Source organism: Manis javanica, chromosome 5 (assembly GCF_040802235.1).
Source record: "Manis javanica isolate MJ-LG chromosome 5, MJ_LKY, whole genome shotgun sequence".
In the NCBI taxonomy this organism is placed as follows: domain Eukaryota; kingdom Metazoa; phylum Chordata; class Mammalia; order Pholidota; family Manidae; genus Manis; species Manis javanica.
The window spans coordinates 126,638,873-126,710,961 of record NC_133160.1 but is presented as its reverse complement, the minus strand read 5'-3'; positions in this window follow the sequence as shown (position 1 = coordinate 126,710,961).

Below are 72,089 nucleotides of genomic sequence, written 5' to 3'. Positions count from 1 at the left end.
GAAAATGTCTCCTGGAACTCCTTTCTCCTCTTCTCCAAGACAGGGTCAAAGGTGGGCTGTGTGCAGGAACAGTCCTGCATGAATCTCCTTTATCCTGTTTATGTTCCTTTCCCCATCAGTTCCTTCTTCTGGATTCACTACTTATGGTGAAGAATCAGTTTCAACAATGGTGAGATAAACAACAAAATCTTCTGAATTCGTCTCTACCCACTGATAGGTTTTAAATTGTTTTATTTTCAGAGAGCAAAAACACAGTAAGACCGAATAATACTAATAAGAACAAAAAACACACGAGTATTTTATTTTGTAGAACTATATATTTATCCTTTATATGAAATTAATTGAATCATGAAATCCTCAACAAATTACAATTGCAAAAGTTTTTGTTTCTGTTATTTTTAGCATTGTATTGTTAAAGTCATTAAACAAGATGCCACTAGAGTGTCTCTAATGTCTTGTAATCTATATAAGCAAACAAAATCTAAGCCAGAATCAATTCCCTAGAATCTAAGACTGGAAATTTAAGATCAAGCAACCAAACACGAACAGCCAATTAAGATTTCCCAAACAAAACAACTATTTAAACTCTAACCAATCAAACTATCCCCTTGCTTTGTTTTCTCATCTTCTCTATAAAAAACTCTCTCCTTGCTCCTCTCAGTGGAGAGCTCCCCACTGCCTTTCATTTGGCTTTGCCTGATTGGAATGGACATATGCTCAAATAAACTCTTGAAATTTTAATGTACTTCAGTTTACCTGTTAACAGTTCAAGTACCATTTAATCTAGATTTGAGGAAATACAATATTCTCCAAATGTTATGGGGCAAACCTGTGGAAAGTGTTTCAAATTCACCCTGGGGTTCTGTAATAGATGGGGATTTGGTGGCTTTTTTTTTAATTCTAAATATTTCTAAGAAAATGGCCAAAAAGGTGATCTTTAGATACATTTTAATTTGGGGAAATTTTGCTAGGAAGCCAGATTAGGAGCCAGATGAGGGAGAACATGGCCTTCTTTTTGCAACTTTTCTTTGGTAGTTATGATCTAGGTTGGGATGGTCTTAGTGGAAGCTCTTAGGTTCTATAACCTCCTCAAGTCCAGAATGTGGTATCTTGTATAGCTGCAGGAAAGGGGCTCTAAATGGCCGATAATTAAAAACAATTACATATCAGTAATCTAAATAGCAGTTACCAAAGATGAGAGAAGTATGCATTTGGAACAAATTTTTAATTTAAAATCAGAAAAAGAATTATGCTTTATTGACATTTAATATTTATACTGGCACTGATACCTTCTCTAAGGCCATTATATATCAGAAAGTCATGTGTGATGTATAAACAGAATAGGACATCTCCTTAAGGAAGAGTGAAATTCCATGAGGCATTAGGTGAAAATGGCACTCTCAATAGTTTTTTTTCTTTTAATGTATTCTGATGAAGCACAGCATACATATGACAGGCTAACATGATTTATAGGTTATATTAACTAGTTAAACTAAATAATTCTCAAAAATGGATAATGATCTAGAAATATACCTGTAAGGAAACAGTCTATTAAAGTATCAACAGTGATTGGAATACAATGAACAATGAAAAAAAATTCAGATACGACATTTAATATGTCCTAGTTAAGGCTCTTCATCAGCTATGCCATGGGACAAAACAATAGTGATTTTAATTATATCTGATGATAGGTTGACAACAGATGGGAACAATATAAGATCATCAGAAATAAGGATTTACATCAATTATATTTAAAAATGAATAATGTTCTATCTTAGTTTATTTTCTGAGTTAAGAATACTCTGAAGTTTTTGTAATTAGAAAAACAAACTTTTAATATTTATTTTCTCTTAAGGATCATATGTTGAATATTCTGATATCTTTCCAAAGCGTGTAAGATGTAGAGATAACTACCCATATATATAACTTGTTTTAATACTTATATTTTGGAGTATTGGTTAATAATTATTTAGTAAAAGAGGTCTGTGATTTTTCTTTTAAGTTAGAGTGACACTTCTCTAAGCGATCAGACTCTGAAGGGTTTTAATGAGAACAGGAATTGAGTATAATATTTGTAATTGAACAATAAGGACTTCAATCTACATCTAGCATACAGTCTATAAATTTTAATTTTTAAGTGAAATATATTAATTACATAATCTGGAAACTGGGATTCTTTATATTTATTACATAATTCCCATATAATTATCTGATGAAATTGATTGTCATTTGTCACATTGTGAAAAAAAGGACCTGTGACTACAGATGCAATGTAATTTACATAAATATATATTTTATTCTGATTTCCAGAAAATGTACCTTACTCATCTTTAACTGCAAACTGTAGAAATGTAAATCTGTGTTATCTAGGCTCCTTGTCCATCTTTCCTGTGGGTATATTGCAAAATACAAAGAGAAATTTTTCAGTTTCATTAATTGAAATTTGGTCAAGAGTATGTTCATAGGAATACAGTTCATCATTGAATTATTTAAGATAATCTATTTTATCTAATAATCTGTAACCTGTGCTTCCCAGAACTACCATAAGAGTGAAAATAAGTCACATAAAAGACCCCAAACTATTTCTCAGGTTGTGCCAACTCCTCCCTGTGCTACCCACACTCATGCCAATCCGGAAAGTTTTCAAATAATTCTGAGATTCTTGATTATACATTCTGTCTCTCAGTATAGCTTAGTATGTAGGAGCACAGATTTTGAATTTGAATTTTGGCTCAATACATACTAGGTGTGGCTTTGAGCAAGGGTGCTAAGGTCACAGGATTCAGTAGTCAGTAGATTTAATCCCTTGGAAAGTGTTGGCGCGTAGAAAGGCATCATAGATGCTTTCTATCATCAGCAGCGATAACTTGTATTACAGACAAGTAACACAGTTGCTCAGCCACAGGCTTGCTGCCAGCTCACTGTGGCCTAACAATACCCAGAAGTATATTTGTCAGGAAAGATGCCAGGTCCTGATGTGAGCACGGATGGGCGCTCTGAGGACTGCTTATTATTGGCACCACCTTAGTCTCTGCAAGCGGCTGTGGACCCTGAGGATGCCAATGCTTGGGCATTCTTGCTGTTCTGGGGACCCCTCACCACATAGCTCACATTTCCACTCCTTGTTTTCCCTGTAGTGTTCTCACTTCTTACAGAGCAAACACAGTGGTCTGCTTCCCTGTAACCAAATCTTTATGTCCACAAAAGAGATTATAAACTAGTAGCTCATAGATAGTATTAATTGTTTATTAATATATATATTAATGCCTTTAGTTTGGGTCTCTGTTTTCAATTGGCTGACAACCTATTGTTAATTATTTCCTTATATGTAATATATTCTCCTGTTTGGCTCCTGAAGACACTGTTTCCTTGGGGCCTAGTCTCTTTCTTATAGGGTAAATCAATTCTCTATAGCCTCTTTGGTACCACATTTATATAAACCCTGGCAAGCCACCACATTATTCTCCAAGTGTTTAATAATATAAGATTGGTGTGGCCTAGAGTTTGATATGGAAGTTTTAATACAAATATAATGTGATAAGAAAAACTTGACAATTTTATGAAGTGTTCTTAGTCTTGGCTTAATACAAAATACCATAAAAGTCCTTAATAATTTTAAATTAGAGAATTAATAATATAAGCATCCTCACCATATGTTCTTACATAATGATTTATAACAACACTTTAGAGTTTCTTCATGCATTTTTTTCTATCCCATAATCAAATTTGTAAATAGAGGTTAATATCTGACTCATCTACTTTAAAGTATACTAAAAGATATGCTAAGAGAAAAAATGAAATTGAATAAACTTATTTTGAAACCTAACTGGTATTAAAGATAAACATTTTATAACAGGAGTTAAAACTTTCAAAACTCTATTCAATAAAACCAAAAGCCATTCTGGGCACAGTGAGACATTTCAATAATCAAAACTACTTTTCACTTTTCATAAATCTGACTATAAAGAAATGGTTAAATGTGCTGTAAACAGGGACGAGTTGTTATGTCTTTCATGCAGCTGAACCAAGTTAGAGTATCTGAGGGTAACTGAGACAGATGAGGGAAGAGGGGAACTCACAACAGGACTCACACTCAGGCCAGGAGTCCGTCCATGATCAACTTCAGTCAGTCAACAGGTCACTCTGATCCTGTACTGTTATCCCTCTTCAGAAGTCCATTAAAATCCCTTTGATATTCTTCTCCCACCTTCTATGTTAGAGACAGCTGACTGCCTCAATATCCAGGCTGCCCTTCTTCCTTTTTAAGTGAATCTTCTATTTTTAGTGACCTATCTTACCATCAGAATTCAGACTACATTTTCCAGCCTTTCCTTCAAATAGCTGTTATCCATAGGTCCATGTACTGGCCCATGGCATTGAAATAATATGAAATACCAAGCTACCAAAACAGACTTAGTGATCTCACCCCATATTAAGTGGCGGTAATACTTTCAGAGTATGTAGGTAATGGTGAAACCCAGGTGAAACCTGGAGACATCTGAACTCCCAAAACCACTCTCCGCGTCTTGGCTTTGCATGCTAGGATGTTCAATGGCCCAGATTTAACAAAGGAGTTGCCTCAGTAATCTGTGTTTGTCAAAAAAAAAGCTATTTTGATCATGAAATATCTTCATTTAATACTCCAATGGTTGCATAATTTAAGTAACATTTTCATGGAGCCATGCCTCAAAGATTTCATAGGGTCAAATATCCTAGGTTTACTGTCAACCATCTTAAATACATCAGGTATATCCTGCTAAAAATATTTTAGAGGTAAGGGCCCTTTGGCTAGTAAATGTCATTACTGAGTTTGCCAAAGTATTAGCACAATTACAAGAGGCCATGACCTGCTATTTACTCTTTATTAATCATATATGTAAGCTGAAAACACATGTTTGGCTTATAGGATTCCTTCCTATAATGCTACACCGAACAATTTTCAACACTCAACTCTGGCATTGACCATCATTGAGCCCAGGTGTTGAACAAACCAAGAGTCGGTGCTTTTGATACAGAATTGTTGATAAGCCCATAATTGATAAAGAACCCTTCATTTATATGAAAGAATCTTCTTTTATGTAGCACTCCAAATCCATTTCCACACATAGTCCCAAGATTTACACTGACATAAATTAATAAAATTTTGTGATTGTTTTGGTGTGTCTTTTCCTTTTGTGTTATAGTTATATATGATCCTCTGTAAAAGCCCAGATCTAATCTAGTTATAAATGTAGAGGGAATTAGGGAAGGATAAGAGAATAGGGCCTAAGGAGAGTGGCAGTGTGAATAGTGCAGGTGAGGTCATTAAAAGTCTTTCAGGGCACGAACTATTTCATGGGTCTTATCAAGAGGCAGCCTCTGCTGTCCTTAGAAACTCATGGAGCTTAGGCACTTAGGATATACAGATTTATTTGAATCCAAAATGTCTAAATTACAATACTGTAGTCTTTCTGCATACCAAGAAAATGCATACACTTTCATAAAAGAGACCTCATGGGGCTGAGCTTTAACCCATTCCTGCACTAGTGGTTTATAGCAGCATTGCCTTGACCCAGTAATGGTGTGAACTCATCAGGTAGGTATATGTTCTGTACCTGTATTGTTTCCACCAGCTTTTCATACAACAATAATGATTCAAATTCTTTACTGTCTCAATCCTGACCATGTCAGATTACCATCCCTGATTCTAGTTTCCTGTTGTGTCTGTTTTGTTACCCTAGTCCCTTTTGGTAATAAGTACTAACACAAAAAGTAACAATTTACAAATAACAGAATTATTTCCATCTATTTTAAGTAGAATTAGGTTTGGTAAGAGGTAGACAACTCAAAGCATCTTTTAGAGGCTACACTGACACACTCAAATCTGACTTTCCAGGAATTATTCCCTAAACCAAACCAATAGACTGGAGACCAAGATACATGCCACCTCTGTCTCTATCAGTAGATTAGGATTGACAAGAAGTTGCTACCACTGCTGTTATTTCCATGATCAGGGCAGCTTTGTAAGTATTTTCATCAGTAAATGTGCATATTCCCTACCTCTTTTGCCACAAGTAACTATCAAAAATTAAATTCTCACTTGGGGATCTTTTTTACTTTATGTGTCTAAATGTGTTTTCATCTGATTTGTAAAATCTAAATCATATCCAGAAACCTAGTGCCAATGGAGTCTGAAAAGTAATTATATTTGCTTTATTTTTTCTATACACAAATATCAAATTTGACTCAGTATTGAGTAAGACACTATATTTGACATATATATATAACTGACTTTTTAATGGGAGTCAACTATCAACAAAGAATGTTGATGTATATAAGTTTGAGAAATGATGGCTTACACAAAGTTAATATGCTTTTACTGCTGCTTAGACAAAGTTAATATGTTTCTTTACTGTGGCCTTTTAAAGAGCCTTTTATATATGAAATTCATTATAGGGGGCTATAATAAGAGGCATTTTAAGATTTATTTGACTACAGAGTTATTTTAAGAAACATCTATTAGAATCTAATGGGATCTTAGTATTAAATGCAAGACAGTTTAGAAAAAAAGCAACCTAGCTCCTGTTTTTTTAAGAAAGCTACATAAGTTCAATTGATTATTTCCACCACCTCCTAAAAAAGTTATAGAGATGAAGTTAAGGAGAAGTGCATACACACACGTGTGTGTGTGTATACTGATACCTTGTGTGTGTGCACACTTATATAGAAATTGACCTGACATAAGGAATAATTACAAATAAATGAAAAAAGCAATAGCAAAATTGATACCACATAATTAAGCCACTGGAACATAAAGAAAAATGATACTGAACATATGAGGGAGAAGTTAATAGATAAGAAGGATCAGAACTAGAGGGAATTCACTACCATGTTTCCTTTAGCTACTCTTGAGAAAGAAATTAAAAACAAAGTAAACAAAATAAATATATTACGAAGACTTTCTGGTGTCATGAATTATCAGAATATGTATTTGAAAGTGCTGAAGATTATTTTTATGAAAATCTACACATGCCCTATAATATTTTGGAAACTTAATAATTAAGAAAACTCTTATAAGTCTTCAATTAAAAATGAAAAAAAATAGGGAACTTTTTCCTTACCAAAGAAAACAATTTACTTCCTGTTTCTCTGAAATATTAAATGCCAGAATTTATGGAATCTATAGCTATACCTTTGAGGGAAAACATTCCCCAGATATTTTTAATTATAGCCAATTAGTTTTCATTTTAATACACCTGAAAGTTATTCACACAGAAGTTACTTTCACACAGAAAGTAATGCACCTGAAATTCACTCAGAAAATTTACCCTCCACATAACTTTTTGAAAATACACTATTTGCCACTGTACTCAAATTATAAAATTAATGTAGGTTACAAAGCATCAAGAACGAAGGAAATAAAATTATTCATATTTTTTCATTTTTTCTACTATGAACACATTACTTTTTTAAACAAAAAATTAGTGAAAACATTTGCATTTTTACACTTCTGCAAGAATTTCGGTTCCTATTACTCTTTTTGGAATCGAGTTTATTGTGCAAATCTGTATTCAGCAACTGCCTTATATGAGGTCTATATGAAGGAAATGCAAACAATGATTTAGGCACAAGCATATTCATGACAATGCTCTGACAATGATGGGAAACTGGAAACAAATTAAATCTCCAAAATAAGGGATATTAAAAGGAAAAGATGCATCTCATCAATAAACAATAATGGGGTGATCACAATTAAACTTGTTTGATATCTTATATATAAGGAAAATGGTTATATTATAGTGATTAATTGACTATTATACAAATTATATTTCCAGTATAACCACAAATGTTTAAATAGACATCAAACACCTAATATACTATGACAGAACATTAACTACAGTTGCTTTTAACTGTTGGAATAAACTATTCATTTTATTTCTTTATTTTATCATTTTATATTTTATTATATTTATTACATTTCTTCAATTTATTATTAAAAGAATCTCCAATAATATATTTTACTTTGATAATCAGACAAAACCAACAAAAACAATACAGTATTACAACATGACTTTTTTGGGGAAAATTTTGAGCTATGCTTTCAATATCCAGAACCCATTAGACAATTGTTGTAAACTTAGGGAAAAATAACATCTCTCTCACCTACAGTTAAAACTAAGTAAGAAACATTACAAAGAGTACTGAAGCTGTGAAGCCAAAATACCCCGTGTTGCTAATAATGCTGATATCTACAGGTTAATTGATTTCTTCAACTAAATCCCCAAATTTGATGTGCCTCCTCTCTTGTCATAGGAATGTCTGACAACTTATATTATGCATGTTCTTATAAAATTTAACACATGAAGAGTTAGATTAAGAATAGATTTTTCTGTGGGCAGACTGGCTTCTGTGCACAAAGAGAAAATAATAATACATACATAAAATTTTTAATTTTTCTTTATGGAGAGAGAAAGGCTACTGCTTAGACTCTATTTATCCCCAGGCTCTTAGACTAAGACATTTTTACTGAAGCCACTCTCACTCCTGCTGACCTCACTTGCTGTGTGTGCTCAAAACCAGGGATTAGCAAATAACTGTTTTTTGTAGATCTCATGAGCTACAAATGGTTTTTACAATTTTAGTAACTGAAAAAGAAATCAAAAGAGCTGGAGAAAAATAGACAGAGGTGTGAGAAGTGAGGCAGAAACCTCCTCCCAAAATCACATACAACATGAAAATACAGCAAATACAACTAATCCTAAAAGAGCAACCTGAAGACAGCTACAGACAGCCTATATCTTGGAAAAAGAGAAGACCTCACAGAAAAGGGTAAAATAGTAAAGCCATGATCAGGAAGGAACCAAGCACTCTCCACACCGCAACTCACAGGTGGGAGCAATAGAAACAGAATGGGGAGGGAGTAGAAGCCCCACTAACCAGTACTGCTAACCACCCAGCCCTGGAGATCTGCTCCAGGAGCATGAACCCACATTACATGGTACCCTGGAGATTAGAGGGCTTGAAAAGCAAAGATGGGAAACACCTGGAGAGATTGAGTTTCCAACTGCTTATGGAAAACAGATATCCACATCTGGCTGCTACAGGACAAAAGAAAGGTGAGCACTTTGAAAGACTTCCCAATAGTGAGAGGGGTGCTAAAACAGCAAGGATTACACAGAGTTTGCTGCTCAGGAGAAAGGACAGGTGGACAAAATTGTCCTGAACACTAAGCCCACCAGTTTGGGAATTTTCAGGAGCTTCAGGGGCCCCATCACCCTGGCGGCCAATGCAGCTGCAATACGACTCACTGCAGTAAGCAGCCTGATACTCCTTCCTCCCAGCAGGTAACAGTTTGCACACCTGTTACCCCTACCATCAGGCCAGGACAGCTCGAGGATGGCCCTGCCTAAGGCAGCTATAGGGGCATAATGCAGAGGTTCCTCCCTGCGCACTCGGCCTACTGGACCTGGCAGTGGAGGCAGGCACTAATGCAGGGAAGAAGAAAGACCTTCTACTCTCCCAGTAGGCACTGGTGCCACAGGCGTGCTATCCCCACCATTGCTCCAGATAAAGGGAAGCTCCAGAGAGCAGAGCTTCGAGGCACTAGAGGGCACAGCCTAAACAAAGTTATTATTCTAAAGTAATCATTAGAAATAGGAAAAGGCAAAAGAATCTTGAACAAACCAGAAACTCTCAAACCCCAGAAAGAGTGCTAAGTGAAACTGAAATCACCAAACTTCTTGATAAAGATATCATAATAAAAGTCATAAAGATGCTCATGTAGCTACAGAGAAATATTCAAGATCTCAGGAAGGACTTCAAGAAAGAGATAGAAATTTTGAAAAATGTAGTATGCAAAATGGAACATACAATGGAGGGATTTAAAAGCAGATTAGATGAGGTAGAAGAGACAGTAAATGAAACAGAAACTAGAGAACAGGAATGCAAAGAAGCTGAGTCAGAGAGAGGGAAAATAATCTCTAGGAATGAAAGAATAATAAGACAACTTGGTGTGACCAATCTGAGTGGAAAAATATTTGCATTCTAGGAGAACCAGAAGAAGAAGAGAATGAAAAAGTGAAAGTCTCCTTGAGGAAATAATTGCTGAAAACTTCCCCAATTTGGGAAAGGAAATAGTCTTTCAGGTCATGGAAGAGCACAGATCTCCCAACACAAAAGACTGTAGAAAGACAACACCAAGTCATATGATAAGTAAAGTGGCAAAGATCAAAGACAAGAAGAGAGTATTCAAAGCAACCAGAGAGAGAAAAGAGACCACATACAAGGGAAGGCCCATCAGGCTTTCATCAGATTTTTCAGTAGGAATCTTACAGGCTAGAAGAGAGTGGCATAAAATATTTAATGCCATGAAACAAAAGGGCCTCCAACCATGAACACTCTACCTGGCAAGATTCTCATTTTAATTTGAAGGAGGGATCAAACAATTTCCAGATAAGCTAAAGCTGAGAGAATTTACATCCCACAAAACCATCTCTACAGTGTATTTTAGAGGGACTGCTCTAGATGGAAGTGCTCTTAGGCTAAATAGCTGTCACCAGAGAAAATAATACCATAGTAAAGGAAGTAAACCAATTAATTACTAAGCAAATGCAAAAGTAAATCAACTACCCAAAAGGTCAGTCTAGGGATATATAAAGAGTACAGAATACGACACCTACTATGTAAAGAGTGCAGGAGGAAGAAAAAGAAAGGAGGAAAAAAAAAGAACCTTTAGACTGTGTTTGAAATAGTGTAATAAGGTAGTTAAGTTAGACTGTTAGATAGTAAAGAAACTTCCCTTGACCCTTTGGTAACCACAAATCTAAAGCCTACAATGGCAATATCTACCTGTAATCACCCTAAATAAAAATGGTCTGAATGCACCAATCAAAAGACATACAGTTACAGAATGCATAAAAAACAAGACCCATCTATGCGCTTCCTACAAGAGACTCACTTCAACCCCAAAGTATAAACAGAGTAAAAATGAAGAGATGGAAATAGCTATTTCATGCAAATAATAGGGAGAAAAAGTGAGTTGCAGTACTTGTAGCAGAAAAAATAGACTTCAAAACAATGAATGCAACAAGAGCAAAGAAGGACATTACATAATAATAAAAGGGTCAGTTCAACAAGAGGATATAACCATTATAAATATCTATGCATCCAACACAGGATCACCTACATATCTGTAACAAATATGAACAGAACTAAAGTGGAAAAGAGAAGACAGTGCATTCTATTTAGGAGACTTCAACACTCCACTCACTCCAAAGGACAGACTAACCAGACTAACTAAGGACTAACAAAGGACAGACTAACTAAGGAGACAGAGGCACTGAACAGCACATTAGAATAGATGGACCTAACAGACATCTACAGAACACTCCACCCAAAAGCAGCAAGATACACATTCTTCTCAAGCACACACAGAACATTTTCAAGAATAGATCATATACTAGGCCACAAAAAGTGCCTCAGTAAATACAAAAATATTGAAATTGTATCAAACAGCTTCTCAGACTGGAAGGGTATGAAACTAGAAATAAATTATTCAAAGAAAACATAAAAGCCCACAAACACATGGAGGGTGAACAACATGTTCTTAAATAATCAATGGATCAATGAAATAAATGCAGATATCAGGCAATATATGGAGACAAATGAAAACAACAACTCAACACCCCAAAACCTGTGGATGCAGTGAACACAGTTCTAAGAGGAAAGTTTTTGCAGGCTTTACCTCAAGAAAGAAGTACATTCCAAAATGAACAGTCTAAACTGATAATTTATGAAACTCTAAAAAGAATAACAAATGACACCCAAAGTCAGTAGAATGAGGGACATAATAAAGATCAGAGCAGAAATAAATAAAATCAAGAAGAATAAAACAATAAAAGGAACCAATCACACCAGCAGCTGGTTTTATGAGAGAATAAACAAAATAGATAAACCCCTAGCCAGACTTATCCAGAAAAAAAGAGAGTGTACATACATAAACAGAATCAGAAATGAGAAAGGAAAAATCACTACAGACATCACAGAAATGCAAAGAATGATGAGACTACGAAAAGTAATATGCCAACAAACTGGATAATCTATTTATCAAAAAAAAAGCAATTTCTTCTTTTTTCTCCCTATTATTTGCATGAAATATCTTTTTCCATTCCTTCACTTTCAGTCTATGTATGTCCTTGGGTGTGAAGTGAGTCTCTTATAGGCAGCATATAGATGAGTACTGTTTTTTATACATTCAGTAACATTATGTCATTTGATTGGGTGCATTCAGAAGAAATAGACACAATTCAAAAGAAACAGAAAAATGCAAACTTCCAAGACTGACCCAGGAAGAAAAAGAAAATCTGAACAGACCAATTACAAGCAATGAAATCAAACTGGTAATCAAAAAACTACCTAAGAAAAAAACACCTGGAGAAGATGGCTTCACTGTTGAATTTTATGAAACACTTAGAAAAGACCTAATAACCTTCTTTCTTGAAGATTTCCATAAAGTAGAAAAGGAGGGAATACTTCCCCACTCATTCTATGAGTCCAGCATCACGCTAATACCAAAATGAGACAAAGACACAACATAAAAAGAAAATTACAGACCAATATCCTTGATGAACATAGATGAAAAAGTACTCAAAATAGTAGCAAAATAAATTAAAAAAATTCATCAAAAAGACCATTCATCATTATCAAATGGGATTTATCCCAGGGATGCAAGGATGGTACAATATTTGAAAATTCATCATCGTCCACCACATCAACAAAAAGAAGGACAGAAACCACATGATCATCTCCATAGGTGGTGAAAAAGCAATTGACAAAATTCAACATCCATTCACGATAAAAACACTCAACAAAATGGGTATAGAGGGTAAGTACCTCAACATAATAAAGGCCATATATGACAAACCCACAGACAACATTATACTTAACAGTGAGAAGCTGAAAGCTTTTCCTTTAATATTGGGAACAAGACAAGGATGCTCACTCTCCCCAATTTTATTCAACATAGTACTGAGGTCCTAGCCACAGCAATCAGACAACACAAAGAAGTAAAAGGCATCCAGATTGGTAAGGAAGAAGTTAAACTGTCACTGTTTTCAGATGACATGATATTGTTCATAGAAAAATCTAAAGAATCCACCTCAAGATTACTAGAATAACTGAATTTAGTGAAGTTGCAGGATACAAAATTAATACACAAAAATCTGCTGCTTTCCTATATACTAATGAGAACTGGCAGAAAGAGAATCCAGGAAAAAAATTCCATTTACAATTGCATCAAAAAGAATAAAGTACCCAGGAATAAACCTAACCAAGGACGAGAAAGACCTATACCCTGGAACCTGTAAGACAATCATGAGATAAATTAAAGAAGTCACAAATAAAATAAAATACATCTCATGATCATAGATAGGAAGAATCAATATTGTCAAAACGGCAATGCTGCCTAAAGCAATCAACAGATTCAATGCAATCCCTATGAAAATACTGACAGCATTCTCCAATGAATTAGAACAAATAGTTCTAAAATTCATATGGAACCACATAAGACTCTGAATGGCCAAAACAATCCTGAGAAGAAAGAATAAAGCTGGGGGGATTACAGTCTCCAACTTCTGGAATCCACCCTGTAATCAAGACAATTTGGCAACTGGCACAAGAACAGACCCATAGATAAATGGAACAAAATAGAGAGCCCAGTTATAAAACCACACATATATGGCCAATTAATATATGACAAAGAAGCAATGGATATACAATGGAGACATGACAGCCTTTTCAACAACTGGTGTTGGCAAAACTGGACAGCTACATGTAAGAGAATGAAACTAGATTATTATCTAACTCCACATGCAAAAGTAAACAAAATGAATCAGAGACCTGAATGTAAGTCATGAAACCATAAAACTCAGAAAAAAACAGGCGAAAAATCTCTTGAATATAAACATGAGCAACTTTTTCCTGAATGTATCTCCTCAGGCAAGGGAAACAAAAGCAAAAATGAAGAAATGGAACTACATCAAACTAAAAACCTTCTGTACATCAATGGACACCATCATCAGAACAAAAAGGAATCCTACAGTATGGGAGAATATATTCATAAATGGCATAACTGATAAGGGGTTAAAATTCAAAATATGTAAAGATCTCACATGCATCAACAACCAAATAGCAAATAACCCAATTAAAAACTGGTTGGAGGATATGAACAGACACTTCTCCAAAGAAGACATTCAGATGGCCAGCAGGCACATGAAAAGTTGCTTCACATCACTAATTATCAGAGAAATGCAAATTAAAACCATAACGAAATATCACCTCACACCAGTTAAGATGGACAACAACAAAGATACAAGGAACAACAAATGCTGGCAAGGATGCAGAGAAAGGGGAACCCTCCTACACTGTTAGTGGGAATGTACATTCAACCATTGTTGAAAGCAATATGAAGGTCCTCAAAAGACTAAAAATAGAAATGCCATTTGACGCAGGAATTGCACTCCTAGGAATTTGTCCAAAGAAAACAAGATCCCAGATTCAAAAAGACATAAGCACCCCTATGTTTATCACAGCACTATTTAAAATAGCCAAGATGCGGAAGCAACTTAAGTGTCCATCAGTAGATGAATGGATAAAGAAGAGGAAGTACATATACACAATGGAATATTACTCAGCCAAAGGAAGAAAATAAATTCTACCATCTGCAGCAACATGGATGGAGCTAGAGGGTATTATGCTCAGTGAAATAAGCCAGGCAGAGAAAGACAAGTACCAAATGATTTCCCTCATTTGTGGAGTATTACAACAAAGCATAGCTGAAGGAACGAAACACCAGCAGATCCACAGACTCCAAGAAGAGACTAGGGGTTACCAAAGGAAAGGGGGTGGGGAGGGACAGAGAAGGAGAGAAGGGGGTTAAGGGGCATTGTGATTCGGACACTAATGTAGGGGGGTCGCACTGGGAAGGCAGTATAGCACAGAGAAGACAAGTAGTGACTCTATAGCATCTTACTATGCTTATGGACTGTGACTGCAATGGGGTATTTGGTGGGGACTTGATGATATGGGTGAATGTTGTAACCACAATGTTGCTCATGTGAAACCTTAATATGAATGTATATCAATGATACTTTAATAGAAAAAGAAGATATATATGCATGACAGTTCCTGCTTTTAAACTCAGTAGGTAAATAAGTCACTTATTCTCAAAAAAAATGAGTTGGAGAAGAACAGGGGCAAGAAACTCATAAAGTTAAGCTTTTGGAATTCCCTCCCTAGGAAAGGAAACACCAGAAGTAGAAAGTTTGGCACATGAATCACATTACATGTAGTAATAGATTAATTTCCATGGATTTTTAAATTTTGTCCATAATACCTAGAAGAATAGATGAAACTTATTTATGAATTTACACTTCACAGTTACTCATTCTTCTCATGTACTCAAACCAAGTTAGAAAAGAATTACAGATTAATCAAAAGTCATCTTGACATGGTTGATATAATAAAGCTTCTAAATATACCTGTAGTTTTGATGTTTCTGTTAAAACAAATATTCTAAAAGGGAAATTCTCCTTTTTGTATACAAAGTAAGAGATAAAATTGTCTTCCTTTTTCAAATGGAAAATTACAAATGATTATTAATTACCTCTTTTTATAAACACAGAAATTAAATGATACTATAGGTTCTAATACATTTTTATGTCATTTATGTCATTATGACATACCTTAGCACACCTGTGACAGAATATAGAGATCAATTAATTTTTCTCTAAATGCAGAACATTCCACTGAATTAGCATTTTCTAAAATCTAATTTTCCTTTGGTAAACAAATTTGAGGAACACTGAAAATACAGTGAATAATATTAATGGAAATACATTCTTCACTTATTAATTTCTAGAATAAAATATTAGACTAAAAATGTCTAGGTAAAGAAATGCTCAGCTGAATTTGTGTTAATATTCTAGAACAGGCATACATAAAAACCTTAATTGATTAACATTCTAACAAAAGTAATTATTACTTTGGATGGATTTCCAGTTCATTAAAAGTGTGTTCTTTATTTTCACTGTGTTTGAATACAGAAAAAATGATAGAAAAATATTTGATTAGTTATCATGTTATTCCAGCATTATTTCTGCAGTCTAGCAAAACATGAATGTAATATTTAAAGTTTATAATTGCACAATATTTCAGGAGAAAAGTAGTAAAATGTGGCAAATTTGTACTAGTTTCAAGGTGTAATTTTAATGCGTTTCCAATTAAGACATTTAATGAGTAGAAAAATAACTGGCATGTTTGTTCAGAAATACCTCTAACAACTTGTCCAGCCAGAGCCTGATCAAAAAGAAACATTTTCTTTTTAGACTATGTATTCTAAAAGCAACACCCATTCTTTAGGTATATTTAGAGGCTTCATTATGAGATGGTTTCTAATATGAAATGTTTATGGAAATGGCTCGTTCATTCATCCATTTGTGAATATTTACCATGACCATGTATGCTTCAGTTACAGTGTTAGGTGCTAATCATACACAGATGTATCACATGTGGCCTCTGCCCTCTAGGATTTTATAGAGGCTATTTCATTTTGTCAAAAAAAAAAAAAGTAGCTGCAGCATAGTCTACACACTCTAAGAGAAGTAGTATAGAATTAGGCAATTTAAATAATATGCATAATGGTATTACCATAGGATTTATTCTTTGAGTGAATGGGTGAATTACATCATTCTCTGATTACTAATGTGAAGTGGGCACAATGCTTATTCATGCATTTAGGGAAAATGATAAAGTATTTAAATGTATTCTTGGAAACCCTCCATTTTAATGTTTGAAAGTTTAATGTTTATGACATATAGTCTACTCAACCATCTCATTGCTCCCAGAGAGAACCGATATTTTCATGACTATCAGATTAACTTTTCCTCTCTCTATATGGAGAAATGTCAATCTAATTATCCCTAGAATCATACCATTTTTTCTGTCATGTTCTTGGTCTCTATTTAATCTAGGTTTCTATGATCAAAACACTGTCCATCAGGAATCAATGTCCTACTGAGAGGGTAAAAAAGGTTAAGAGGACAATTATGTGTGTTTTTATTTTTTTTAATTCAGGGATAAAATGATTTTGGTGTGTTTATCCTTTGTAAGGCATGGTGCTAGGTGACAAGAATCAGTGGGGGAGTGGAGAAAAACTGAACCTAAGAGGGGGGTTAAGATGGATGGTCACAATAGTAACTATACATTTAAAACATTCCCCACTAGAAGCCTACAAATTAAAAAAATCACAATTCCAATTAACATTAAGTAAAAGTAGATAAGTGTTTACATATGATAGGTAAGTGGAGTATAAACTGGATATATGTTATCTGCCACTTGATCTGTGGTAGCAGGAGAATCAGCATTACCTTGGGAATTTCATTGAAATGGAAAAGCTCAAGCCCCACCCTGACTATGCACTTCAAAAGATCTTAAAGTGTCCATATTCAGTGTATAAGAAAATTAAGAAGCCCTTCTCTATAGACTTTTGTGGGGCTTGAAACAAAATAAGGTTAAAATGAGAGAAAAAGGGCTAGAAGGGATGGCTGGTTAAAGAGAGATAAAGACCATTACTGCAGTGGTGGGGAGTGAGTTGAAATGGTGGGGCAGATGTACTGTTTTGATCACTCTTCGGCTGGTTCTCCTTTAGAATACCCAGTGATCCGGGGAGCACTGGAAGATGTTGGTGATAGGCTCCTCCAAACTCGCGGAAAATGACATTACACATCCTGGAGCTGCAAGTCATTTGACCTAGATGGTATCTTTACTAAGCAAATTTAGTGTTTTATTTTCAAGCAACTATCAACTGCTTTTTTTCCTCTATAGTACATTCACATCGATGAGTGAATGACAAAACCACCAGACATCTAAAACCTATCTGCTCCTGAAACTGGGAGGACATCCTAAGTGAGTATCTTAGGGAAAATCATTTAAGTCCCTAATTTGTGCTATTGCAGAACTTGATTCCTGCCTTGAGAATTATGTGTCTGTCTCCTCCTAAGGGAGGCTCCATGAAAACAGAGAGCAGGTCTGGGTTTCTGTAGCTCTAATCCATGGCACAGTGCCTATACCCAGCAGTGCTCTATACCTGCTTAATTAGGGTAGAACTGATTGGCTAAATGACAGAATGAATGATGGACGAAATGATTTAAGTAAAAGAGATTTTATTTATCATCTAAGTCTAGCAAGGAAAGAAAGGGAGAACTGTGTCTCCACAGCAGTTGTATGGAGAGGTCATGAAGCTAGGGGCCCATCCCTTGGTTTTTCAAGTGTAGATGCCCCACTCACTCAGCAGGCCAAGCCAGCTTCTGCATCACTGAGCCCAGGGAAGGCCACTTAAGGGGCAACTGCCACTTCAGGGGGAATTTCATACTTGCAGAGAGAGCAGGCACCATGTCTATCTTACTTCCTATGTGTGTTCCACACAACTTTAGAACACAAAGAAGAACATATGAATAAAGTACATTATAATGAATACAGTTGTGTTCTCTGCCACAGCCAGGGCTCTTGGGCAGTGCAGACACACATTATAGGGTTACAGGAGCTTGTTTGGAAATAGATGGAAGAGTGATGCAAGGTAATGTAAGTAAAATCATAAAATGGATTTTATGTATCATTAATTCTGATAACTGATTTTATTGCTTTGGAGAATTATTATGGCAGTATGCTACAAAATACTTAACCTAATTTAAATTTCAGAACACAGTTTTTGGAAAATCATTAGAAGCAATATTTTTAATCAATGAAGTGGATCTAATTTGGATCTCAGATGCAGAGACAGAGAGGGAAGTTTCCTAAGGTAAGCACTTTGTATTTCACAGCTGTGTTTTTAATGTTGTCACAAGAAAGAAAATTAAATAATGACTTTTTTATTTCTACACAAAAAACCCACAGAAGATCAAAGCCTAAATAAACTATTTCCTTGCTGGCATATTCTAACTCTGATATTTTTATGCAGTCATTATGGTTTCAGGAATTACTTTATTACCACTGTTCATGATAATTTTGCCAAGAGCCAGAATGTTTAGGAATTCTATTAGAATACCTGGCAAATTTTTGTTTGGGAAATTAGGATTTTTAAATTGCTGTCACTGTTCACTGACCAACTACTTAACCTTAACAAGTTATTCTGATTCCCAAAAGTTTAAAGCAGTAAAGAAAGGACCATATTTTTTGATAAAGCTCAATTTTTCCAGTAAGTTCAGATTTGTTTGATGGAATCACCTTTTTTAAAAGGTTCTGTTGTATCAAACATTCATGCTTTAAATATAAGTCTCATACAGATAGAAAAGAAAATATCTACTTTCTATCTGCTCACTATAAAATGTTGCTAAATGGGAGAAAAAGCAATGTTCATACTAGTCAGTTGACTGCATGCTGTGAATTGTAGGCAGCACTCACAGAATCCTGGCTTCATTTCCTCATTCTATTTCTTCCTAGAGCAATCATCCATGATCCCAGCAAATAAAGCTATCCACTGCACTTAACCTAAAACCTAGATGAGGTCAGTGACTGTCAGAGTCGAATGAGAGCCAACAGTATATAAACTGATCCCTCCTCTTGACATTGTTGAGGAATACAAACATTTTTTAAGATGATGCATGTGTGTTGATAGGAAGAAAAGTGAATAAACTCTGCTTATTCAAGGGAGATCAGAGGTTTTAAAATCAATGGGCCAAATTCTGCTTTTTATTTGTGTGTCTATTGCTCCTGATGAAGTCAAGATGCACATAAATGAAAGCAGAAAGCTGCCTAGCTCATTCCGGATATTGACATATTTTAGCTTTGTCTTACAGTGTGCTTATCTTTTATATGACAGAAAAAAAGTCATATATAGAGCACCTATTTTTACCACCTGTGACTGACAATCCATTTTCCTACTGACATACCTTTCTTCTAGAATGTGTGGAAGTAGGTAAGAAGACAGAAGACAGTGCCACTCAAATGAATTTAACATGATTTGGCAAGAAAAGTAAGTACTTCAAAAATATCAGGATCCAGTTTGCTAGGTGGTCCTCAAAGAGCAGGCCACCTGAGTCTCATGGGGGAAAGTTAATCATCCCCTACAGAAATACTTTCTGATCCTCTTAGCAGAACATGCTCTTGGATACTCAATCAAAGAACTTCTGAATGGAACATGAAAACTGTGTTTTTTACAAAGCAAGCTCAAAATGTCCAATCTGTGTCACATATAGCACTGGATTTCTCTCTAGGAAATCCAGTATGTTATCATCATAGGAATGTAAGATTACCAGGAAATTACAAAGGGATACTGATGACTTAATCTTCTTAACAGACCATTTTACCAAACAGAAAGGCAAAGTTTCAGGAAACAACTTCAGCTAGAGGGGATGATACCTGACAAATACCCCATATTTAAGTGATATTATTTGAAATGTCATTATCTCATCTTCAGAATATCAGAAGATATAGAGGAAATACATTTGAGTTTCTTCAGGATGTGGTGAAAAAATATGATCCATACAAAAAAGATTCCTTTTTTAAAAGGTAATGAATTGATACATAACAGAATAATTCCAAAGTAATGTACCCATACTGTACATAGTCACATGCAATAACAAAATAAACAAAAGGAGATAAAGAAAAATACACAATGCCTGAATCAGGATAATAAAAGTAAGAAAGATTCTCTTCATTTTCCTTATACTTTCTATGTTTTATAAGAAAATAATACACTTAATCATCAGAATATATTTAGAGAACTGCTATCTTTTAAATATTTGTACAATGACCAACACACAAAACTATTTGAATTAAAAGCTATAAAGAATACCTTACATGTAACATAAACTGGAATTTCTTATTTTAATCATGTAAATCATTTCTACAGGGTTTCCTCAAATCAAACATTTAGATCATTTCAATATGGGCTTAATGAATGTCTGTTCTATTCTGAATAATGTGATACCAAGAGTTTTTTTATCTCTATTAATAATTTACAAATTATGCTAAAATAAAGCATGCCACTTCATCCAACTCCATCAACTTTTATTTTTAGCGGGTGTATGGTTGAAAAATAGAGGCTTAGGTCACACAGTAAGTGGGAGATTCAAAGATTAAAAGAGCAGTTTCTCCTGCCATGCTCAGTTTTCTATTATAATAATTGCCTCCAAATAATTGGAATAGAAGATAGTCTGTTTGATTCACTATAGTCTAAATGTGTTATTTGTGGAAATACTGAGATAGAGTAACAAATCTAATTCCTTGTACAACATTAATGACCAGTGACAAAATGATTCCCCAAAACAAGTATGTTTCCTACTCTTTCGGGAGCTATAAGAGAGAGTGGATTATACTGAATAACAGAATACTGCTTAGTACATTTTGTAGAAACAGAGACAAGGCCAGTGTGAATGACACAGAAGACAGGAGAGGCAAAGTGGAGTGAGATAAGCTTAGGGAAATAGGGGCACATAGAATCAGACTGAGAAGGGAATGTCAAGAACTTTAATCTTCATAAGAGACTAGGAATCTATGGATGTAATATGGAGAACTGTGGGTAATGGGTCAGAGTGGAAATTAAGTAATTAAGTTGGAAGCTTTTAGTACATAAACCATATATAATGTTGCTTAATGTGTGACTTATTACGATAATGGAGGTTGTGATTATGCCTTAATAAAACCAGGGAGGGACAACCTCTGAGTTATCATCAGAGTAATTTTCATCTACAATTATTTATGAACTAATTAAAGTAGTCACATGAGTAACTGAGGAAGATACCATCAGTCTTTATCATTCAGTAATCTTCAAAGATGGGCCATAGTAGTTTATGACTATTGGCTATGACTATTTGCCATGAATTATCCACCAGAAGATACATACGATCTAGTGAATGCAGCAGTTTGTATATATTTTAATGGAAATGTATGTTTTAACTACAAAGCGTGAGAGCTCTTTAAGGAAAAAAATGGATTGCTGCATTAATTTCTAACTCATTAAATACCATTTATTCATTTAAATAAGGATTCCCAAGAACAATTTGATATTTGACTTCACTCATGTGAATACAGTTACTGATTCAATTGTTTTGCTAAAGGACCTATGTGATTTTCTACTCAGCAGTAATAACATTCTATAAGACACATTTACTTACTATTGTGTGTATAGTCAGGAGTAGATTTTTGATCAAAATATTTGAAACAGTTATGCTGATTAAACATAAGTCAAAAGCCAAACTCCACTTTGCTAGTGAGGCTTACTTTAATTACTACATACCCATGGGTCAATATGCTAACCTAGCTTCCTAAGGGCCTGGAAAATTGCAGCACCTGAAATGCTTAATTTTAAGAACTTAATAACTACTGTGCATGCAGTAAGCTTGAAATGCCCCACTTCGATATCCTGCATAATTAATTGAGGGATCCATCTGCTGTCCCTCTAGATCTCCACCACATGCATTCCCAGGCTATGCCTGTCACAGGCTGCCAGTCTTTCACATATGAGACTTTGTTGATCAGCTTTGGCTCTAGGACTTCCAGCTGGCCTTGCCAAACCTTTCTTGAATGTGCCTGCAATCTGAGACTTTTCCTATTTAAACTTTCTTTCCCCTGCCCTTTTTTAACATCATTGCATCTAAAAGCTCTCTGCACCTTCTTAATTTTCCTTATTTTTATCCTGAGCCTGTGTTTCCTGCAATAATTTTCCTATGTGTCTAATTGTCTTAGCATATGTTTCTCAAAGGAACCCTACAAACAAGCATCACCAGTAGTGGTCTAAGAAAACAGGCACATTAACAAATTTAGTAGGGCCCCAGCTGGTGATGTTCCCATTACTAAAGATTTCACTGTTGGTGACCTCTAAAGATGCCCTAGTGGAGAGAAATTCCCTTGCAGGTACTAAAATTCCAGATTTTAAAGATGTGAAAATAAGTGCGTTCTGATTCCATTTTCCAATATGTGTATATGTGTGTGGGGGTGGGTGAGCAGGGGTTTCCACCACCACCAAGCAATGGTACCACTGGCTAGGTACCCTCACAATTTAACTCAATTCTGACACTATCTTCCTGGAAATAGCATCAAATTCCACACATTAAGGGCTCAGTCCCACAAGACTGTCCCCACTTCAGACACCAATCACAAGTCCAAGTTGGTTGTTACCCCTGCTTCTGACCCATCAGCTATAAATTGGGAGGTTCACACAACCCCGCACTTTGCTAGGGCAACTCACAGAACTCAGATAAACATTTTACAGTAGTCCCCACCTTATCCACAGGTGATATGTTCCCAGTAGATGCCTAAAATTACAGATAGTAACAAACTTTTATATGTATTATGTTTTTTCTACATAATTTATAGTTTTCTAGTTTAATTTATAAATCAGCCACAGTAAGAGATTAACAACTAATAATAAAATAGAACAATTATAACATAATGTAATAAGTTATGAAAGTGTGCTCTCTCAAAATATCTTACTGTTCTGTACTCACCCTTCTTATGATGATAAAATGCTTAAGTGATGAGACAAGGCGAAGTGAATGATGCAGATGTTGTGACAGCATCAGGCTACGCTTGACCTCCTAGCCATATGTCAGAAGGAGGATAGTCTGCTTCCTGAACCTGACTCCCAGTGGTTAACTGAAACCATAGAAAGCAAAACTGCAGATAATTGGGGAACTACTGTATTAATTGGTTAACATCCTGAGAAAGAGGTACATTAGCAGGGTTTGGGGAAGGGGCCCAGAACCTCCTAGCTCACTCTGAGCACACCACTCTCCCAGATCTCCACGTGTTCACCAGCCTGAAATTCTTGGAATCCTACCCTTTGGGGTTTTTATGGAGGTTTTATTACATAGGCACAATTGATTAAATCATTGGCTACTGGTGAGGAACTCAGTAGCCAGCCCTTCTCCCTTCCCAGGAGGTCAGGAGGGTAGGGCTGAAAGTTCCAAACCTCTAACATTGTGTTTGACTCCTCTGGCAGCCAGCCCCCATCCATGGGCAGGGTCCAAAAGTCATCACATGAACATAACAACATACACCTTTATCATTCCCATTATTTTTGAAATTCTATTGCTTTTAGTAGCTCTTTGCCAAAAAAGACGATGAAGACCAATTGCACATATTTCTTACTATAAAGCACAATATCACAAGGGAGAACAATGCCTGCAGAAATAGTAGTCTGCAATTAGAGCTGGGTTGTATTGACACATTACAGAGGAATAATGAGAAAGTGAGGGTCATTATCAAGCAATTAAAGGATACATATGAAAAGGGAGGTTCACAAGCAATTTACAAAGAGGCACTTGTCACCTGGAATGGATGAGTAGCGACAGCTGAGCAGGAGACTGAGGACCAGACAGAATCAGAGAGCTCACTTGATATTTACATTTCCAACTAACACATGTCATTAATGTATCAGGCCCTTATTGTTAAAACCTGGGACCCAGTAATATGTGATATAACTATCTAGACAAATGCCCCAGAAGATGTTGGCTTTACAGAGCTTGCAGAAGTGGACAGCCAATCGCAAGCAAGAGCCAGCATTTCCTCCATGCTGGTGACGCTTTGGAGCCTCTACCTCATAAAAAACAGGCCCTAGACCTAGGAGTTTTCTCCATCTCCTCTCTTGGCTTTCAAGATGACTCGCATTAAATTCCAGGAAAACTCAGCAGTGAACTTTTACTTGATCCCTTGCACTGGATTTAAGACTTGAAAAACAAAGTAATTGATTTGAAGGCATTTTCTTAAAATACTAGACTTCATACCCAGACAAGGACCCCACAGACTGGGGCAAAGTCATTGCTGGAGTGGCTCATAGAAACGTGGAGAAAGCAGTGGTCAGCACTGAGTGAAGCCTGAGTTTTCATGGCAGATGGTAGAGTAATAGAGAACTGAGAGTAGAAGTGTTGGCATATCTATAATGTGAGACCAGAAGATGCACCGGAGATAATGTTCCACAGGAGCCCAGAGAACATTCTATTCAACTAGACTGTGAGAATGTAGCAGATGATTGGAAAACCAGCAGCACTAAGCAGTTCAATGCGGACTCTCCTCTGCAGACGAACCCTTAAGTTCAAAAAGCAGTCATAGAGCCTGGTTTAATAATATTAATGGGGGTGATAGAAAAGGTTCCTAAAGTAACAGGAGCCAGGTGGAAGAAGGGACAGTGCTAAACTGTCAAAAGCTAGGAGGCTGTAACTACCTTAACCATTAGCACGGTGGACAGGCATTTAAGGGGGCTCCACACACAGTGAGTTATGGAAATGGTAAATAAAGAAAGATGCCAAAAGGTGCAAAAGAGCCCAGCAAGGGTGGTGCTTAACACCTAAAACCAGGAAAAGGCAAGATTAGACCATCAGGGGGATGAAGGTAGTTCTCTCAGTGAAAAGTCATGAGATCTGATCCAATTTTTTATCAAGAACTCTGACTAAAGAATTTTCTGGGTCTCTAGGCCCTGCAATACAGTTGCAAGTATATACTAAAATAATTCCTCTAGTCTCCCACAAAATGACCTGTGGCCATTAGGGAGAAAGAGAATATCCAAGCATTATAAATACTAAGAGAGGGTATGTCAGTGATACTTGAAAATACCAAGCATCAAATTGGCCTCTGTTAGAATAGCATGTGCACTAAATTTCTATGCACAGGGAAGAAGATAATAATTTTTGAAACCTAAGATTCATTAGGTACTAATGACCTCATTAAAAAAATTTTTCTTGTATTTGTTTATTACATTACCAACATAATGAGATGCACAATGTTGTGATATAAAAAGCATGAAATTTAGGCCTACTGCATCCTTGGACTCAGCCAGTAGTTATTTCTCCAGCCTTAATATAATTGATACACTTGGCAATTGGACTAAGATCCACATTCTGTTCTCTACCTGTGGAGTAAAAAACCTATCACAGCAGGAAAGCGTAAGTAGAAACCTATGAAACTCACATATTACACCCTCACACACTAGCCAAGATAGTAAATCCAAAGCAATTCTTATTCTAGAGGTGAAAGGGAAGATATTGGAGTTGAGTGCCATATTTAAAGATCTCAATAATGCACGGATACTGATACCTATCATATCTACATTTATTTTTCCACCTGGTCACTGTAGACAGTAGAAGAATCTAGAGAATACATGTGGAATACCACAATTAGTAGTGTCCCAGTATAAACAGCTGGAGGATATAATACTAGTGAGCCATCACTACTGTCCACTCTGGACTGTCACAATGGCCCATGAACAAAATTGTCATGGTAGCAGAAAATAGGGCTATTATAGAATACATTCTTTACTAGATGTTTCAACAGTTCATACACAGAGGGAGAATGAGTATTCTGTGTCCTGAATGCTTTCCTGCCTCCATATCCTTAACCAAAAACACTATTTGAGATCTTATAGAGTGTCTGCCTCACAGGGATATAATGCACGAACATAGCATCTGGTTAGATAAACTACTTCACAGTGAAGGAGCAGTGTGAGTGCATCCATGGGACCATGGGATCCACTGGTAGAATAGAAAATTGTGGCGTCCAGAAGAGGTAGACCTGATAGAGAACTAGAACAACACCACTGAAGCTGCAACTCAGAGACACCCCTCTGAAGGAAGCCATCCTTTAGGATGCAGTCTGATGTATTACATCAGAGACTTTCATATGGTGATGTAGCCACTAAGGACAACTATATGGCCAACCAGAAAATGGGTGGAAGCAGAAATGGCTCTATAACCATTACTCACAGCAAGCCACTCAGGGGTTTGTGCTTCTTCCCCCATAGTTTACATCACTGAAAGCCCTGGTACCCAGAAGGATGTACTCTTTACAGGGGATAGAGCAAGTGCTCCAGTGGACTACAATCTATGGCTGTTGCCAAAGCCTTCAGAGTCTTGGTGTCTAGGGACCAGCAACTAAGAAGAGTTATCATCATGACAAGGGGACTGGACTTGATAACAAGGAGATGTGAATGCCCTTATGTAAATAGAAAGAGATAAGAATAAGTGTGGAACACATATGATTCCCATGGGCGCTCCTGGTACACCTTAACTCCATTCGATTATGAAAAGACTTGTGTAGCAATCCTGATGAGAAAGACATGATTTCTAAGGACTCAGACACTTTGATAATGAAAGTTTGGGTTGCAGGACCATGTAAGTCACCAAGACCTGCCAAGGAGATAGCTGAGGGTTAGGGTGAGAGGAACTTGGGATTGATAATAGAGGAGGAATAAATGAATTCCAGCTGGGGCCCTGCAACCAACTTCAGCATAGAGGAGAGTAGTTTGTCCGACAAGCCTCTCCTTTCAATTTCTCTCCTTAGAAAGAGAGGCTCATGGGAACCATCAGGAAGCTGCTCCCCAAACTTGTGGAGTAAATTAGATCTATATCAAAGGGTAAATGGTGGCAGCCATGAAAACATGCAATTCAAACCTTCTGCTGTTGGTAGCATGCTTGACTGACATCCAGGGTATTGGCCCCTTGGATTCACCGTCATGAGCTAAGATCATGTTTCTTGTAGGCTAAGGCCATATTTCTCACATCACATAGACTATGTACTGTGGAGGTTCTAATGCAGTGCTGTTCTTGCAAGGCATGGACTCCCCTGCTGGGAAATTTTGGCTCCAGGATTACCATTACCTGGGTTGAACCTTCCTTGGAATTGCACTGCAATTTCTATTCAATTCCCTTTCCTTTCATCTTCTTCCATATGTGTTAGACATCATCGCAGTCTGCAGTCTCTGCTTTTTTTTTTTAAATTTAATTTCTCTTTAACTTTCACCTATGTTCTCCCTGATAAATTCTTTGCTAGTCATATCCCATTTTGGCACCTGTTTTAGGGGCAATCTAAAACTAACACAGTCTGGAATGGACTGGACACATGGGACATTCTGTTATGTTAGCAATAGTTGAGTAAGGTAGATGTAATCATCACCACCATGTCAATGAGGAAACTGTTGCACCAGAGGTCAGCACACTTGTCCAGGATAAAAGCTAGAAAGCCATGGAGTGAGGTCTATCTGAATCTAACACCAATTCACTTTCTGCTACACCTAGGAGTGATTCTTGACTTTCAGATTCCAGTTCAATTGTTACCTAATCCTTTGGAATCTAATCACTTTCCATTGAAATAATTTTCAACTTGGTCCAAGCTCCAAAATTCCTTTTGCTTTCTACCCTCAATCCACAATGGCTTCTTCCATTTTTATTAAATGCATAGTAGTTCATTCTGAAATGGATTCAGAGAAAATCTCTTTCCCATCTTTTATTAGTTAATTTCTCTTTGTAAGTTAGATCTCATCAAATATTTTTCTCCAGTAAAGTCTCCTGTGGTCTCCATTAAGCTACTTTCAATATTGTGAGGTCATTTGATTAATTAAAACCCTTCCCCAACTCATATGAGACAGAGATGACTAATTTCTACACACTTTTGATTTGACAGCATCCTATGCAGTATCTACTACAATAGATACTAACATACTGTTGAAAGACTAAAGAAAAGACTAAATGAATACACTGTCCTTTTTAGCACTTGGTTTTTAGAACATATGTTGCATTTGTTTCAAAATCCATTTTAATTGAAAAAGATGACTAGAAATCATTGATGTAAGTTTTGTGCTTTACCTGTCATACTCACTAATAAATTTCAGTCATCATGTAGTAACTACTAAAGCATAAGAGTCAAGAAACTGAGAATTCAGCAAATGGGGGTGGCTGCAAATGGCAACACTATTAAATTTTGTCAAACCAGAAAGTTATCAATTAGGATGATTTTGAAAGCATGATATCAATTTCTTACTTTTTTCTCTTTTTTTCTTGTGATATCACAGAAACCCAATTGTAGAAAATGAGAAATATTTGATTTGTCAACTTAGATGAATAAAATTAATGATATTCGCCATTATTCAGTGTCCCTCTGCTTTCATATTCAGAGAGGATTCAACTTCCCCAGACTTTTGCATTTGGATGTAGCCATCTATCAAGTTATGACCATGAAATGTGACTGTAAGTGAGTCATGCTTAACTTTCCTGTTCTCACTTCCCCTTTTGTATAAGCCCTTGAAGCAGGTATTGAGACATCAGAGCATTTTTGCTAAGATCTATGAGTGTGTAGTGCAGAATTCTGAGTAACATAGCAAGAAGAAGAACATATTTGTTATTTGAAGCTACTGATATTTGGATATTATTCTTTCACACATTAAACATACCCTATCCTGATTCTTAAGCTATGTTTAGGTGTATTCCTGGAAAAGTTTAGAACTTGCAAGTAGGAGGGAATATATCTGAATATGTATTTTTAAATTCTTAGCTAACTGAAAGAAGGCAAGAAACTATATACATGTAGCAATCAATAGCTGAGCATAACATCTCCAGTTATTTGGTTCTTAGATGGGACGTTTCACAAATATGTGTATGAGTGATGTCTATTTTACATTTAATGATCACAAAGTCATGAACTGTGGTCACTAAGAAAGATTTTTTAAAAGTTTACTGCACAATTGGGTTTTCTTTTAGCCCTTTTTAAGAGTGGATATTATGAAAGTTACCTAGAAAGTGATTAATGTAAAATGTCCCAGAACAAAGATGATCTCTGAACTAGAAAACAAAAATATCATTTATTAATATTTATGTTTCTACAATATAGACTATTAATATTTTATGTTTGTTCAATATACATTATCTACTAGAAGTGGGCCTGGGATATTTCAGGAGTATGAAGATATTTTGTTTGCTTTTTTGTGTGTGTATGTGTTTTTTAACATTAACATATCTAACGATATTTTTCAGATGGAAAAGTTACTATGCTTTGTGTATGTCATTCCTTTAAGGTATGGTTTCAGTATTGATTCTTGCACATGAAGAAAACTAATGTTATAAGAAATTTTAGAATATAACTAAATTTTAGATTCTAGAGTATAACTAAAATATATATTTTCATATGCATAGTACACCATGATAAAAGCATCATTAAAAACCTCCACACCTCAACTGCTCTTGAGTTCAAAGAATAGAAGGAAGAAAATGTATTTCTCTATTTTTCTCATTTTGTTGGGTAAGGTATACAGGGAGTGCCACCTTCCAGTAATTGATGAGCAGACATCCTCACAAGGTGAGTATGAAAAACTCATATAAAATGTTACTTCTTTTGAATCCTCCATTTCACAACTCTTATAGAAAGGAAATATTTCTGGTCATTTTGCTTATTCTAGAGAAAATAACACATTTCTTATCCATAAAATCACACAACTAATGAAGTGTTTTTGAGTTAGTTACCTAGTCACATAGAACATCCAGCTCATTAATAAAAATCTGAATTAACCATAATTTATTATGTATAATCACCATGTAAAAAAAGTCTTAACACCACAGTTCTTAAGTTGTTTCACCAAAATCCAATTTATATAGGAACATTCTGTGTTATGTGTTCAATTTTCATGGAGAACTAAAATCTAAGAAATTAAGATTATTTTTTAAAACCAGCTTAATAGTTTCTGAGGGCATGTACAATAAAATGACATTTGCTTTTTATTTATTAAGTCACCAACATCAAATCAATGATAAACTAATGATAAACCTAATTCTGGGAGTCATATTAAACACATATCCATATATCTTTTCACATTGAATGGAAAATACTCTTCTGAAGAATATTGTAGGCACCCTTAAATTGTTCCAATTTGACATAATAATCAATGCCAGAAATTTGTATTAAAGCAATAATATGAAGAAATAAAAAATAAAATATGTTAATTATGATTTTAATAAGCACAATGATATTAGCAATAATAAAATAAAATTAATGGTTAACATGCACGGAGTGTTGGAGTGTTTATCTCTCACAATATGGAAATCTCATTACATGGATAAACTTTCTCAAACAATAATTCAATGATTAAAAATTTGATTGTTATATACTGGGTGAAATCTTATAACCATTAAACCTAAGTATGGATATTAGAAGGAAATATAGAAATTGTTTACAATATAATGTTAAGTTATAAAATAATTACAAAACTTTATACTGTCATCAAAATTCTCAAGGATATAAAAAAGAACTAGAATAAATATGAAAGTGAAAACTTTCATTGGGATATTGAAATTGTGGATGTTTATTTTTTATTCACGTTATTGGTAGAATTTTGTGTATTAAATGTGTTACAGTATAGTAGTAGCACAACAGCCTAAAATCTTGTATTTACCATATGAAAGGCTTCTGTCTGAACATCTGCAACCATTTTAACCCAGTATTTTTTTTGTTGAAGTATAGTTGATAGGCAATACATTAGTTTCAGGTATATAACATAGTGCTTTGACAATTACATACATTTAGAAATGCTCACCACAATAAGTGTAGTAATCATGTTACCAAAGATATTACGGTATTATTGACAACCTTTCTTATGCTGTACTTTTCATCCCTGTGACTTATTTTAATATTGGCAATTTGTACCTTTTTATTTTCTTCAGCCATTTCATCCATCCCCTCACTGCTCTCTCCTATGGCAACCATCAATTTGTCCTCTGTATTTATGTCTATTTCTGTTTTGTTTGTTCATTTAAAAATTTTTAGATTCCACATATAAATGAAATAATATGATAAGTCTTTTTCTGACTATTTCACTTAACATAATATATAAAGAAATGAAAAGAGAGGCATTTCAAATAAGTTCCCTAAGATCACACAGCTAATGGCAGAGCCACTACCAATTAAATAACTTGGACAATGAACTTACTTTATCAAAATATCCAAGAATTGTTTAAGCTCCAAATAATATTATATATTATAATTTACCAGAAGACAATTGTTTTTCAGTGTTATTTTGAGAAAAATAAACCTGTCAATAAGATCCACCAAGAGGTAAGTTCAAAACTGTTCTATGGTAATTCTGTAACCTGTTATTTGTAGTGATTCTCTTAATAAAATGGTGTGGTCCACACCATCTCATGGGTATTGATAGAGTAAGAAACATTACTTTTGACAGATTAAAAAAAATAAGAAAGGAAAACTCTAAGGTACAGGGAGGTTAAATCCTTTCCTTTCTCATAGTTCTTCCAAGTAGATAGGAAGGAAGCACAACCTTTGCCATCAACGTCTGTATTGTGGCAGTTCTGCTTTTCCTAGGTACCACCTGGATTGGCCTTACGCTCTATGTGCTCGTTTCCTTATCTGAGGAATATCATGCTTAATTTCCTTAGAGAAGTAAGGTTTCTGAATTTGCTCTAAGAAGGCTTCAGCTGGGCAAAGAGCATAAGAAGCTTACTTTTATCTTTCATCATTCAAAACTCTGTGTAATTCAGGAATAACAGATGGACAAAATTGTTAGCCTCAAACTGAAGGATGAATACAATTTTTCCTTTCTCTTCAGAAATATAGCTCATTAGAACAACTTGGCTTTTTTATTATCCACTACAGGTGAGGATCCCTTCCTTTTTAGTCTTGTATTTTGCCAGTGTAACCACCACCTAGTGTCAATGAAGAAAATGTACTCATGTAGCCATGCTGACCAACGGCATTGAAGTCAGCAATTTCCTTTAAAATAGGCAGTGAAATCCTTGAAATCAGTGTCAGTTTTATCATGAAATAATTTTACAAACTCTATATTCTCTTTATAATTCTGTTCTAGATGATAAGTTTGATTACTTGTAAGCTACACCAAACTTCCTAAGATCATTAAGATTTATTTTGTAATTGAATAATCATTATCTTTAAGATAAATTTAAAAATATTTAATTTTTATATTAAAAATTTAGTTTTGCAATTTTTTAATGTGTAATATAAAGTAGTAACTGCTACTTTTGGTTTTGTGAGACTTTGAAGTTTATGCAGTGTTTGGGGTGCTGTTTAAAATTAACATCTTTTTTATTGAAATATCACTGATATACAATTTTATATTGGTTTCAAGTATACAACACAGTGGTTCAACAGTTACTAATGTTATGAAAACCTCACCCCCACTAGTGTGGTTACTATCTGTCAATGTAGGAAGGTCTTACAGAATCATTGGCTATATTCTTCATGCTGTACTACCATCCCTGTGACCAACTTATGATTGAGAATATTTTGGCCTTTTTATCTCCCTCCCTCTTGGCACCCACCCACCCCAACCCCTCCCCAATGATAACCACCAATTCCTAGTGTCTGTAAGTCTACAACTATTTTGTTCAATTTGTTCAACTTTGTTTTTATGGTCCAAAGATCAGTGAAATCTTATGGCATTTGTCTTCTTCTGCCTGGCTTACTTCACTTAGCTTAATACCCTCCAGGTCCATTTACATTGCTGCAAATGGCAGGATTTCTTTCTTTTTTATGCTTGAATAATATTCCATTCTATATATGTACTACCTTTTTTTTATCCATTCATCTATTGATGGATGCTTTAGTTGCTTCCATATCTTGGCTATTGTAAATATGCAGTCATAAACATTTGGGTATATGTGTATCTTTGAATCAGGGATTTTGTTTTCTTCAGGTAAATTTTTATAAATGGAATTACTGAGTTATATGGTATTTCTATTTTTAGTTATTTATGGAACCTCCATATTGCTTTCCACAGTAGCTGCATCAATTTACATTCCCACCAACAGTGTAGCAGGGTTCCCTTTTCTCTACATCCTCACCAACATTTGTTATTTCTTGTCCTTTGAATAGTGGACTTTCTGACTGGTGTGAAGTAATATATCTCATTGTGGTTTTGATTTGCATTTCCCTGATGATTAGCAATGTGGAACATCCCTTCATGTGCCTGTTGGCCATCTTTCTTTCTTCTTAAGAAAAATGTCTGTTCAGTTCCTCTGCCCATTTTATAAACAGGTTACTTGATTATTGGTGTTAAAGCACATGATATATTTATATAGTCTGAATGTTAACCCCTTATCAGATACATTGTTTATGAATGTATTCTCCCATAATGTAGGTTGCCTTTTTGTTCTGCTGATGGTGTTCTTTGCTGTACAGAAGCTTTTTAGTTAGATGCAGTCCCACTTATTCATTTTTTATTTTGTTTCGCTTGCTCAAAGAGATGTATCCAAGAAAAAATTGCTCATGTTCAAGAGATTTTTGCCTATGTTTTCTTCTAAGGGTTTTATGGTTTCATGTCTTACATTCAGGTATTTGATCCATTTCAAAGTTACTTTTCTGTGTGGAGCTAGACAATAATCTAGTTTCATTCTCCTCCATGTAGCTTTCCAGTTTTCCCAAAACCACTTATCAAAGAGGTTATCTTTCCCCCTTTGTAAATTTATGGCTCCTTTATTATATATTAATTGACCATATATACATGGATTTATATCTGGGCTCTCTATTCTGTTCCATGGGTCTATGAGTCTTTTCTTGTGCCAGTACCATACTGTTTTAATTACTGTAGCTTTGTAGTATAGTTTGAAGTCAGGGAACATAATACCTCCAACTTCGTTCTTCATCTTCATTTGGGCTCTTTTGCAGTTCCATATAATTTTAGGATTATTTGTTCAAGTTCACTGAAAAATGCCATTGGTATCTTTAAGGTGATGGAAATGAATCTATAAATTGCTTTTAGCAGTATGGCCATTTCAATAATATTAATATGTCCTATTCATGAGCAAGTGACAGACTTCCACTTACTTGTGTCCTTTTAATTTTTCTCCTGAGTGTATATTTCATTTCAGTTACTGTATTCTTCAGCTCTGAGTAGCTTTTTTTTCCAACTCTTCTACCTCTTTGTTGAAGTCCACCCTGAAACCTATAATACTTTTCCACAGATCAGTGAGCATATTTATGACTGTTACTTTGAAATCTTTATCAACAAGATTGGTAATCTCTGTTTCATTTAGCCCTCTTCCTGGTGTCTTACCCTATAGCTTTTTTGGAAAATATTCCTCTGCCTCCTCATTTTTTCTTCCTTTGTATTAGAATTAACACATCATCTTAATTCAAAATCAGGTACAGCACACTGGAAGAATCCCCAGCAAATAAAGCTCATGAAGCATAAGTTAAATATGTTTCTTGGTAAATCAACCTTTGCTGACATACATTAAATGCTTTTTTAATAGGCTTTATGGAAAATGCTTTTCATGTACTGTTTAATTTTTTTCCTTAATAATGTCCATGTAAGATAGATACTTTTATTAACCTCATTTGGTGAATAAGGACACTGAGATAGAGAAAGATTAAGAAATTCTTAATAAATGGTGGGGTCAGAATAAAATCTAACTGCCTGTTCCTAGATTCCTTAAACAATTAAAAAAAATTAAATGATAATAAACAAAAACAGAATAGATCTTTACTATTTTGTCCAACACCTTTGTTTTATACAAAGAATTGTAATATCAGAGAATTTAAGTGACTTACCCAAGGTTACATGAAAAGGCTATTTCTCATAATATTAAAACTGAAACTTTAAGTGACATTGAGTTTCATCTCAGTTACTTTTCCTTTCAACAGTTCTACCAGAAGCATATTTTGAAAGACAATGGCAAATCACCATGACATTCAGCCATGTTAACTGATTTTGTTTCAAAATTATGTGCTTTCCAGCAGTCCCAAGCTTACATATTTTATTACTTCACTCAGACTTTGTACATATCTTTGATATCACTAGTTACTACTATCTAGGCCACAGAAAGCCATGATGTCAGATTCCATTTGTTCTTCTGCCTATTGCAATTTTGCTCCTGCAATGCTTTCAATTCTACTTATTTTTATCCTAGCTTTGGAGTTGGTTACTTGTCTCACTGTCTGTCTAATTTAGATACTTTCTCTCTTGTCCCACTGTTAATTCAGTGACATATCATTCTAATCTTATCTGTCAGTTGTGTGGATTTTCATTCAGTATTATTCACATTTTGCTTAGTTTTATAGAGACCCTTATGCATTTCTGTGACAGGAGAATATCTCACCACATTGTGGATACGTGCGCTGTACACTGGCAAGCATATAAACATAATCATTATTTCCATGGCTTTCTCCCTAAATTTAAGTCTAGTCTTTACATCCAAAACAAGTTTCTACGTTATCAGAAGGATAACAATGATGCATATACCTGAATATTTGTCATTCATTACTTATTAGTTTTAAAACATTTTCCAGAAGAATAAACTACAATGTCAATTTTATTGAGAAGCTGAATAAAGATTATATAGTGTGAAAGATAATTCCATACATTTTTCAGATGATCAGAGGAAAAAAGAGGTGCTAACATACCAAAATCACATAACCAGACCTTTTACTTCAACAATATGATATTGTCTGCAGCATTAGAAATCTCAGCAACATCCCAGTAAGTCACTATTATTGGTTTAACTAGTTAGGTTTTTCCCAAAAGATATAGCTAAAGAAATAGTGGAAAACACTATAATTTTTAAAGGAATTATTTAATATGTGATAATATTGGATATATTGTAGTTTTATGGTATATAAGCCTTGCAAGTTAGGTTGGAATGCATATATTATTGCCAAGCGTCACCATTCAAAAGTTGGATCAGATCAATGGTTTAAGAAACATAAACAAAAATCCCCACACTTTTAGATAAAATCTAACAAAACCGTGTAATGTTCAAAGCAGATACACTGAAGCTGCTCAGTCTCAAAATGTGATTAGACATGAGAGAACCCTGCTTATTCCTCCTTCTGGCTTGACCCTCCTCAGAATCAAAGGGTTGGCTGGGGCTCTAGAGGTTTTGTAGAGAAAAGTATGAAAACTCCTGGCTTAAAAAAATGTTTTTTTTTATAGAGTTGTAAACATCTTTATATATTCTCACGCTTTCACTTTATATCGCCTTTACTTGTGGAAAAAAGTTCTCTGGAAAGACAAAGAAAATCAGCATACACGTTTTAGTAACAGGTCACTGCCATTCTGCTATGAATGGAAAGATGTTTTCCGCTGCACATCCAGCTACATTTTGCTGTGACACTTATGTTAATTGTGGAGATAAAAATCCCTGACATGCATGGTATCACAATTATGAAAATTTTCACCTATATTTACTTGTAATGAGATAAAGTTGAAAAGGAAAATATTGGGATATCAAGAGGCTTTTACACATCCTTGGTATAGGAACAGTATATCTAATATCTCTCCCTTCTTCATAGTAAAACCAAAGTGATACAGAAATCCTGGAAGTATACAGAAGTGGTCAACATTAACAAAAATGTGAACATGCATGGATGGTGGTCAACATAGTATTATGATCTAATTTTTTCATTTGGTTTCTCCAAGGAAAAAAAAAGAAAAAAAAATGGAAAGAAAACCACATAAATGAGTAAGAGTGAATAATATGCAAACTTATTCTGGAGGTGGCCCTAATTGTAATCATTTTGCTACATACAGTATCATTGTTGGAACTGATCTCTATAAACTTTGGCACTTGGCATGAAGTTATTTATACAAGCAAAAATTTTTTCTCAATAGACATTCTTAGAGATAATTGAAAGAAGTTTGCATTTACATGGCAAGAAAAGCAGTAGAACAAAAGTCTATGCCAATTCTGCTGCTCTCTGTAACTATATGTCCTAAACTTCATTTCTCATAATGTGATGCTGTCCCATTATATTAATGCATAATACTAAGTGGAGTTGTTGAGAAGAAAGTGGCAAATTCTGTAGACATCATAGAAAGACACAGAAATGACAGTTGGTATGAGAAAAGAATTCCCAGAAAAAAACAAGATCCTGTGAACTTTTTAGAAAGTTCATGGTCTGGGACATGCTACGTTATCCCCTCTAAGGCACAAGAAAGTGTAGGACCCTGTGTCTCATGCCACTGAGAGACACAGTTCTTGGGTATTTATGATACTTTTCTATAATGTTATTTCATTTATTGTGTGACTTCAATGGTTGTCATTTTCAAGTGAGGCCCAATATAAGATTACTCTTAAGAATGTTCAGGCTGTTTAAAGTTTTTATCCCACTCTGGGACTTAAGACTCAATAGATTCAATCTTGCTAAAGGTAACCATGGAGAATAATGATGGTATGTGTAGTCAGGAATGTTGAAGAATAGACCCTAGGGTCCTGAAACAGTTGATATCCTCCTAAGAAGAGAACTGTTTTCTCTCCTGCAAAGAGCTTTTGGATCCAAGTAGGTGATGATTCTCTTATAATAACACACTAATTAACTAGGCAACCATGGCTAGCTATGGTGAGCTCTGTGTCATCCAACTTCCCAGTGCCTAAGGTTAGGCAGCCATAGCAATCTGTTGCATGATGGTAGTGGTACAATCAGAAACAGGCCTGATCAGGTGCAGAAGGCATAAAGAAGCAGTTGTCTCATAATCATAAACAATTGTCTTAAAACTTCATATTACTAACCTCTTTTGCCACAATGCCACCCCACTTAGCCTCATGCGAAGAGCCCAACAATCAACCAATGGAAAAAGAAAGGATGTGAGTCTTTGCAGAGAGGCTGGTGTGAGATCTGGGAGTAAGCCTGACAAAAACAGCTGCTACATTACTGTCACTATCTAAGTTGGCAGTGAGGACCACAGTGAAGGGACATACAATCAACAGAGCTGCTAGCAGAACATATGGTTTCTCACATCCATGAAGGGAGAAGGAAGCAAAACTATGGTTATATTGTGATACCTGAGAGATGGAGAATAACATGGCTGGTTAGTCTGAGGCCTGTAAATGGACCTAAGGAACTGGAAGTGTGCATCTTTATATTTCTCAGATACCACCACCCAGAGATCATCCAACACAGATGATTCATTCCCAAATGAGGTGGACAGGATTACTCAACCTATGGGCATCACCAACCAGCTCTTCAGTTAACCCTGAGTTTGTGTGGATCCACAAACAGAATGGAAATGGTGGTAGAGATGGAGCTATGATTGTCACCAACAATGCTGGCTTTCTATGTCACTACAGCTGGTCTAGCTCCTGACCTTATCAGTCTGCTACTAGTAGAGACCAAAGGTGAGCTATTAAGATAGCACTGTATTTTCAGAGACTGCCAGGCACTAGGTAGTAGTTTGTTAAAATTTATACTTTTCACTTACAAGGAGAATTGACTCATTCTGAACAGAAAGAATATATAACCTGGATATTGAGATATCATCTCTGTCCACAGTGGCTTCACCCATGCCTTTTGTCAATGGTGTTCAGAATGCCTGATCTATCAAAGTGGTATCCCACACATTACCTTGAACCAAGAGACACATTTATAGCACAGGAGTGGATTAGTTGGCTTCAAACTATTGAATCATGTTATGTATCATGTACCTCCTCACCCAGAAGCAGATGGGTTAACAGAATATTGCAAAAGCCTACTGAAGGCATACCTCAGTGATGCATGCACTTCAGACAAATCACTTTGAAGGGTTAAAATAATGTCACAATGGACAATATATCATAGTATTTTCCCCATAATGAAAAATTACAGGTCTAGGAAAAAAGGGATGTAATAGGATGGGCCCTTACTGTCACTCTCATGGACCGGCTTATGGAATTTGTGCTCTCCAGCTCTGCAAACATACTCTGCTGGATTCAACTTTTGTGTTTCCAAGAGTTCAACATTTCTCTCAGCACATATTATTAGGATTCACTGAACTGGAGGCTGTGCCTACTGCTTGTCTATTTTGGACTCTTCATAACAGTAGGCCAAGGAGCAGAAAAATAATTTATCTGTAGGCTGATGTAATCAAGCCTGATAACTATGAAAAGAGAATTGTGACCACATAATGGAAGAAGAAGAGCATATTTCCAGTATAGTTCATTACATTATCTCCTAGAAATTCTCTGCCCAGTGATAAGTGTGGATGGTCAACTACAGCAACATACAAAGGCAAATAAGTGCTCTTATATCTCATGATGAAGCTCTGGGGCTTCCTGGTAAAATCTAAAAAGGGTGGTAAAGAAGATTGATGAGGAAATATTAAATATTTCCCTAGGACCAAATGCAGAAGTAGTGATTATAGTGTGTTTTGCTAAATCTATTTGTTTTTTAGGAAATTAAAAGTGACTATATCTTGAATATTTAGACTCCTTCAAAGGTGAAAATGAAGTTTAGGACTGAGTTCCATGACATATATTATAGCAGGAGCCACACCAACCTTAGTCCTCAGGTCAGATAGCAGAAGAAAACAAAGGCTGTGGCTTCCTCATACATAAGCCACAACCCTAAGTATGTGGCTGAGCAAATGCTTTGTTGGGTGATCTTTGATCAACAGAAGGCAAAAAGGAAAGAATTAGTGTACAAATTGGTTATCTTTTCTTCCCCGTGTAGACTCTTTTGTGATGCAGGAAATCCATTCACTTTATCTGAAGATATCCAGTATAACTGAGTGACAAGTGGGTTTTCCTGTGACCCTAACATTAACTTGATACAAAATCAACTTCAATGTTCTTTTTCCCAGTGATAAGTATGAATGGTCACTTTCCTTCTTCCTTCATTCTGGATGTTTTGGGATGATTGTTCACCCCAAATAAGTGTAACACATCAGCTTTGTTTTAGTGTCTGTTTCTGAGAACTCTAGTCTAAATGTGGATCCATGTTCAAAGCAGGGGAGTCCTCTTTGACAGAGCTCTTTACTTCCTGGGGTGAGTGGCTTCTGAGAAAGACAGAAGGTGCACACTATAGCTCTCCATCCCAATGCTCAGGATCTGACATTGGGACTATCTTACTCCGTAAGATTTATTCTTCTCCTGCAGTGATTTTTCTCTCAAAAATTCCCCTTAAATGTGTTACAGTCTGTGCTCTAGAAACCTATCCTTTGTTTATTATCAATACATGTACATGTGTGATGTCTAGTTTTTGACCTGGTCCAATTCTTTCCAAGCGTGTACCAGGGCAGAACCATATGAGAGATTTGTTTACTGTCTTATGAAACATGAATGTAAAGGAAACACTGATGTTTAATCATGAGACATAACCCTTGTTATAGGTCTTGAGGCCTGTTTCAAAAGTTTAGTGCATACATTTGTGGACTGAACTAGTGGTTTCCTTGAGAAAGGTTTGCACTACCACTTTAACTCTTGGTTCACCCTAATAGAACCAGATCTGAAAATCTGGAAAACTTTCATCTCCAATTTCAAGCTAGTTCCACCCTAATCATCCCAAAATTTAATTTAAAGCCCAAGGAAAGGAAAGAATGTGATGATATCAAGAAGAAAATGACAGGACATCTGCCCCTGCTGAATCCGTAACAGTGAAATTCTTGTTGTCTCAGACCAAGTCACTATGGTAACCAACAGAGGACTGTTTCACTGCCATACTGCCTCACTCTCCCTAAAAGCTGGGAGGTGTTTATATTCCTTTTTAAAGACTTGTTTTAAAATTTATATGAGGTGAGTACTTGAAACCTGGTCTAAATCAATCCTCTCTGCATTTATAATCAAATCTTAGATAGCCTTGTCTTGGTAGTCCAATATTCTGGGATATAGGGCATGAATGTTCTGTCATAGAGAAATAAGTCTGCAAAAGGATTAAGCACAATAAAATGTTTAGCTTATAAAAACAATGCTTCTGAATATGTATATGTGTGTGTGTGTGAAATACAGGTAACTAATATAAATGTTTATTTTTAATATATATTTAAGTAAATATTTAAATGTACAAGTGTATGTATAAGTATTTATGTGTGTTAGTACATGTGGGTGCCCAAATATGTTTAAGGATTGAGGGAATGAGTGCAAAAACGTGGAATATTATCATTGCAACAAGTTCCAGGGATTCCCTACAGCTTCCAATAATGCATTCCATACATAAATATAGATATACACAGACATGTACTCAAGTTGTCACTGACTGATTCTAATTCGTGAGATGGGACATCTGCCCTTTCTTTGTAATCTAAATAATGGCTGTAATTCTCAAAGAAGGCTTATCAAGGCAATGTCTTAACAGGTATTGTGTAATATGGACTCTCTTCTGTCTTTGTATACTTTCTCATTTTAATTTTCTATATTTATATTAGCTTGTGAACCAATGATACAAAGTTGTTTGGCAAAAAGTAGATATTTATTATGAAATGATATTGAAATTGAAGTTCTATGCAAAACACAAATTACATATTTTGCCTGAAGTTTAACATACAGTTTATAGCTGACTTCACTGCTGTTTCCTGGTTTCCATGAGCACTGAAATCATTGTATTATCTTTTAGGACTAACACAGAAATACGTAACCAGTATCTTTTGAATATCAGTCTTTCACTCTATCAAAAATGTTAAAACTAATCCAAACAAAAAGACAACAGTTCTGATTTTTAGAAACTGTAGGTTTGCATATCAGTTGACTATGAGGATTGCACCATCTGCAATCCTTTTGTTGCACCTTAGAGATTAGACACGAGGTGTTAGAGAATTGGGAGAAAAATAGCAGAAAAGAACATTATTCAACAAGAATAAAGTGTCTATTTGAATAAAGTATGGCTCTGAATCATATTTTATATCCCAAGAAGGGTTTAGGGAAAATGCAATCTACCTCTTTCATTATCAATGAAATAGTACTGTTTGATATACATAGTCATAAAACCTACAGTCAAATGGATGAAAGTAGCACAATGAGATGTACACTACTCACATTTAGTAAGATGAGATCAACTTTAGTTTTGCACATTTTATGCACATATAAAACCTCAACCTGTTGGAAAGGGAGTAACAGAACCAACATGTGCCGTACCTGATACATCTACAACTCACGTTAGGGTTTGCTTTGGGAAAACCTGTTCCTCTTCGCTCCCAGCTTCATGATATTGATCCCAATGTAGAGATGCATAGCACTTTTGGCTCTCCAAAACCTGAAAGGTGGAGTCATTGGCTGAAGGTTGTGGAACTTGCCTTGCAAAAACTAGCATATTAGATTTCATATATAGTAATATTCTATGTAGCTGTTGGGAAAAGAGAAAGAATCTGTTCTCAGATGACCCTGGCATTATGACTATTTACCCCTCTCCTTTGTGGGTATGGTATATATGAATTTGACGGTTTTATTTAGGTTTAATTTTCTTATAATATTTTGTTGTGCTGAATAATTTCAAAATAAGCATGAGTGATTTGATATTTCTCATTGGTATTTCACAACATAGGTAAGAGAGGTGGAGTAAATAAGGCACTGCATTCAAAACAGGTCCTTTCAGTCTGGATTCTACTTTTTTGTTTGTTGCAGATACTATTCTTGTTTTGTTATTCCTTCAATTAAAAGTAATAAATGCTCCCTCTTTGTTTGACAGGTGAACTCACAAATAGGGAACTATATTTGTAAGGCTTAGTGAGAAGGCAATAGATAGAATACCAAGAGTAAATTACAGTCTCTTAATTCATATGTTCACACATTGAATAGAGATCCTTTAGAGAACTATTACCAAGTACAACTTCCTGCTCCATGTATTAGCTCCAGATGCTTTTGGCTTTAGGAAAGCAATGGGACTTCTGTCTAACATCTGCATTTCTATTGCTTTTAAAGACACAAAATAAAACATATAATCCATAAAAATATTCTTCCTGGATTTTTAATGGTAAAAACTTGACACAAATTCTTGTTAGACTTATTCTTAAGTAGATAATAATAACATATTAAAAAGCTAAAAATAAAATAGCTACCATTTATTGACCATTCACTATGTACCTACACTGTGCTTTATATATTTTATCTGTAATTCTCTTCAAAGCAGATATAATTGTTCAAATTTATCAAAGAGGACATAGAGGCTCAAAAAAGATTAAATCTTTTATACATGCATAGCTAGTAAATGGTAAAGTCAAGATGCAAACCTAGAGGTTCCCAACTCCAAATTTCACATCTGTTGCAATTCCGTTCTGAACTAAATATGGCTATACGATGTTTTCCTATGTTCATAAGGAGTCTTTTGTAATTAAGACATTTTCACCTTATGAAGATTTCTCAAAATTGGGTAATCATTTTCCCTGTGGAAAGGGGGAAAGAAGAGCAAGTGTGAGTGTCTATATGAGAAAACAAGCACAGACTTGTAAAATAATTATTATTTCATGCTAAATAAGTAAAGGTATGCATCATAAACATCATTTGACTAGGAACATATTGCTTTGAGTAAGTCTGTCAGAGATACATTTGCATGAAACTAGATAGGGACACATTTTGAATTCTAATATTCAAATATTCTTTGAATTCTAGTGTAAACTTTGTTTTCCTAAGTGAGGTAGAACAGCTGAGATATAACAGTCACTAATTCCTCAGAATGGGTAATCAGTGGAGACAATCCAATGAAAAATAATCCTTTCTGTTCATGTTGGGGTGGAACCAGTGACAAGTGGTGAACAGTCTCTGTTTTTGTAGATGGTTGTGGAAAGAGAGCGACATCAAAGGACTGAGATACATTGCAGCATATCCCTTTCCTGATACCCTATTTTTGTCTTGCACACACCTTGCAGAACCTTAGGTATGATTCAATAGTCCTATATTTTAAGGGATCACTAATATAGAGAGCCCGTTAACAACTTCTGCATCTCCAGGTAGTATCCAAGGGCTGGGTGAGTGTCCTGAACTGTAAACAGGAGTAGGAGAAGTGAATGAGTCCTTGGTAAACATCTTTCTTTGTCTACTGCACACAATTCTGTCTTATGCAAGGACCTGGTTTGATTGCTAAACTTATAAGTTGACTTAAACTCACAAATCTGTCTTTACATTTCTTAAGTAGAAGCTATTCTGCATCATATGGTGCATTTATAATTTGGTAGTCTGCTATTTTTATACAAAGTTTTCTATTTTGTTATTGTGTTCAAATCATAAGTTTAATGACTCCATACAACCAAGGTTATATTTATATAATTACATAATGAGAAATATTTTAACTGCTGCTTCTTATTTTTTTTAGCCAATCTAGATTGTTTAGATTTCTTTTTATGGAAATCTTTGATTAGGACAATTCATCCTTTTACAAGTATGAGTTTTTATCCTAAGAGAGATTCAGAAAGTAGGAAATATTGGATATGTGCATACCATTTTGAAATATTTAAAAATAGTGTGCTATAAGCAGGGAGTAAATTTGTGTCTTTGATGGCCACTTTTCTATGCATATATATTTTGGAATTATGCATTTCCATTCTATCATACTTTTCGTGGACTTGCAATAAATTGGTGCACAATAATGCATTTGTTTTCTGAAGGAAATATAATTAAAAGCAAAATTTTGCCGTGATTTAGCAAGCTACAAATATAGTCTATTATGATGGCCAACACAAAAATTTTGGATTCAATACTTTTTCTTGTCTTTATATAGTTATTTTTTTAAAGTTATGTCTGCAGTATTGACTTATAGAAATTATATGTCATAATATTCAGATGTTAAACCACAAATCCCATTTTTCAGATTTTTCTGATAAAAGTATATTTGAGGTATTATTTATGTGGTTGTTTTATCCTTATCTATACTAATGAATGCTTGGGTCATAACTGGAGTTGGATTCATTCAGGGTTTTATTTTGTTGTTTGTAGTATTTCAAGTGATGTTTCATCTCAAAACTTACAGTGATTAGAGTTAATATCCACACAAAACAAAGATCCCTGATTTCATATATTTTTATATTATTTGCAGTTGCATAACCCAGATAATTTTGATCACATAAGGAACTCAATTAACAATCTATATAACTGAAAGTAATTTTTTATACTTAAATATTACAAGGCATAATACATACCCTATTTTTTCAAAAGTGTATTTCAGTGTATGGCTATTTTATGTACTATTTTCTCTCCAGCTTTATTGGCATATAATTGGAATATAATACTGTGTAAGTTTTAGGTATCCAATGTTTTGATTTGATACATATATTTATTGCTAAATGGTTACCACAATAAGGTAAGTTAATACATCCATTGCCTCACTTAATTATTATTTTTAAAATGAGAACATTTAAGATTTACTCTCTTAGAAACTCTGATGTATGTAATACAGAATTGCTAACTGTAGACACCACGATGAACAGATCTCCAAAACTTACTCATTTTTTTAAACTTTAATTTCTTAATTTTTTTATTAAAGTATCATTGATATACAATCTTATGATGGCTTCACATAAACAACACAGTCAATACCTATTCATTTTATAACTGGAAATTTATACCCATTGATAAACATCCTCACTTACCCATCCTCCGACCCCTGTAACCACCATTCTACCCTGTTTATCTGACTTTGGCTTTCTTATAGATGCCACATATAAGTGACATCATACACTATTTGTCTTTCTCTGTTTGACTTATTTCACTTAGCATAATTTTTTGGCTTTTTGTTTATATAATACTTGGTAGTACAAATCAAAAATCAATATAGTGCAACAAAATTGGTCAGTTTCACGTGGATATTTTTTTCAGGTCAGAAGCAAGAGCCAGTTATTTACATTACCAAAGGAGTATAAGACATTTGATCTACTATTTTGCATGTGGGACTCAGATGATTATCATATCTAATGTTTGTGAAAATTAACATATTAGTTAAATTATGGAATCGCTCACAATCACAAAATGTTGATAAGAATCACATTTACTCTATTTCTTACTTTTTAATTCAACTCAGAGACTATATGTGATGTGACACCAATTAAAGTGTCATAATCTGTACTTGAATCTATACCTGGTAATGCTTTATATTTATGAAAGAGTTTCCTAAAATATATTTTTGATTATTAAATTCTTATATCTAAAATATATTATATTTCTCAAGTTTCGGTAACCCTTGTGTCTATGTGCAGTGGCAGATCGTGAATGATACTAGATGAGAGAGAGTAAGGGATGATGTTGGTCAGGGAGTCATGCTAGACAGGCCTGGTGGCATCTCCCACAAATCTAAATTTCAAGATTGCATGTCATTCTTGATACACTGAGACCTTATGGTAGTCAAAGTTCCATGAAATTTAAAAGAAGTCATCCATGTAATGACACTATCCTGTTGTTATTAATATTACACATTTTAGGATGAAATTTTCCACTCAAGCATTGTGAGCTGGAGTCTACCTGGTACCACTGTGACCTCTATCAGCTGTGTCTGGTGCAAAGTTATGCATTAGCTTCTAAGATTGTCACTGTTTATCCCATAGGAGAGGATAAGACAGTGAATCTGGCTGACACTTGCCAAGAAGCCTTCCTCCATCACAGCTCTTCTAAGAGGTTGAAGCTTTCAGGTGGATGGTAAAAATGGGGCAAAAATCATGAATTCCTTGAAGCCACAATAGTTTTCTTCAGGTTTGTACAATCAGTCTGGCTTTGATTAGAGGTCAGCAAAATCTTGCCTTCAGTGATCAATATAGTGACTCAGTCATAGATCAACTGAAACAGCCCAGGCAGTCCTGTCTTATTGTCTAGGCATAATTATTAATAGTCTTACTCTTACTCTCAAGTAATGTACTGTATGGTAAATTATATAATCACACTACTTCAAAGACCATCTTAAATTTCTTTTATCCCTATTCCATAGTTTGAACTTAACAAAGGCTTCTGGCTCTCTGTGTAAGAGAATTCCATTCAATGCTCTCTCTTTCATGAGTACTGCGGAAATTTAAGTCAGGGCTTGTTGGTCCCTCCCTGCTTCTGACCCACAGATAAGGGAGGAGACGCGATGAGTTATCGAAGATCTTGCAGGACTAGCCAGGGGACTCAAGGCGTGACAGCACAAGAGTGGTGCTGAGAGGGCACCTCTCATATTTATTGATCAAATGGTTGTTAACAACAGTAAAATTCTGTATAGGGAACTCAATACACAATCATTAATCAACTCCAAGTCTAACTTTCAATAGTCTCCAATCTTCTGAAGCACAGCGAACAAGTTCGCACATGGTGAACAAATTCTTACATAGGGAACAAGTTCTTACATGGTGAACAATGCAAGGGCAGTCATATCACAGAAACTGTTTCTGTTTTGATCACGAATCATGAATTATAAACAATAAAGTCAGATAAGATTATTCATTTGATTTTTATACTTTATATATGAATTCCCACAAGGGCTTAAAGCTTTAGGAACTTTTTTCATATGTAGGAATTCAATTTTAAAATATCAATATATGACAGAGTAAAAGGGCTTGGCCATTAGCTAGGGAGATAACCTAGGTTTTTATGCTTGGTAGCTGCTATACTTTCTCTCTTACAAAGGATTTTAACTTTCTAACCAACTCTGTAGTTCATTATTTATGACCTTAATTTTCATATCCCCCTACACTTTTCAAGAAGGCAGAAAGGTTCTAATTTTTTATTTTGTCACTGTATGTCTTAGTTCTGGAAACAATGCCTTTATATAGTAGGTGCTCAATAAAGATTTGTTAAGTGAAGAGATATAAGAGATGACTTTGGGCCATCAGTTTCCAGAGTGGTGAGAAGTAAATGTAATAATGTGTAAGTTTCTGGGATATAGTAAGCTCTAAATACCTGTCTTCCTTTCTCCTAAAGCACTTGCCAATAATGTTTAATTTCTTTTAGTTAAAAAAAACAACTAGCAAAGCTTGTTTAGCAAAATACATATCACAAAAGGCATTATTTATCTTTTCTTTTTAACTCTATCATTCACTCACTACTTAACCTAAATTATTTAAACTCTAAAACTGTTTAACCTAAGGCCATTAAAATAGAGAGATTATACGTGAGGCTATGCTTTCAAGAATGCATGCCATGAGGCCGTTCTTATTTCCAAAGAGATGTTCAAAATAATTCATATGATACACTGTACTAAAACATTGCCTCCTAGACAAATCTTTCAGTCTTGCAATTATGTATAAAAAAGTCAGAAATTCAGATTAACATACAACTTTGTCTCTCTACAACATTGGCAAGGCCCGTCTCCAAAAGTAATTCAGGATTATAATTTATAAAGGGATTTTTCAATCCCCAAGGTTGTAAATGTATGAATACCTTATGGATTCTTTAGTACACTGATCTCTGGCATTGTCTAAATCACCCAGCTCATCCATTGCACTACCACCGTAGAGGTTTGGGGTATAAAGTAGTACTTAGGGAGTTTTCGTCAGTCAAAAACTTCCTGAATGGTAAATAGTATTATAAACAAATCAAAAGGCAAATACCAAACTGGGAAAAATACTGTTTGAACGCACACAATACATCAATACATGGTCAATTTTGTTTAATTTTTAGAAAGAATAAACTCATTCAAACAGGAGAGTCAAAAACCAAGCAAATAAATAAGCTCAATATGCCCAACAGAACATCAGCACCACATACGAAGAGGTCATTCACAAAAAAAGACAGTAAACATGTGAACAGATAGTCAATTCTGTGCATAACTAAAGAAATGCAAATGGAAGCAAGAATAATTTTCACCAGTTTAATTTAAAATACATGAAAATGTTTCTGATACCATGAAAAGCTGACATGACTGGAGCCACTTTAAAATGGAGTCAGAATGGCCACTGGATAGAAACCACCTCACCTGCTTTTGCCTGACCTGGGTCGAAAACTTTGGACTAGGCAAAAGAGCAATAGTTTTAGGCGATTGTTTGAGAAGTCAGTCGAAGAACAGACATCTTGATCACAAGTCTGATGGTTGTGGATGTTCTGAAGAGAGAACCAGTAGTCAATCGATGTGTAATCCATCGTAGATTATCTGGTTAAAACACCCTAAAAAACTCTTTTTTTTCCTCTTGTTAGCTCGTGTAGTTTCCCAATTCCAGTACTTTCCTATTCCTCACAAAACCTCCTTGCTTTTGCCCTACAAGGAGGAACACTATTTGGGTTTCTACCTGAATCTATGCTCCCTGAATTGCAATTCTTTGATCTCAAATAAACACTTGTTTGCTTCTCATTTGCATTCTTTATTTTTATGACATATCAAAAAGTTGTTTCCAGGGTGAGGAAATGTGTGCAAATTGTATACACTCCTATACTTCTGTTGTTTTTTAAACAATAATTTGCAATGATTTAAAGTGGTGGACCACTAAAACCTAGTATGTTAATCTTTGTTATCTGCCTTAAAGAATCAGTTACATATGTTCCCCAAGGTGGCTTATAGAATATTCTCATTGCAATATTATTTATATTGCCTAAAAATTGGAAACCTATTAGATATTAATCATTAGGTACTTGATAATAATACAATAAAACATCAAATATCCCTCTGAAAGAACAAAACTGTTGTGTATGCAGTAGCATACAAACATCTCCAATCTATATTATTAAAGGAAAATGCATGATGCTTACTATATCCCAGAGTCTTTCACAAGAATGTATTCGCAGAACATCCCTATGAGTTAGGTAATAGTATTTTTTTCATTTTAGAGAAGAGGAAACAAAGTGTTATTGTTTTGTTTTGTTTCCTTTGTTTTGTGTTTTGGTGTGGGGGACGACTAACTCAACATCACAGAGTTGATAAGGAAACCGAGTCTGTCTTTTGTGAAAACATGGGTGAACCTGGACGGCAGTGTGCCAAGTGAAATCAGCCACATAGGAAGGCAAGTACTGCATCACCTCACTTATATGTGGAATCTAAAAGAGCCAAACTATGTGATTCCCAATGACGCATATTTGGTCATTAGAATGTGCTTTCTTAAGTATCTGTTTCTGCATCCAAGTCTGATTCAAAAATTTAATTCTTCATTTAGGTGCTGACACCACACTACTGTAATTATTGTATTAAAAAATGTTCATACATGATTCACATAACATTTAATGTTCCACATAACTCTTAGAATAAGAAAGCCATTCAAGTGTTAATGGAATTGCTATAAACCTGTAGATTAGTTTTTAGAGAGTTAGAATCTGTATAATGTTTGGCTCTTTTGTATAGGACCAGAGTATACCTCCACGCATTTAGGCCTTTCTTATTGTGGATGTATTTTTTTCCTTGATGCAGATTTTGCACATTTACTGTGAAGTTGATGTCTTACTATTCTATAGGCATGATTTATTCTATTAGAACATGCTTTCTGTTATAGCAAACGCACTTTAAAAATTTTGTCGCTGTTTTTATTTGAGTGCATACAGTAATTATAAAGGCTTTTCCATGGCTGTCAATCACTTTCCTTTCTCCAGGCTCTTTTATCCACTGTTTGTTCTTCAATTGCATATTTTCCTACCATGAGCATTTTCAGAGTCCAAACTGCCAAAGCTGAAGAGGTACTGATTATCTTCTCATTACTATATAATTTTCCTGAAAGGAGCTGAGATTTTTTTTCTTGCTTTAGTTTTTCCATCTTTATTGATGTAGAATTGACAAATAAAAGTTGTATATATTTAAGATGTACAACTTGAGGTTTTGATATACATACACATTGTAAAACAACTGCCACAATCAAGGAAATTAACACATACATCACCTCACAGTCATCATTTCCTTTCTTTTTCCTTGTGGTGAAAATACTCAAGATCTCTCCCTTTTGCAAATTTCAAATATATAATACATATTGTTAACTATAGTCATATTGCTGTACATTAGATCTCAAGAATTTATTCATCTTGCACAACTTGAACTTTGCCCTCCTTGAGCAACATCTCCCAATTTCCCTCTCCCCTTGCCTCTGGCAATCACCATTCTACTCTCTGTTTCAATGAGTTTGACTATTTTGGATTCCACATGTAAGCAAGATCATGTGATATTTGTCTTTTTATGTCTGGCTTGTTTCACTTGGCATAATGTCTTCCAGATTCAACCACATAGTCACATATGACAGAACTTCCTTCTTTTTCAGGCTGAATGCTATTCCATTGTTTAAACAACACATTTTCTTTATCTGTTCATCTTTTGACAGACGTTTAGGTGGTTTCCTATCTTGACTGTTGTGGGTAATGCTGCTAATCTCTTTGAGATCCGGATTAATTTCCTCCCAGAAGTGGGACTGATGAATCATACGGTAGTTCTATTTTTAATTTTTTGAGGTAGCTCCATGGATTTTCCACAATGGCAATACCAATTAAAATTCCTCCAACAGTATATAAAGATTTCCTTTCCTCCACATCCTCTCCCACCACTTACCATCTTTTGTATTTTAAACAAGAAAAAGAGAGAGAGAGAGAGAGAGGGAGGAATATTTTGTCTTTTTAATAGATAGTCTAGTAGATGGTGGGTGATACATCCTTTTGGTTATCATTTGCATTTCCCTGATGATTAATGATGTTGAACACATTTTCATATACCTGTTGGTCATTTTTATGTCTTTATTTTGAGAAATGTCCATCAGGTCCTTTGCCATTAAAAAAAAAATCACATTATTTGTTGTTTTGCTTTTGAGCTGTGTGAGTTCCTTACCTGCTTTGGATATTAACCCCTTATCATATATATGGTTTGCAAATATTTTGTCACCTTTTGTAGGTTGCCTTTCACACTGTGGGTTGTTTCCTTTGCTATGCAGAAGCTTTTTAGGTTGATAAGACCTAACATGTGGCTTATCCGGCAGATGTTCTATGTTGCTTGAGAAGAATGTGCACCCATCTGCTGTTGATGGCAAGTTCTCTCTATGTGTCTTTTAGGTTCATTTGGTCTATGTTGTTCAAGTCAGCTGTTTCTTTATTGATTTTCCATTTGGATGTTCTATGCATTACTGAAAGTGTGGGATACTGAAGCCCCCTACTATTATTGTATTGCTGACAATTTCTCCCTTCAGATTTGTCAATATTTGATTCATATATTTAGGTGCTCTGATAGTGGGTGCATAAATATTTATGATTGTTATATCTTCCTTGTTAATTGACCCTTTTATTGTTATATAATGACCTCCTTTGACTCTTTATTTAAAGTCTGTGTCTTCTGATATAAATATTTCCATATCTGCTCTCTTTTGGTTATAATTTGCTTGGAATATCTTTCTTCACCCCTTCTCTTTCAGCCTATATGTGCCACTACATCTAAAGTGAGTCTCTTGTGGGCAGCATATCTCTGGGACATATTTTCTTAATTCATTCAGCCACTCTGCCTTTTCATTAAAGAGATTAATCTATTTATATTTAAAGCAATTATCCATTCATAAGGACTTACTATGGCCAGGTTAATTGTTTTCTGCCTGTTTTATGGTTGTTTGGTCCTTTTTTCCCTTTCTTGCTGTCTTCCTTAGTTATTTGTGATTTTCTTATAGTAATTTACTTTGACCTTTTTTTCCTGTTATCTTTTGTATATCCATTATAGGTTTTTTTCCTTTGTGTTTAGTTGAGGCTTACATAAAGGATCTTGTAGTCATAACCATGTTTCACCTAACTACTAAGTTCTGCTCGTTTCTTTTGTGTCTCGGGGTGGTTCATAGGCTGACAGCCTTAACATTTCCCAGGAACCTGATAGGAATCCAAATTTTCAGTTAGAAGCCCAGATCTACTAAATCAGAATAGCGGGATTGTGAAGCCTTAGTATCTATATTTCAACAAGCTCTCCAGGTGATTCTTACACACAGTTTGAGAATTATTATGTTTATCAATAATTATTTTAACAGTATGCCATGATGCTTCACCTGGGTGGCTTATTCAATTCACATTTGCTCTTTCTGCCTACAGTTTTCTCTCTTAGTTTTTTCCTCCCTTATTCTCCCTCAAACTCCTCTTGGTTAAAGCCTACTCATCTTTCAAGATACAGACCTTGCTATATTTCCATTAGGAAGCTTTCCTGGTCTCACCCACATAGAAATATGCACTCCGTCCTTTTCAGACCTTTTCATCAACTGCATAAATTTCTTATAAAACTCCTAAGCATTATTGTACTATTTGCTCATTCATCTTTCTTGAAATGACATTGCCTCACTCCTTGTGGTGTCTCTATTGTTTGTCAGAGTGTCAGACAAATTTTAAGTGTTGAGTAATTGTTACTTTACCTAATTAATACAAAAAAATTCATTTCATAAACTGGTAAATTTTGTTAAGTTTTTATCTCATGGACATAATAATATAGTAGGCAGTAAATCAACTTATTTTTGTTTCTATTCAGTATTTCAACCATCAAAAAAAACTGGACTAAAATATATTCAAGGTTATGAAATAATCTCTGAAGTATTATAATTTATGGCATCATGGGAGAGCCCCTAAAATGGGAGGTGAAAGTACAATTAAATAGGGAACATGATTTTTAATAGGCAGATATTTAAGGCTCATTCAAGTCTCCATGTGAGTTCACAAAGCTGCCCATGCCCATCTGTTGTCTTCTTTATTCAATCACTATTGATGGATGCCAAGGAGGAGTTACTACTTCTATATGAATCTTAGCACAAAGGCTTCAGATAATTAAAAATGATAGAACTGGGACAGACTGTTAAACATAAACAGAAGGGTAAAAAGACATCTGGCATACTTAACAGTGAATAAACCAGGTTTAACTAGCCTGAGTACAAAGCACATTGAAACATCGTGACAAACTGAAAAATTTCTGTTGAAAGATATTTCTGCTGATACATAACTTAAAATATTTCCTTTCAATTGAGTTTTTATTAATTGGGACATTTCCATAAAATGGGGTATTTGGCTTTTAGATTTCATCTGCTCTCACAGTTTATTTCTCAGTTGAAGGTATAATCCTTTGTTTGTGACATTGAAATTGGCTTATGTGGAGCTGATTATGATGTACATTCAGAGAATTGTGACTTCAAGGTGAGAAATGAGCAGCAGGAACAGATGAACTCTTAGCAATAGAAAAACTATTTTCATGCAAATATCCCCACAGTGACAGAAAGATGAGAAGGGAGAATTACAGAACACAGAGGGCTTACAAGAATATTATTTCATAATATTGAATGATTTTTCTATTTTTTATGGAGATGAATCAGAGGGTGTTTAGAAATATATTCATATGTCTCTATAAATACCATTAAACAAGTCCTCCAAGATTAATTACGTTCGCTTGTTTCTATTACTAAGTCAAATACACTATCAGCAGGCAGGCTTGTTCAGGTGGTTTTGCAAATCAGAGCTAGAAGCAGTTGTGCAGTTTACGCTTTTAGAATCCAGGAGGCAAATTCATTCAGTAAATTGAGAACTTGATATATAGTTTGATGAGATGTATTTGTGTTTGGCCATTTTGTACAACAAACTGTTTTTTAAAAAAAGAAAAAGGGAAATGGAAGGCTAGTTGTCTGGATTATATATAGATGTATGCCCTCTCCAAATTATAAAAAATTGAGATAATTAACAGTCTCTGTAGACTAAACCTTAATAGTGTCCTCAAATCTACTTTAACTCTTGTCATTTGTCAATTATTAAGTGGGGATATAATGGAAGTCAGGTTATTGTTATACCCACCATGTACTATTTCCTGTGCTTCTGAAGTATCAAGAAGGCATGAGATCATGCTGTAGGATAAAAACATAAAACCTTATAATTTCCAACAGGGCAATATTTAGTTTGTAAATTGGTTCTTTATAGTTGGACGCCATTGACTCAAATAATAATTTGGAGCTTCAATTTTGTGAGTAAAGATGGAATAATATCATTCACTCCTGGCCATACTGAATTCCTTTCAATTAAAGTTAAAGATGAGACTCAGATATTAATCATAGAGCAAATGACACAATGCTGGAGCTGGCTAAGAGCTAGAATCTAGAGACGATGAGAAACATCAAATCCAGGCTCTGCTATTTGATGAAGAAAGTTTCACTGTTAGACCATCAAATATACTGGGCACAACAGGAGGATGGCAGTGGGGGTTATCACCCCCCCCTTGTTTCTGTTACTCTCATTCTAATTCTCTCTCTCTTCCTCTTGGTTTTGCTTTCAGTCTGTCTCTTTATTGGTAAACTTTTTGTTTGACACAGACCGTTCTATATTCTCATGGAAGATTTATATGTATATATGTATATATATTTTACATTTTGACTTCTATCCCTGTTGACTACAAAGTATTATCATATCCTAAAGTGATAGATATGTTGCTACCTATCAGTGTTAGAAAAGGTTTATATCAGTTTATTCCTATAAATAATCTTGAGACTCTCTTCCATCGTGAGCAGTATGAAGTATATTTGCCTACATGTAGTATATCCAAAACATGTCTTCTACCTAAAATATTTTCAGTGTTTTTCATTTCCATTATTAATCATTATAACTGCTTACCAAACTTTAACTTTCTTTTTATTTGAGTGTTTGTATGATTCTAGTTCTTTCTGTTTTATGTCATTCTGCAGTTTGTTAGAAATTAATTGAGTACCTGCACTTGGTAAGACACTGATTGGACTCTACATATTCAGTTGTAAACAATAGAGACGTGTTTCCCTATCTTACAGGTCAGTGGAGAAGACATAGTTAAACAAGGAACCATGAGTGTAACCACTATAAAATTAATTAAGTGCCATTAAGGAAAAGTAAACAGATAATAAGAGAAGACAGTGAAAATGTGTGTGATTAGCAAGGAAACATCCTTCTGTGAAAGTGATATGTTAGCATATTCTAGAAGGAGTCAGATGGAAAAGTCAGTTGGGAGATTTTTCAGAAGAATATTTGATGAAGAGGAAGCAGCAGATACAAAAATCTTAAGTGGGAGAGAGCTTAACCATTTTTTTTTTGTAAAATGAGATTAACATTTTTGGATACTAATGGTAAAGGGATATGTAGAAAAGTATGAAGTTACAAAGTTATTGCAAAAAAAAAAAAAAGTGGCTCTCTTGTTCCCTCCTGGCCTGAGCCAGGAGCTCTGTCTTCTTGCCTTATTTCTAAATAAAAATCTCTGCCTTGCAAAAAAAAGAAAGTTATACAAGATCCAGACAAAATAAGATGCTATAATTTATGCTCTGAGTGCATTTGAAAGCTATGTAAATGGATTAGGAAGAGAATTAAGCAAGAAAAGTTTAGCTGGCTTCAAAGGAAAGGAATAGTGTGAAGATATTCTGGTAGGCGGTGCCACTTAAGCTGGATTCCATGTTAACCAGTGATTCCTTTGTTTGCATAACCTTGATGTCACTGTATCTTTAAAGAATAGGGTGTGACTCAGGGCAAAAATGATTTTGGTCCTGGCAATGCTTACAAAACACTAAATAGACCCAAACCATCATGAGTCTCTGTCCCATGACTACCAGTTTCTCTCCCCCCTCCTCAGGAGAAACCCTCATCTCCACACATGCTTTCAGTTTAGGGAATATGTGTTTTCACCTTGCTAGTTGCAACAATATAATTTTTTTGTTAACTATTGTCTGTGTTCTAGCTTCAAAAAAGAAGCTTATACATAAAACAGCATAAATACAGAGAAAAGACTACCAGAACATTTCTCACATTTTAGGTCCATTTTTTTTTATGCAAAGATTGAATATCAATTTATAGATTCTTATTTCCTCAGAGTTTAAAAGTCATATGAACTCACATAAATAGAATTGAATGGGCGCTTTAGCAGCTACAAAATAAACTAAGCAACTCTGATAAAGAGATGCTAAAATATAAAGTCCAAAAAGAGAAATAAATGGCATTTTTGTTTGATTGTTTTCCCTCTAATATGAGCTCTCTAGGGTGAGAGTCAGCTCTGCCCTGTGGAGTAGTCCAGGCACTCAGGTTTCTTCTTTTTTGCCTCACCATTCTTTTGGGTGTTTTCCTCACCCCCAGAGTCAGGATGGACTTAGTAGGGTCACACCCACACACAGCCCATTAGAAGAGAAGAAGAGAAGGGGAAACGAACACCTGATCATTTTAAAGGCAAGTCTCAGAAGTTACACATTACACTTCTCTTCATATACTGATGGCAAAACTAGGTAGCTGGTCATAGGCAGGTGACAAGGGAGGTTTGGAAATGTAGTTTAACTGGGTAGTCCTGAGCCCATCCAACACTTGGGAAGGAGGGTATGGTCCAAATCACTAAGTGCAAGAAGGGATGAATTATATGAAGAAAAACTTGTCTCTGATACAAGTAGTATTTTTAAGACTCATGATCACTATCATGATCTTTCTTAACTGACATTCAAAATACCACCTGTTCTTCATTTATGACACATATAATCTCAGTCTTTCATACAGATGCTATGCATCAAACTGAAAAATTGTTGATGTTTTTCTTGAACCTCCATCTATCATCTGCTCTAGGAAACATTTTTTGGAGAAATTCACTCCTCTCTGCTTGTTCCTCCACACAGCACAAAACCATATAAACACAGTTTATACTTGTGTATTGATTTACTAATTTTTATTCTTCAAATATTTAATAGGCACTTACTACACATGGGGTGAATGGTAAATTCCAAATACACCCTGGAGTTCAAAATACACGTGATCTGTTCCCTCATGAAGCCTGTAGACCAGTGGAGAAGAGGGACATTTAAAATACTCAAGTAAGTGACATGAGGGAGACGAAGGGTGCTACCGAGTGCATAATAGGGAAGGTTTGTCCCATCGAGGACTTGTGAGGATTCTCTAAGGAACTGATGATGAAAGGAAGATGTGCTGGTGCAAGTCAGGGCTTCCTCTGTGAAGGAGGAGGTGGTAGTGGGTGAGGGAGCTCTGTGCAGAGGCCCTTCTGTGGCCATGCACAGGACGCTGGGCTGGGCAGAGCTGGAGGGAGATGAGTGAGAAAGGGGCATAGGGCACACGGGTATGAGATAAGCCGAGAGCCAGGTGGGAGTTGTCCCGCTGCAACCTTGAGGCCACAGTGACGGTTTTGTTTATCATCAGAACAGTGCACTGCTATTGAGGTGATTAAGCAGATGAAAGAAGTGGTCTGACTTTCACTTCAGAAAGATCCTTCGGATGGCAGTGTGGAGGATGATGTCTTGGGGATCAAACAGAATGAAGATTTGTTCTCTTCCAGTAGCCCAGGTAATTGTTGACTACTAATGGATATATCATTCTCTAAGTACTATGTTACATCTCTGGAAGTTTTACATATATTTTTGAAGAAAAGTACATAGCCAACATAATCTAAAAACAACTTAAGCAACTCTACCATATAGTATGGTACTTCTTACATTTTTATATACCCAAAAATGTGTATGTGCTTAGACATTAGACATTTAAGATAATTTTCTAATGTTTTCATGAAGTAAGGCATGTAATAGACTTGGATTTGGAGATAGGTATTTAACTAAAGAAAGATTTTTCTTTGATCAATTATTTAAATTGGAAACAAAGAAACATTCAAATGGAAATTATGCATGAACATTTTGTATAGATGAATATGAGCATTAAAAGAAATTTGAATGTATTATTAATCTGACTGTATATAAGAGGCCTTAGGTATAATTAAAATATATTTTTAGATATGGATAAAAGAAAACACAAGGGAAGCATTAAAGAGTTTAATTTGTTTTAGCAAAAAACCACCCACTACAACTCATAAATTCAAATATATTTAGATTCTATATGAAAAGATGTGATGTCTAAAAGCACCAGTCAAGAAATGATAGTTCCCTGTTTATTTTTATTTATCTGACATGACTTTTTACTCATATTCTTTATTTTTCTTTTCTACATGGATTGCTATACAATAATCAAAAAATAAGAATTTATCTGGATATATTTAAATTAACTAGTAAACATTTAAGTATTGTCCTTTGGCAGAAATCTCACAGACTTAAGTTTTATGTTAACTGCTTAACCTCAAACAAAGGGTAGCAGAATTTAAGGAGTAGAAAGAAGGTGGGCACAGTAGAGAATCTTTTATAAGAAAAGCTTTAAGAGTGAATGAAGGGGGGAATCAAGGTGTTATTTTCCTACTTGATCAATATCTTCCTCCCTCATAACACATTTTTTTCCTCCTTAAAGTGCACATTTCATGATCTCTTGTTTTTTATTCTAATAAAACCAGTTTCTCTGAATGTAGTTGAAATTAATTAGGCCTTATCTAAAATTTTAAAAATGCTAATAAAAGTAAACGAGGAAAGAACAGTAGGTTTCACACTCTGGCTTCAATATTAATGAATATTTGATCTACTTATTGCAATCAAAATATAACTTTGGAACTGATTATAATCACTTTGACTTAGGTAGTCTTGGTAGAAAAATAATTTTCATTAAGTATCAAGAGACAAACCACAATAGCTATATCAGGTCGAGGTTCTAATTTAGCTGAGAAGAAAAAAAAGAATGTCTGTATTTTATGCATTCAGTCAATAACATTGCTCTTCCTCTATACACAAAGAATTGTACTTGTCAGCAAGTTAAAGTGGAAAACCTTGCAACTTTCTGGAGAGTTCAGACCTGGCTCTGAAACCATTCTGCTGATTAACATGAGATCTACCCTCATGAAACTATGTGCTGATTAATTTTATGTGTCAGCTTGGACATAGCACTCAACCATTTGGTCAAACACCAGTCTAAATATTGCTGTGAAGGTATTTTTTAGTTGAGGGTTATATTTAAATAAGTAGCCTTTGGGTAAAACAGATTACTCTCCATAATGTGGATGGGTCCTGTCCAATCAGTTCAATGCATTAAAGGAAAGGAGACTGAGGTCACCTAAAGAAAAGGTAATTCTGCTCCTAGGTTACCTTCAGACTTAAGATACAACATCATCTGTTCCCTGAGGCTTCAGCCCCTTGACTTCAAGTTTTGGACTTGCCAGCCTCCATAGTCATGTGAGCCAGATCCTTCTTGTTCTCTCCTTCTCTAGAGGATCCTGACTAACATAAGCATCTAAGCAGGAACTGCATTTATGCCATGTGGTCCACGATGGGTGTTCAACAATGTGTGATGATGATGATTATGATGATGATGAAATAAGATGCAATTAGAATAAAATGGCTTAAAAAACTGTATGCAGTTATTTTTATTTGAAAATTCTGCTGCTGAGGTCATTTAATCTGTTCATTTACAGTACAGGTATAACTAAGGAGGTTTACATTGTTTCACATAATTCTTGATTCATTTGACACTAAATTATTATTTTGTTCTCAGAAGCAAAAAAACTGTACCATAAAGACATTACTTTAAGTTGGCTTCCATGGTGTCATGAGGAACAAGTTCTTTAAATGAACCATCCTCAGTGATGGAGAGACTGTTATGTCTAGAGAGCACATCATGACTTAGGATGAAAATGGCAGAATGATGTTAAAGCTATCTTATCAAAAGTGAAGGAGCATTTCTCTATCCATTCATCCAGCGATGGATATTTAAGTTGCTACATGCAATCGAAATTATTCAGCATTAAAAAAACAAGGAAATCCTGCCATACAGGATGAACCTGGAGGACATTGTGGTACGTGAAATAAGCCCATCACAGAAAGAAAACTGCTGCATGATTGCATTTACATGAGGCATCTAAAATAGTCAAGCTCTTAGAAACAGAGAATAGAATAGTATTGTGGACTAGGGGGAGAGTTGCTGATCAATAAGTATTAAGTTTCAGTTATGCAAAGTAAATAAGTTCTAGAAATCTGTTGTACAACATAGTGCTTATAATTAACAATTCAATATTGTACACTTATAAGTTTAAGAGGGTAGATCACATGTTAAGTGTTCTTACAACAATAACAAACAAAATGGGCAAGAGGAAACTTTTGGAGGTGATGACATTTATTACCTTGATTGTAGTGACAGTTTCACATCTGTAGGCATATCTCAAAACTCATCAAATTGTATACATTAAATATATCCAGTTTTTGGTACATGAGTTTTACCTCAACAAAGCTGTTTTGTTTTGTTTTGTTTTGTTTTTTTAAATAAGTGAAGGAGAACACAGCCTTCTTGAAGAAGAGACTCGAAGGCTAACATGCAGTAAATTGTGATGAAAGTGAAACAACTGAAAAGGGAGACCAGGGTCAATGAATATTAACAGTGAGAAAGCAAATGTTACTTCAGCCTGAGAAAAATGATATGCTCTGTTGCTCACTACTAGCTTGACCTCAGAAGGCACTCCTCCTGCCCTGCTTATTTGACTTATTTCTATTATCTGCAAAGGAAAATAATACCAATCTTACAAAGCTGTTGTATCTATTGATTATTAATATTAAATATAAATATAAGGGTTCTGTTTATATTGTTCACCTCCATATTCAAAGAGCAGAGAACTATTTTTGGAACTGTGGGTCTCCATAAGATTTATTACTAATGAATGAATACCAGAGGTCTAGCAAACTCAATTCCTCATAGCAGGTGATGAGGTTGTGGTACTTTTTCTACAACTGTTAGTTCTAATCAGTGTGATTAAAAGTGGGGAAAGTAAAAACAGCTTTCTTAGAAGACAGGTTACTGGGAACAATTCCAAATGGTACACAATATTAAATGACAAAATCAGTAGTTCACTCACTGAAATGTTGTGTAGAAAACAAGATCAATGGAATTTAGAATAGATGGAAAGGCCATTATGTAAAAGGTGAGGCTTCTTAAGGTCTTTAAGGATGGACATCATTTGGAAAGAGGCAGCCATTTAGTGAAACATTTTTATTGTTAAAAGAGAAGCCAGAGCCAAGGAAAAGATGGTGGCGTGAGTAGGGTGGCAGAAATCTCCTTCCAAAACCATATATATTTTGAAAATACAGCAAATACAACTATTCCTAAAAGAGTGACCAGAAGATACAGTACTACAGCCAGGCTACATCTGTGAGAATCTAACATCTCACAGAAAAGGGTGAGATACAAAGCCGTGACCTGGCCCTGAGCACTCCCCTGACCCCAGCTCACCAGCAGGAGGAAAAGAATCAGAGTGGGGAAGGACTGGAAGCACAGGACAGCTGAATAACCAGCCCTAGTAGTCTGCCCCAGGAACACGGACACACATACTATGGTGCTCTGGATATTAGAGGAGCAGAAAAGCAAAATACAAGACAAAGATTGTGAACAGGTTCCCACTGCCATCTGCCCAGGGACAAAAGGAAAGCAGGAACTTTAAAAGGCTTAAAAGGACAAGGGTTTAACAGGAAGACAAACTCGTCCTAGCACACTCAGCCCAGCAGGCTAGGAACTTAGGGGAACTTTAGGCATCCTAACCCCTTGGTTGGCAATACAGCCTGCTGTTCCTTCTTGCTCACTGGCACTGCAAGCAAATTAGCTGACCCACCATTGCTGTGGAACAGCCGAGGAGCAGCCCCGCCTACAGCAACCACACAGCTTAACATAGGGGCTTCTCCCTGAATGCGGCTGACTGGCCCAGACCCAGAGGCTGCTTGCTGCATGTGGCTGACTGGCACAGACAGTGGAGACAGGCACAGAGTCCAGAAGGCACAAAGGGGCTCTGTTCTCACAGTAGAAAATGTGCTTCTTGCCTGCAACCCCCGCTAGTGCCCTAGGCCATTCCAAGGGCAATTGCTGCCCACGACAGCTCAGTGGATTAACCCATAGGCTGCTCCCTGTGTGTAGTTAACAGGAAAAGACAGCAGAGACAGGCAAGGCAACTGGCAAGAAGGGATGGACTTTGTTCTCCAAGATGACACATGTACCACTTGCTGGTGACAACTCCATCACCATGAAAAGGGAGAAGAACCTTGTTCAGTCCAAAATCCCTCAAACACCAGAGAGAGGGCATGGTGGAACTGAAATCACTGATCTTCCTGAAAAAGAATTCAAAATAAAAGTCACAAGCATGCTGATGGAGCTAGACAGAAATATTCAAAAGCTGAGGGATGAATTCAGGAGGGAGATAACAGAAATGAAGCAAACAATGGAAGGCTTTAAGAGCAGACTAGATAAGGTGGAAGAGCCTGTTAATGAAATAGAAATCAGAACAGGAATACAGAGAAGCTGAGGCAGACAGAGAGATAAAAGGATCTCTAGGAATGAAAGAATACTAAGAGAACTGTGTGACCAATCCAAACAGAACAATATTCACATTATAGGGCTACCAGAAGAAGAAGAGAGAGAAAAAGGGATAGAAAGTATCTTTGAAGAACTAATTGCTGATAACTTTCCCAAACTGGGGAAGGAAATAGTCTCTCAGAGCATGGAAGTCACAGATCTCCCAACACATGGAACCCAAGGAGGACAACACTGAGACATACAATAATTAAAATGGCAAAGATCAAAGACAAGGATAGACTATTAAAAGCAGCCAGAGAGAGAAAAAAGATCACCTAGAAAGGAAAACCCATTAGGCTATCATCAGACTTCTCAGCAGAAAACTTACAGCCCAGAAGGGCATGGCATGATATATTCAATGCAGTGAAACAGAAGGGCCTTGAACCAAGAATACTGTATCCAGTAAGATTACCATTTATATTTGAAGGATGGATTAAACAATTCCCAAATAATCAAAAGTTGAGGGAATTTACCTACCACAAACCATCTCTACAATGTATTTTAAAGGGACTGATCTAGATGAAAGTATGCCTAAGGCTTAATAGCTGTCACCAGAGAAAATAAAACCACAGCAATAAAAGTAGACCAAGTACCAATTAAATGTAAAATAAAATCAATTATCCACAAAATCAGCCAGTAGAGTACAGAACAAAACATCTAAAATAGAAAGAGTGGAGGAGGAATAAAAAGAAGGGAAAGAAATAAAGAATCATCAGACTGTGTTTATAATAGTGAAATAAGTGAGTTCAGTTAGATGGTTAGATAGTAAAGAAGGTGCCCTTGAACCTTTAGTAACCATGAATCCAAAGCCTGCAATGGAAATAAGTACATATCTATCGATAATCACCCTAAATGTAAATGGACTGAATGCACCAATCAAAAGACACAGAGTAATAGAATAGATAAAAAAGCAAGAACCATCTATATGCTGCCTACAAGAGAATCATTTCAAACCCAAAGACATACACAGACTAAAAGTGAAGGGATGGAAAAAGATAATTCATGCAAACAATAGGGAGAAAAAAAACATGTGTTGCAGTACTTGTATCAGACAAAATTGACTTCAAAACAAAGAAAGTAACAAGAGACAAAGAAACACATTACATAATGACAAAGGTATAAATCCAACAAGAGGATATAACCATTACAAATATCTATGCACCCAAAACAGGAGGACCTACATATGTGAAACAAATACTAACAGAATTAAAGGACAAAATAGAATGCAGTGCATTCATTTAGCAGACTTCAACAAACCTGCCATTCCAAAGGACAGATCAACCAGACAGAAAATAAGTAAGGACACAGAGACACTGAACAACGCATTAGAACAGATGGACCAAACAGACATCTATAGAACATACCACCCCAAAGCAGCAGGATACACATTCTTCTCAAGTGTACATGGAATATTCTCCAGAATAGACCACATTGTAGGTCACAAAAAGAGCCTCAGTAAATTCAGAAAAATTCAAATTGTACCAACCAGCTTCTCAGATCACAAAGGCATAAAACTAGAAATAAATTGTACAAAGAAAACAAAAAGGCTCACAAACACATGGAGGCTTTACAACATGTTTCTAAATAATCACTGTATCAAGGACTAAATTAAAACAGAGAATAAGCAATATATGGAGACTAATGAAAATAACAGCACAATGCCACAACTTCTCTGGGATGCAGTGAAGGCAGTTCTAAGAGGAAAGTATATAGCAATCCAGGCCTATTTAAAGAAGGAAGAACAATCCCAAATAAATAATCTAAAGTCACAATTATTGAAATTGGAAAAAGAAGAACAAATGAAGACCAAAGTCAGCAGAAGGAGGGACATAATAAATATCAGAGAAGAAAGAAATAAAATTAAGAAGAATAAAATAGAAAAAATTAATGAAACCAAGAGCTGGTTCTTTGAGAAAATAAACGAAATACATAAACCCTAGCAGACTTATTATAAAAAAAGATAACCTACACACATAAACAAAATTAGAAATGAGAAAGGAAAAATCACTATGGACACCACAGAAATACAAAGAATTATTACAGAATATGAAAACCTATATGCTAACAAACTGGATAATCTAGAAGAAATGGACAACTTTCTAGAAAAATACAACCTTCCAAGATTGACCCAGGAAGAAACAGAAAATCTAAACAGACCAATTACTAGCAATGAAATTGAATTGGTAATAAAAATACTACACAAGAACAAAACCCATGGACCAGATGGATTCGTCACTACATTTTATCAGACATTTAGAGAAGACATAATACCCATTTTCCTTAAAGTTTTCCAAAAAATAGAAGGGGAAGGAATACTTCCAAACTCCTTCTATGAAGCCGGCCACACTCTAATACCAAATCCAGACAAAGACACCACAAAAAAAAAGAAAACCAGAGCAGCATCCCTGATGAACACACATGCAAAAATACTCAACAAAATATTAGCAAACTCCCACATTATAATGTGGGGGTGGCACAGAGAAGACAAGTAGTGAGTCTACAACATTTTACTACACTGATGGACAATGACTCCAATGAGGAAAGTGGGGGGAAGTTAGTGATGGGGAGAGTCTTGTAAACATAATGTTCATCATGTAATTGTTGAGTAATGATATTAAAAAAGAAAGTCTGAAAAGAATGTGGTAAAATGTTACCATTTAAAATCTATGTGCTAAGTAAAAAAAAGTATATATATATATTAGCAAACCAAATTCAAAGATACATCAAGAGGATCATATACCATGACCAAGTGGGATTCATCTCAGTGATGCAAGGATGGTACAACATTTGAAAATCCATCAACATTATCCACCACATCAACAAAAAGAAGGACAAAAGCCACATGATCATCTCCATAGATGCAGAAGAAGCATTTGACAAAATTCAACATCCATTTGTGATAAAAACTCTCAACAAAATGGGTAGAGAGGGCAAGTACATCAACATAATAAAGGCCATATATGATAAACCCACAACTAACATAATATTTAACAGCAAGAAGCTGAAAGCTTTTCTTCTAAGATCAGGAACAAGACAAGGATGCCCACTCTCCCTGCTTTTATTCAACACAGTACTGGAGGTCTTAGCCACTGCAATCTGTCAACACAAAGAAATAAAAGGCATCCAGATTATCAAGGAAGAAGTAAACTGTCTCTGCTTGCAGAAGACGTGATATTGTACACTAAAACACCTAAAGAATCCACTCCAAAACTACTAGATCTAATATCTGAATTCAGCACAGTTGCAGGATACAAAATTAATACACAGAAATCTGTTGCATTCCTATACACTAACAATGAACTAGCAGAAAGAGAAATCAGGAAAATAATTCCACTCACAATTGCATCAAAAAGAATAAAATACCTAGGAATAAACCTAACCAAGAATGTGAAAGACTTATACCCTGAAAACTACAAAACATTCTTAAGAGAAATTAAAGAGGACACTAACATGGAAATTCATCCAATGGTCTTGGCTAGGAAGAAATAATACTGTCAAAATGGCCATCCTGCCTAAAGCAGTCTACAGATTCAATGCAATCCCTATCAAAATACCAACAGCATTCTTCAATGAACTGGAAAAAATGGTTCTGAAATACATATGGAACCACAAAAGAACCCAAATAGCCAAAGTAATCCTGAGAAGGAAGAATAAAACAGGGGGAATCTCACTTCCCAACTTCAAGCTCTACTACAGAGCCACAACAATCAAGACAATTTGGTACTGGCACAAGAACAGACCCATAGACCAGTGGAACAGAATAGAGAGTCCAGATATTAACCCAAGCATATATGGTCAATTAATATACAATAAAGGAGCCATGGATATACAATGGGGAAATGACTCCCTCTTTAACAGCTGGTGTTGGCAAAACTGGACAGCTACATGTAAGAGAATGAAACTGGACTACTGTCTAACTCCATACACAAAAGTAAACTTGAAATGGATCAAAGATATGAATGTAAGTCATAAAACCATAAAACTCTTAGAAGAAAACATAGGCAAAACTCTCTTGAATGTAAACATGAGCAACTTCTTTATGAACGTATCTCCATGGTCAAGGGAAACAAAAGCAAAAATGAACAAGTGGGACTATATCAAACTAAAAAGCTTCTATGCAGCAATGGTCACCATCAGCAGAACAAAAAGGCATCTAACAGTATGGGAGAATATATTCATAAATAATACATCCTATACGGGTTGACATCCAAAATATACAAGGAGCTCACACACGTCAACAAACAAAAAGCAAATAATGCAATTATAAAATGGGCAGAGGATCTGAACAGACACTTCTCCAAAGAAGATATTCAGATGGCCAACAGGCACATAAAAAGATGCTTCACATTGCTAAGCATCAGGTAAATGCAAAATTAAAATCACAATGAGACATCACCTCACACCAGTCAGGATGGCCAACATCCAAAAGACAAACAACAACAAGTGTTGGTGATGATGTAGAGAAAGGAGAACCCTCTTGTAGGAATGTAAATTAGTTCAAGCATTGTGGAAAGCAGTATGGAGGTTCCTCAAAAAACTCAAAACAGAAATACCATTTGACCCAGGAATTCCACTTCTAGGAATTTACCCTAAGAATGCAAGAGCCCAGTTTGAAAAAGACAGATGCAGCCCTATGTTTATCACAGCACTGTTTACAGTAGCCAAGAAATGGAAGCAACCTAAATGTCCATCAGTAGATGAATGGATAAAAAAGATGTGGTACATATACACTATGGAGTATTATTCAGCCATAAGAAAACAAATCCTACCATTTTCAGCAACATGAATGGAGCTAGAGGGTATTATACTCAGTGAAATAAGCCAGGTGGAAAAAGACAAGTATCAGATGATTTCACTCATCTGTGGAGTATAAGAACAAAGCAAAAACTGAAGGAACAAAACAGCAGGAGACTCACAGAACCCAGGAATGGACTAACAGTTACCAAAGGGAAAGGGACTGGGGAGGATGAGTGGGAAGGGAGGGATAAGGGGAATAAGGGGCATTACGATTAGCACACATAATGTAGGGTGGGAGCATGGGAGGCAGTATAACACATAGAAGACAAGTAGAGATTCTATAGCATCTTACTATGCTGATGGGCAGTGACTGTAATGGGGATATGTGGTGGGGACTTGATAATGGGGGGAATCTAGTAACCACAATGTTGCTCATGTAATCGTTAATTAATGATACCAAAAAAATTAACAAAAAATTAAAGAGAAGCATCGTAAATGCATTCTCTTCAAATTGGCAAACTATCATAATTGTTATATATCTTGTTAATTAAACTCACCTGAAACAACCTTCATTGGCACTCTCATTCTTTAACACTAGTGTCACCAATGAAAGTGCTTTATAGGAAAATGACTGCCACTGGCTGCAAGGGTAAAAAATTCAGATCATTTAAAACTTTATTCTGAACCTTTTGTAGTTACGAAAGATCAAAAGACTTTTCATTGAACATGTCAGAGTCACAGTAATTCTACTTGTGTCCTGTCAGGCTGTCACACTTTAAATACTGGAAGGTATTTGCTTTAGTAACATAATGTCGTTTCTTTGAACTATCTGCACACTGAGTAAGTTACTGTGGAATATCTATGTTTATAATTTTTCAAATTAGTTATGTTTCATTCCCTTAAAATCCTTCAAAACTTGAAGTTTCAGATCTCTGTCATTCTTATTAGTATAAGTTTACAGGGAATATAGAAAAGGATCATATGATTTACCTCTATACATGTGAAAGTTCTAAACCCAAATTTCTTTAGCATGCAAGTGACTATACGCAGTTCTCATAGAACATGTGTTATTTTAATCTAGTAATGCTTCTATATGATCCTTGAGTTTCTCTCATAACAAGGCAGCTCAAAGTATTGAGATAAATCCTAAAATGACTTTCTAGTCGTAATATTTTCAGGACCAAAATCTTATGAGTCTCTTTCTGATTTGGCTTTTCAGATATTTTTAGTATTAGCCAGGAATATTACATAATTTCTCACAAATATTTTCTGCCTTTTCTGAGGTCCTATAATTCTTCTCAACCTGACTGTTAGTTTTGGTATTATGACTGATTTAGACAGTGAAGGTGTAGTTTAAGTATCAGTTCTCGTTTCCTCTACTTTAACAATTAGCAATTCCAGGACATAAACAGTCAATGCAAAATAGATCCAGTTAACCCATGATAGTTATGTAGAATTTGTGAGAAAGGAACTTTTCTCTGAGATTTGGGGTCTGTTATCACTACCACATATAGTATGCTATTATGATACATCAATCCAAATTCTTCATTATGGATTTATTCATTCAAAACATAAATATTTTGAATACTATACCATATCAAACACTGTCCTAGATGAATGAAGGAAGATATTTCCTGCAATTGTAGAACTCAGTCTGGAATGATCATGTATCATGATGATGTTTATCTATTGCTCTCTTTCCCTTTTTTTTTTCACTCTCTTTCTTTAAAAAGATGTTCAGTATGCTGACTATCACAGCCTCAGGCATAACTCTATCAAATTGTAAAAGTAGCGATGTCTGAACACTAAGGATGAAAGGAGTTTGAAAAATAGAATAGCAGAAAAAGGATAATGTAGAAAGGAAGGTGCTATTTTAGTCCATACAGAGGCCTCAGATGTTATTATATGAATCTTTGTGAGGACTGATCAAGGCACATGAAGCTGGAGCTCTGTTTATCTTTTATTTGTCTTTCTTTCTACAGTGTCAAATTGTCCTTGAGTCATTTTATTTTATGTGGTACCTGAGGACTCAGCATTGAACTTCTTTATTCTTAGGTTTAGGATTAACAGTATTTTGTAACTCTCAATAGCTTTAAAACAAATCCCTATAAATACAGAGGTTGAATTGTGCAGCAAATTATTGTCCAGGGATGCTCTGCAGTATCATAACAATACATCTCATTGTAAGTGCAAATACCTTGCTTATGGCTTGATTCCTAAATTTACATAGATAATTTGTTATGTTATATAAAATCTGTATATTATGTCTACACAATATCTATAGTTCTTTCTCAATCCATGATGGCATTAGAACCCAATAAGCCCATTGTAAATTGAAAATAACATAAATTGAAAATGCATTTAATACACCTGGCCTATAAGACATTACAGCTTAGCCTAGCCCATATTAAATGCGCTAGAACATTTAATTAGCCTACAAGTGGGCCAAATCATCTAACACAAAGCCTATTTTCTAATAAAGTACTGAATATCTCTTGTAATTGATTGAGTAGAATTCTGAAGGTGGAAACAGAATGGTTGTATGGGTACAGAATGGTTGTAAGTGTAGGGGTTGTTTACCCTCATAATTGTGTGGCTGACTGGGAGCTGAGGCTCACTGTCCTGCCCTGCACCACAGAGAGAGTGTCTAACAACATATCACTCGCTCAAGGAAAAATCAAAATTTAATATCTGAAGTATGGTTTTTACTGAATGTATATCACCTTCACACCATCGTAAAGTCAAAATATTGTAAGTCAAATCATTGTAAGTTGGGGACCGTCAATATATATAGTAGTGATATGCACCTTATTATGTATTATACATCTATCTGCATTTATCTATCATCTATGCAACTATTTATCTATTTTTAAGTAGATTTTGTCTAACTTTTCAAAAATATTTATTTCTAATTTTGATTTTCTCAAACATTTTGAGATCCTGACAAATGAATACATCTGAAAGGATAAAGTGTAAGCTTAATTTTTTCTAAATTTTTCCATCATAATGAGTAAATAAAAATCAGCCCTGTTGAGGATGAGCATTATGTTTTAATGATTATTAGAACATAAGCATCTTCTCTCACAGGACATAGTCAAGGCCATAATGCAGGGGCAAGCTTTATTAATCTCCTCTTGAACAATGATTGCTTCCTTACCAATGACACCTCTTGCTGTGACTTAATCCTCCTTCCTCCTGCATAGAAATTATTAAAACATCAAAATAACACATTTCCCTGCCCTTTGACAGTACCCAATCCAGAACAGGACCCTACTTCTCTAAATTCTCCATAAACTTACTGAAAAGTACATCAAATCCTAGAAGTCCTCCCAACTCCCCCTTACTGAAACATCCCCCTATTTCCCCCAGTGTGTGCCCTCCCTTGCCACAGACAGCTAAGTAGACTGACTTAGCCTGAGTGCAACAGTGTCCCTTTTGATCTGGTTGGTGAATTTCAACAACAATGATGTAAGGCCCAAAGGAACTCTTACTTAATGGTTAAATACATACATACACACACACACTATAGACAGAGATGTTGTCCCGAACGTCAAGAAATCTGTATGCCACAGAGAAAAATATTTGTGTCTTTATGTAGGAAAGCAAACTGAATTTTACTGAGGAAGAACATTTTAGTACCATTCAGATTTAAAATGAATGGAAAATGCTCCTTTGTATATGTTTCAAAAATCTCTGAAAAGAATCCATTTTCTTTTGGCTGCCTTACGGGATTCGTCATGTTAGGTGCTGAGCCATTTTAAATGATGCTGGGAATACAACTCAGTGGGCACAAAGAGTACTGAGATGATCAATCATATTGTATTTACTGCTAAAACCAGTATTTCTATTGCTTATTCTTTCTTGTTATTT